Here is a 70,708-nt window from a genome sequence, read left to right as displayed (position 1 = left end):
GGCTCAATGGGCATTGGACCGGAAGTGACCAAACAGGGTTTCTTAGAACGCTGCTAGCACAGCTGATGGTATGTGAAGTGAATGAGGCAGGTGGAGTTGTTTTGGCACTGGAAGAGCTGTGCTGCTGCTTCGGGCAGTTGCCATTCACCACCGCCCTGAGTTCCCTAGGTGTCATTTCCACTTTCAGACATATGTGGTGCCAGAGCACTTGGTTTCCATGGCAGCGGGAAATGGCTTTTGCATTTAACTTGTGTTTGGCTGTGGAGTTTTGAGTGCCTTGAGTGAGGAGCTCCATGTTAGTTTAGTGTGGGTGTTCAACCTGCTTGATTCCATCCCACTGGGCTCAATGGGCATTGGACCGGAAGTGACCAAACAGGGTTTCCTAGATAGCTGCTAGCACAGCTGATGGTATGTGAAGTTCATGAGGCAGGTGGAGTTGTTTTGGCACTGGAAGAGCTGTGCTGCTGCTTCAGGCGGTTGCCATTCACCACTACGTCACTGAGTTCCCTAGGTGTCATAGCCACTTTCAGACATATGTGGTGCCAGAGCACTTGGTTTCCATGGCAGCGGGAAATGGCTTGGGTGCTGAACTTGTGTTTGGCTGTGGAGTTTTGAGTGCCTTGAGTGAGGAGCTCCATGTGAGTTTAGTGTGGGTGCTCAACCTGCTTGATTCCATCCCACTGGGCTCAATGGGCATTGGACCGGAAGTGACCAAACAGGGTTTCCTAGATAGCTGCTAGCACAGCTGATGGTATGTGAAGTGAATGAGGCAGGTGGAGTTGTTTTGGCACTGGAAGAGCTGTGCTGCTGCTTCGGGCAGTTGCCATTCACCACCGCCCTGAGTTCCCTAGGTGTCATTTCCACTTTCAGACATATGTGGTGCCAGAGCACTTGGTTTCCATGGCAGCGGGAAATGGCTTGGGCGCTGAACTTGTATTTGGCTGTGGAGTTTTGAGCGCCTTGAGTGAGGAGCTGCATGTTAGTTTAGTGTGGGTGCTCAACCTGCTTGATTCCATCCCACTGGGCTCAATGGGCATTGGACCGGAAGTGACCAAACAGGGTTTCCTAGATAGCTGCTAGCACAGCTGATGGTATGTGAAGTGAATGAGGCAGGTGGAGTTGTTTGGCACTGGAAGAGCTGTGCTGCTGCTTCGGGCACTTGCCATTCACCACCGCCCTGAGTTCCCTAGGTGTCATATCCACTTTCAGACATATGTGGTGCCAGAGCACTTGGTTTCCATGGCAGCGGGAAATGGCTTGGGCGCTGAACTTGTGTTTGGTTGTGGAGTTTTGAGTGCCTTGAGTGACGAACTCCATGTTAGTTTAGTGTGGGTGCTCAACCTGCTTGATTCCATCCCACTGGGCTCAATGGGCATTGGACCGGAAGTGACCAAACAGGGTTCCTAGATAGCTGCTAGCACAGCTGATGGTATGTGAAGTGAATGAGGCAGGTGGAGTTGTTTTGGCACTGGAAGAGCTGTGCTGCTGCTTCGGGCAGTTGCCATTCACCACCACCCTGAGTTCCCTAGGTGTCATATCCACTTTCAGACATATGTGGTGCCAGAGCACTTGGTTTCCATGCAGCGGGAAATGGCTTTTGCATTTAACTTGTGTTTGGCTGTGGAGTTTTGAGTGCCTTGAGTGAGGAGCTCCATGTTAGTTTAGTGTGGGTGTTCAACCTGCTTGATTCCATCCCACTGGGCTCAATGGGCATTGGACCGGAAGTGACCAAACAGGGTTTCCTAGATAGCTGCTAGCACAGCTGATGGTATGTGAAGTTCATGAGGCAGGTGGAGTTGTTTTGGCACTGGAAGAGCTGTGCTGCTGCTTCGGGCAGTTGCGATTCACCACCACCCTGAGTTCCCTAGGTGTCATATCCACTTTCAGACATATGTGGTGCCAGAGCTCTTGGTTTCCATGGCAGCGGGAAATGGCTTGGGCGCTGAACTTGTGCTTGGCTGTGGAGTTTTGAGCGCCTTGAGTGAGGAGCTCCGTGTTAGTTTAGTGTGGGTGTTCAACCTGCTTGATTCCATCCCACTGGGCTCAATGGGCATTGGACCGGAAGTGACCAAACAGGGTTTCTTAGAACGCTGCTAGCACAGCTGATGGTATGTGAAGTGAATGAGACAGGTGGAGTTGTTTTGGCACTGGAAGAGCTGTGCTGCTGCTTCGGGCAGTTGCGATTCACCACCACCCTGAGTTCCCTAGGTGTCATATCCACTTTCAGACATATGTGGTGCCAGAGCACTTGGTTTCCATGGCAGCGGGAAATGGCTTGGGCGCTGAACTTGTATTTGGCTGTGGAGTTTTGAGTGCCTTGAGTGAGGAGCTCCATGTTAGTTTAGTGTGGGTGCTCAACCTGCTTGATTCCATCCTCCTGGGCTCAATGGGCATTGGACCGGAAGTGACCAAACAGGGTTTCCTAGATAGCTGCTAGCACAGCTGATGGTATGTGAAGTTCATGAGGCAGGTGGAGTTGTTTTGGCACTGGAAGAGCTGTGCTGCTGCTTCGGGCAGTTGCCATTCACCACCACCCTGAGTTCCCTAGGTGTCATATCCACTTTCAGACATATGTGGTGCCAGAGCACTTGGTTTCCATGGCAGCGGGAAATGGCTTGGGCGCTGAACTTGTGCTTGGCTGTGGAGTTTTGAGCGCCTTGAGTGAGGAGCTCCGTGTTAGTTTAGTGTGGGTGTTCAACCTGCTTGATTCCATCCCACTGGGCTCAATGGGCATTGGACCGGAAGTGACCAAACAGGGTTTCTTAGAACGCTGCTAGCACAGCTGATGGTATGTGAAGTGAATGAGACAGGTGGAGTTGTTTTGGCACTGGAAGAGCTGTGCTGCTGCTTCGGGCACTTGCCATTCACCACCGCCCTGAGTTCCCTAGGTGTCATATCCACTTTCAGACATATGTGGTGCCAGAGCACTTGGTTTCCATGGCAGCGGGAAATGGCTTTTGCACTGAACTTGTGTTTGGCTGTGGAGTTTTGAGTGCCTTGAGTGACGAACTCCATGTTAGTTTAGTGTGGGTGCTCAACCTGCTTGATTCCATCCCACTGGGCTCAATGGGCATTGGACCGGAAGTGACCAAACAGGGTTTCCTAGATAGCTGCTAGCACAGCTGATGGTATGTGAAGTGAATGAGGCAGGTGGAGTTGTTTTGGCACTGGAAGAGCTGTGCTGCTGCTTCTGGCAGTTGCCATTCACCACCGCCCTGAGTTCCCTAGGTGTCATATCCACTTTCAGACATATGTGGTGCCAGAGCACTTGGTTTCCATGGCAGCGGGAAATGGCTTGGGCGCTGAACTTGTATTTGGCTGTGGAGTTTTGAGCGCCTTGAGTGAGGAGCTCCATGTTAGTTTAGTGTGGGTGCTCAACCTGCTTGATTCCATCCCACTGGGCTCAATGGGCATTGGACCGGAAGTGACCAAACAGGGTTTCCTAGATAGCTGCTAGCACAGCTGATGGTATGTGAAGTTCATGAGGCAGGTGGAGTTGTTTTGGCACTGGAAGAGCTGTGCTGCTGCTTCGGGCAGTTGCCATTCAGCACCGCCCTGAGTTCCCTAGGTGTCATATCCACTTTCAGACATATGTGGTGCCAGAGCACTTGGTTTCCATGGCAGCGGGAAATGGCTTTTGCGCTGAACTTGTGTTTGGTTGTGGAGTTTTGAGTGCCTTGAGTGACGAACTCCATGTTAGTTTAGTGTGGGTGCTCAACCTGCTTGATTCCATCCCACTGGCCTCAATGGGCATTGGACCGGAAGTGACCAAACAGGGTTTCCTAGATAGCTGCTAGCACAGCTGATGGTATGTGAAGTGAATGAGGCAGGTGGAGTTGTTTTGGCACTGGAAGAGCTGTGCTGCTGCTTCGGGCACTTGCCATTCACCACCACCCTGAGTTCCCTAGGTGTCATATCCACTTTCAGACATATGTGGTGCCAGAGCACTTGGTTTCCATGGCAGCGGGAAATGGCTTGGGTGCTGAACTTGTGTTTGGCTGTGGAGTTTTGAGTGCCTTGAGTGAGGAGCTCCATGTGAGTTTAGTGTGGGTGCTCAACCTGCTTGATTCCATCCCACTGGGCTCAATGGGCATTGGACCGGAAGTGACCAAACAGGGTTTCCTTGATAGCTGCTAGCACAGCTGATGGTATGTGAAGTTCATGAGGCAGGTGGAGTTGTTTTGGCACTGGAAGAGCTGTGCTGCTGCTTCGGGCAGTTGCCATTCACCACCGCCCTGAGTTCCCTAGGTGTCATTTCCACTTTCAGACATATGTGGTGCCAGAGCACTTGGTTTCCATGGCAGCGGGAAATTTCTTTGGCGCTGAACTTGTATTTGGCTGTGGAGTTTTGAGCGCCTTGAGTGAGGAGCTGCATGTTAGTTTAGTGTGGGTGCTCAACCTGCTTGATTCCATCTCACTGGGCTCAATGGGCATTGGACCGGAAGTGACCAAACAGGGTTTCCTAGATAGCTGCTAGCACAGCTGATGGTATGTGAAGTTCATGAGGCAGGTGGAGTTGTTTTGGCACTGGAAGAGCTGTGCTGCTGCTTCGGGCAGTTGCCATTCACCACCACCCTGAGTTCCCTATGTGTCATATCCACTTTCAGACATATGTGGTGCCAGAGCACTTGGTTTCCATGGCAGCGGGAAATGGCTTTTGCATTTAACTTGTGTTTGGCTGTGGAGTTTTGAGTGCCTTGAGTGAGGAGCTCCATGTTAGTTTAGTGTGGGTGCTCAACATGCTTGATTCCATCCCACTGGGCTCAATGGGCATTGGACCGGAAGTGACCAAACAGGGTTTCCTAGATAGCTGCTAGCACAGCTGATGGTATGTGAAGTTCATGAGGCAGGTGGAGTTGTTTTGGCACTGGAAGAGCTGTGCTGCTGCTTCGGGCAGTTGCGATTCACCACCACCCTGAGTTCCCTAGGTGTCATATCCACTTTCAGACATATGTGGTGCCAGAGCACTTGGTTTCCATGGCAGCGGGAAATGGCTTGGGCGCTGAACTTGTGCTTGGCTGTGGAGTTTTGAGCGCCTTGAGTGAGGAGCTCCGTGTTAGTTTAGTGTGGGTGTTCAACCTGCTTGATTCCATCCCACTGGGCTCAATGGGCATTGGACCGGAAGTGACCAAACAGGGTTTCTTAGAACGCTGCTAGCACAGCTGATGGTATGTGAAGTGAATGAGACAGGTGGAGTTGTTTTGGCACTGGAAGAGCTGTGCTGCTGCTTCGGGCACTTGCCATTCACCACCGCCCTGAGTTCCCTAGGTGTCATATCCACTTTCAGACATATGTGGTGCCAGAGCACTTGGTTTCCATGGCAGCGGGAAATGGCTTGGGCGCTGAACTTGTATTTGGCTGTGGAGTTTTGAGTGCCTTGAGTGAGGAGCTCCATGTTAGTTTAGTGTGGGTGCTCAACCTGCTTGATTCCATCCTCCTGGGCTCAATGGGCATTGGACCGGAAGTGACCAAACAGGGTTTCCTAGATAGCTGCTAGCACAGCTGATGGTATGTGAAGTTCATGAGGCAGGTGGAGTTGTTTTGGCACTGGAAGAGCTGTGCTGCTGCTTCGGGCAGTTGCCATTCACCACCGCCCTGAGTTCCCTAGGTGTCATATCCACTTTCAGACATATGTGGTGCCAGAGCACTTGGTTTCCATGGCAGCGGGAAATGGCTTTTGCACTGAACTTGTGTTTGGCTGTGGAGTTTTGAGTGCCTTGAGTGACGAACTCCATGTTAGTTTAGTGTGGGTGCTCAACCTGCTTGATTCCATCCCACTGGGCTCAATGGGCATTGGACCGGAAGTGACCAAACAGGGTTTCCTAGATAGCTGCTAGCACAGCTGATGGTATGTGAAGTGAATGAGGCAGGTGGAGTTGTTTTGGCACTGGAAGAGCTGTGCTGCTGCTTCAGGCGGTTGCCATTCACCACTACGTCACTGAGTTCCCTAGGTGTCATATCCACTTTCAGACATATGTGGTGCCAGAGCACTTGGTTTCCATGGCAGCGGGAAATGGCTTTTGCGCTGAACTTGTGTTTGGCTGTGGAGTTTTGAGCGCCTTTAGTGAGGAGCTCCATGTTAGTTTAGTGTGGGTGCTCAACCTGCTTGATTCCATCCCACTGGGCTCAATGGGCATTGGACCGGAAGTGACCAAACAGGGTTTCTTAGAACCCTGCTAGCACAGCTGATGGTATGTGAAGTTCATGAGGCAGGTGGAGTTGTTTTGGCACTGGAAGAGCTGTGCTGCTGCTTCGGGCAGTTGCCATTCAGCACCGCCCTGAGTTCCCTAGGTGTCATATCCACTTTCAGACATATGTGGTGCCAGAGCACTTGGTTTCCATGGCAGCGGGAAATGGCTTGGGCGCTGAACTTGTGTTTGGCTGTGGAGTTTTGAGTGCCTTGAGTGAGGAGCTCCATGTTAGTTTAGTGTGGGTGCTCAACCTGCTTGATTCCATCCCACTGGGCTCAATGGGCATTGGACCGGAAGTGACCAAACAGGGTTTCCTAGATAGCTGCTAGCACAGCTGATGGTATGTGAAGTTCATGAGGCAGGTGGAGTTGTTTTGGCACTGGAAGAGCTGTGCTGCTGCTTCGGGCAGTTGCCATTCACCACCACCCTGAGTTCCCTAGGTGTCATATCCACTTTCAGACATATGTGGTGCCAGAGCACTTGGTTTCCATGGCAGCGGGAAATGGCTTGGGTGCTGAACTTGTGTTTGGCTGTGGAGGTTTGAGTGCCTTGAGTGAGGAGCTCCATGTTAGTTTAGTGTGGGTGCTCAACCTGCTTGATTCCATCCCACTGGGCTCAATGGGCATTGGACTGGAAGTGACAAAACAGGGTTTCCTAGATAGCTGCTAGCACAGCTGATGGTATGTGAAGTGAATGAGGCAGGTGGAGTTGTTTTGGCACTGGAAGAGCTGTGCTGCTGCTTCAGGCAGTTGCCATTCACCACCGCGTCACTGAGTTCCCTAGGTTTCATATCCACTTTCAGACATATGTGGTGCCAGAGCACTTGGTTTCCATGGCAGCGGGAAATGGCTTGGGCGCTGAACTTGTGCTTGGCTGTGGAGTTTTGAGCGCCTTGAGTGAGGAGCTCCGTGTTAGTTTAGTGTGGGTGTTCAACCTGCTTGATTCCATCCCACTGGGCTCAATGGGCATTGGACCGGAAGTGACCAAACAGGGTTTCTTAGAACGCTGCTAGCACAGCTGATGGTATGTGAAGTGAATGAGGCAGGTGGAGTTGTTTTGGCACTGGAAGAGCTGTGCTGCTGCTTCGGGCAGTTGCCATTCACCACCGCCCTGAGTTCCCTAGGTGTCATATCCACTTTCAGACATATGTGGTGCCAGAGCACTTGGTTTCCATGGCAGCGGGAAATGGCTTTTGCACTGAACTTGTGTTTGGCTGTGGAGTTTTGAGTGCCTTGAGTGACGAACTCCATGTTAGTTTAGTGTGGGTGCTCAACCTGCTTGATTCCATCCCACTGGGCTCAATGGGCATTGGACCGGAAGTGACCAAACAGGGTTTCCTAGATAGCTGCTAGCACAGCTGATGGTATGTGAAGTTCATGAGGCAGGTGGAGTTGTTTTGGCACTGGAAGAGCTGTGCTGCTGCTTCAGGCAGTTGCCATTCACCACTACGTCACTGAGTTCCCTAGGTGTCATATCCACTTTCAGACTTATGTGGTGCCAGAGCACTTGGTTTCCATGGCAGCGGGAAATGGCTTTTGCGCTGAACTTGTGTTTGGCTGTGGAGTTTTAAGCGCCTTGAGTGAGGAGCTCCATGTTAGTTTAGTGTGGGTGCTCAACCTGCTTGATTCCATCCCACTGGGCTCAATGGGCATTGGACCGGAAGTGACCAAACAGGGTTTCCTAGATAGCTGCTAGCACAGCTGATGGTTTGTGAAGTTCATGAGGCAGGTGGAGTTGTTTTGGCACTGGAAGAGCTGTGCTGCTGCTTCGGGCAGTTGCCATTCACCACCGCCCTGAGTTCCCTAGGTGTCATATCCACTTTCAGACATATGTGGTGCCAGAGCACTTGGTTTCCATGGCAGCGGGAAATGGCTTGGGTGCTGAACTTGTGTTTGGCTGTGGAGTTTTGAGTGCCTTGAGTGAGGAGCTCCATGTGAGTTTAGTGTGGGTGCTCAACCTGCTTGATTCCATCCCACTGGGCTCAATGGGCATTGGACCGGAAGTGACCAAACAGGGTTTCCTAGATAGCTGCTAGCACAGCTGATGGTATGTGAAGTTCATGAGGCAGGTGGAGTTGTTTTGGCACTGGAAGAGCTGTGCTGGTGCTTCGGGCAGTTGCCATTCACCACCGCCCTGAGTTCCCTAGGTGTCATATCCACTTTCAGACATATGTGGTGCCAGAGCACTTGGTTTCCATGGCAGCGGGAAATGGCTTGGGTGCTGAACTTGTGTTTGGCTGTGGAGTTTTGAGTGCCTTGAGTGAGGAGCTCCATGTGAGTTTAGTGTGGGTGCTCAACCTGCTTGATTCCATCCCACTGGGCTCAATGGGCATTGGACCGGAAGTGACCAAACAGGGTTTCCTTGATAGCTGCTAGCACAGCTGATGGTATGTGAAGTTCATGAGGCAGGTGGAGTTGTTTTGGCACTGGAAGAGCTGTGCTGCAGCTTCGGGCAGTTGCCATTCACCACTGCCCTGAGTTCCCTAGGTGTCATTTCCACTTTCAGACATATGTGGTGCCAGAGCACTTGGTTTCCATGGCAGCGGGAAATGGCTTGGGCGCTGAACTTGTATTTGGCTGTGGAGTTTTGAGCGCCTTGAGTGAGGAGCTCCATGTTAGTTTAGTGTGGGTGCTCAACCTGCTTGATTCCATCCCACTGGGCTCAATGGGCATTGGACCGGAAGTGACCAAACAGGGTTTCCTAGATAGCTGCTAGCACAGCTGATGGTATGTGAAGTTCATGAGGCAGGTGGAGTTGTTTTGGCACTGGAAGAGCTGTGCTGCTGCTTCGGGCAGTTGCCATTCAGCACCGCCCTGAGTTCCCTAGGTGTCATATCCACTTTCAGACATATGTGGTGCCAGAGCACTTGGTTTCCATGGCAGCGGGAAATGGCTTGGGCGCTGAACTTGTGTTTGGTTGTGGAGTTTTGAGTGCCTTGAGTGACGAACTCCATGTTAGTTTAGTGTGGGTGCTCAACCTGCTTGATTCCATCCCACTGGGCTCAATGGGCATTGGACCGGAAGTGACCAAACAGGGTTTCCTAGATAGCTGCTAGCACAGCTGATGGTATGTGAAGTGAATGAGGCAGGTGGAGTTGTTTTGGCACTGGAAGAGCTGTGCTGCTGCTTCGGGCAGTTGCCATTCACCACCACCCTGAGTTCCCTAGGTGTCATATCCACTTTCAGACATATGTGGTGCCAGAGCACTTGGTTTCCATGGCAGCGGGAAATGGCTTTTGCATTTAACTTGTGTTTGGCTGTGGAGTTTTGAGTGCCTTGAGTGAGGAGCTCCATGTTAGTTTAGTGTGGGTGCGCAACCTGCTTGATTCCATCCCACTGGGCTCAATGGGCATTGGACCGGAAGTGACGAAACAGGGTTTCCTAGATAGCTGCTAGCACAGCTGATGGTATGTGAAGTTCATGAGGCAGGTGGAGTTGTTTTGGCACTGGAAGAGCTGTGCTGCTGCTTCGGGCAGTTGCGATTCACCACCACCCTGAGTTCCCTAGGTGTCATATCCACTTTCAGACATATGTGGTGCCAGAGCACTTGGTTTCCATGGCAGCGGGAAATGGCTTGGGCGCTGAACTTGTATTTGGCTGTGGAGTTTTGAGTGCCTTGAGTGAGGAGCTCCATGTTAGTTTAGTGTGGGTGCTCAACCTGCTTGATTCCATCCCACTGGGCTCAATGGGCATTGGACCGGAAGTGACCAAACAGGGTTTCCTAGATAGCTGCTAGCACAGCTGATGGTATGTGAAGTGAATGAGGCAGGTGGAGTTGTTTTGGCACTGGAAGAGCTGTGCTGCTGCTTCGGGCAGTTGCCATTCACCACCGCCCTGAGTTCCCTAGGTGTCATTTCCACTTTCAGACATATGTGGTGCCAGAGCACTTGGTTTCCATGGCAGCGGGAAATGGCTTGGGCGCTGAACTTGTATTTGGCTGTGGAGTTTTGAGCGCCTTGAGTGAGGAGCTCCATGTTAGTTTAGTGTGGGTGCTCAACCTGCTTGATTCCATCCCACTGGGCTCAATGGGCATTGGACCGGAAGTGACCAAACAGGGTTTCCTAGATAGCTGCTAGCACAGCTGATGGTATGTGAAGTGAATGAGGCAGGTGGAGTTGTTTTGGCACTGGAAGAGCTGTGCTGCTGCTTCGGGCAGTTGCCATTCAGCACCGCCCTGAGTTCCCTAGGTGTCATATCCACTTTCAGACATATGTGGTGCCAGAGCACTTGGTTTCCATGGCAGCGGGAAATGGCTTGGGCGCTGAACTTGTGTTTGGTTGTGGAGTTCTGAGTGCCTTGAGTGACGAACTCCATGTTAGTTTAGTGTGGGTGCTCAACCTGCTTGATTCCATCCCACTGGGCTCAATGGGCATTGGACCTTAAGTGACCAAACAGGGTTTCCTAGATAGCTGCTAGCACAGCTGATGGTATGTGAAGTTCATGAGGCAGGTGGAGTTGTTTTGGCACTGGAAGAGCTGTGCTGCTGCTTCGGGCACTTGCCATTCACCACCACCCTGAGTTCCCTAGGTGTCATATCCACTTTCAGACATATGTGGTGCCAGAGCACTTGGTTTCCATGGCAGCGGGAAATGGCTTGGGCGCTGAACTTGTGTTTGGTTGTGGAGTTCTGAGTGCCTTGAGTGACGAACTCCATGTTAGTTTAGTGTGGGTGCTCAACCTGCTTGATTCCATCCCACTGGGCTCAATGGGCATTGGACCTTAAGTGACCAAACAGGGTTTCCTAGATAGCTGCTAGCACAGCTGATGGTATGTGAAGTGAATGAGGCAGGTGGAGTTGTTTTGGCACTGGAAGAGCTGTGCTGCTGCTTCGGGCACTTGCCATTCACCACCACCCTGAGTTCCCTAGGTGTCATATCCACTTTCAGACATATGTGGTGCCAGAGCACTTGGTTTCCATGGCAGCGGGAAATGGCTTTTGCATTTAACTTGTGTTTGGCTGTGGAGTTTTGAGTGCCTTGAGTGAGGAGCTCCATGTTAGTTTAGTGTGGGTGCTCAACCTGCTAGATTCCATCCCACTGGGCTCAATGGGCATTGGACCGGAAGTGACCAAACAGGGTTTCCTAGATAGCTGCTAGCACAGCTGATGGTATGTGAAGTGAATGAGGCAGGTGGAGTTGTTTTGGCACTGGAAGAGCTGTGCTGCTGCTTCGGGCATTTGCCATTCACCACCGCCCTGAGTTCCCTAGGTGTCATATCCACTTTCAGACATATGTGGTGCCAGAGCACTTGGTTTCCATGGCAGCGGGAAATGGCTTGGGCGCTGAACTTGTATTTGGCTGTGGAGTTTTGAGTGCCTTGAGTCAGGAGCTCCATGTTAGTTTAGTGTGGGTGCTCAACCTGCTTGATTCCATCCCACTGGGCTCAATGGGCATTGGTCCGGAAGTGACCAAACAGGGTTTCCTAGATAGCTGCTAGCACAGCTGATGGTATGTGAAGTTCATGAGGCAGGTGGAGTTGTTTTGGCACTGGAAGAGCTGTGCTGCTGCTTCGGGCAGTTGCGATTCACCACCACCCTGAGTTCCCTAGGTGTCATATCCACTTTCAGACATATGTGGTGCCAGAGCACTTGGTTTCCATGGCAGCGGGAAATGGCTTGGGCGCTGAACTTGTATTTGGCTGTGGAGTTTTGAGTGCCTTGAGTGAGGAGCTCCATGTTAGTTTAGTGTGGGTGCTCAACCTGCTTGATTCCATCCCACTGGGCTCAATGGGCATTGGACCGGAAGTGACCAAACAGGGTTTCCTTGATAGCTGCTAGCACAGCTGATGGTATGTGAAGTGAATGAGGCAGGTGGAGTTGTTTTGGCACTGGAAGAGCTGTGCTGCTGCTTCGGGCACTTGCCATTCACCACCACCCTGAGTTCCCTAGGTGTCATATCCACTTTCAGACATATGTGGTGCCAGAGCACTTGGTTTCCATGGCAGCGGGAAATGGCTTGGGTGCTGAACTTGTGTTTGGCTGTGGAGGTTTGAGTGCCTTGAGTGAGGAGCTCCATGTTAGTTTAGTGTGGGTGCTCAACATGCTTGATTCCATCCCACTGGGCTCAATGGGCATTGGACTGGAAGTGACCAAACAGGGTTTCCTAGATAGCTGCTAGCACAGCTGATGGTATGTGAAGTGAATGAGGCAGGTGGAGTTGTTTTGGCACTGGAAGAGCTGTGCTGCTGCTTCAGGCAGTTGCCATTCACCACCGCGTCACTGAGTTCCCTAGGTTTCATATCCACTTTCAGACATATGTGGTGCCAGAGCACTTGGTTTCCATGGCAGCGGGAAATGGCTTGGGCGCTGAACTTGTGCTTGGCTGTGGAGTTTTGAGCGCCTTGAGTGAGGAGCTCCGTGTTAGTTTAGTGTGGGTGTTCAACCTGCTTGATTCCATCCCACTGGGCTCAATGGGCATTGGACCGGAAGTGACCAAACAGGGTTTCCTTGATAGCTGCTAGCACAGCTGATGGTATGTGAAGTGAATGAGGCAGGTGGAGTTGTTTTGGCACTGGAAGAGCTGTGCTGCTGCTTCGGGCACTTGCCATTCACCACCGCCCTGAGTTCCCTAGGTGTCATATCCACTTTCAGACATATGTGGTGCCAGAGCACTTGGTTTCCATGGCAGCGGGAAATGGCTTGGGCGCTGAACTTGTATTTGGCTGTGGAGTTTTGAGCGCCTTGAGTGAGCAGCTCCATGTTAGTTTAGTGTGGGTGCTCAACCTGCTTGATTCCATCCCACTGGGCTCAATGGGCATTGGACCGGAAGTGACCAAACAGGGTTTCCTAGATAGCTGCTAACACAGCTGATGGTATGTGAAGTTCATGAGGCAGGTGGAGTTGTTTTGGCACTGGAAGAGCTGTGCTGCTGCTTCGGGCAGTTGCGATTCACCACCGGCCGGAGTTCCCTAGGTGTCATAGCCACTTTCAGACATATGTGGTGCCAGAGCACTTGGTTTCCATGGCAGCGGGAAATGGCTTGGGCGCTGAACTTGTGTTTGGCTGTGGAGTTTTGAGTGCCTTGAGTGAGGAGCTCCATGTTAGTTTAGTGTGGGTGCTCAACCTGCTTGATTCCATCCCACTGGGCTCAATGGGCATTGGACCGGAAGTGACCAAACAGGGTTTCCTAGATAGCTGCTAGCACAGCTGATGGTATGTGAAGTGAATGAGGCAGGTGGAGTTGTTTTGGCACTGGAAGAGCTGTGCTGCTGCTTCGGGCAGTTGCCATTCACCACCGCCCTGAGTTCCCTAGGTGTCATATCCACTTTCAGACATATGTGTTGCCAGAGCACTTGGTTTCCATGGTAGCGGGAAATGGCTTGGGCGCTGAACTTGTATTTGGCTGTGGAGTTTTGAGTGCCTTGAGTGAGGAGCTCCATGTTAGTTTAGTGTGGGTGCTCAACCTGCTTGATTCCATCCCACTGGGCTCAATGGGCATTGGACCGGAAGTGACCAAACAGGGTTTCCTAGATAGCTGCTAGCACAGCTGATGGTATGTGAAGTTCATGAGGCAGGTGGAGTTGTTTTGGCACTGGAAGAGCTGTGCTGCTGCTTCGGGCACTTGACATTCACCACCGCCCTGAGTTCCCTAGGTGTCATATCCACTTTCAGACATATGTGGTGCCAGAGCACTTGGTTTCCATGGCAGCGGGAAATGGCTTGGGCGCTGAACTTGTGTTTGGCTGTGGAGTTTTGAGCGCCTTTAGTGAGGAGCTCCATGTTAGTTTAGTGTGGGTGCTCAACCTGCTTGATTCCATCCCACTGGGCTCAATGGGCATTGGACCAGAAGTGACCAAACAGGGTTTCTTAGATAGCTGCTAGCACAGCTGATGGTATGTGAAGTTCATGAGGCAGGTGGAGTTGTTTTGGCACTGGAAGAGCTGTGCTGCTGCTTCAGCCAGTTGCCATTCACCACCGCGTCACTGATTTCCCTAGGTGTCATATCCACTTTCAGACATATGTGGTGCCAGAGCACTTGGTTTCCATGGCAGCGGGAAATGGCTTTTGCGCTGAACTTGTGTTTGGCTGTGGAGTTTTGAGCGCCTTGAGTGAGGAGCTCCATGTTAGTTTAGTGTGGGTGCTCAACCTGCTTGTTTCCATCCCACTGGGCTCAATGGGCATTGGACCGGAAGTGACCAAACAGGGTTTCCTAGATAGCTGCTAGCACAGCTGATGGTATGTGAAGTGAATGAGGCAGGTGGAGTTGTTTTGGCACTGGAAGAGCTGTGCTGCTGCTTCAGGCAGTTGCCATTCACCACCGCCCTGAGTTCCCTAGGTGTCATATCCACTTTCAGACATATGTGGTGCCAGAGCACTTGGTTTCCATGGCAGCGGGAAATGGCTTGGGTGCTGAACTTGTATTTGGCTGTGGAGTTTTGAGCGCCTTGAGTGAGGAGCTCCATGTTAGTTTAGTGTGGGTGCTCAACCTGCTTGATTCCATCCCACTGGGCTCAATGGGCATTGGACCGGAAGTGACCAAACAGGGTTTCCTAGATAGCTGCTAGCACAGCTGATGGTATGTGAAGTGAATGAGGCAGGTGGAGTTGTTTTGGCACTGGAAGAGCTGTGCTGCTGCTTCGGGCAGTTGCCATTCACCACCGCCGTGAGTTCCCTAGGTGTCATATCCACTTTCAGACATATGTGGTGCCAGAGCACTTGGTTTCCATGGCAGCGGGAAATGGCTTTTGCACTGAACTTGTGTTTGGCTGTGGAGTTTTGAGCGCCTTGAGTGAGGAGCTGCATGTTAGTTTAGTGTGGGTGTTCAACCTGCTTGATTCCATCCCACTGGGCTCAATGGGCATTGGACCGGAAGTGACGAAACAGGGTTTCTTAGAACGCTGCTGGAACAGCTGATGGTATGTGAAGTTCATGAGGCAGGTGGAGTTGTTTTGGCACTGGAAGAGCTGTGCTGCTGCTTCGGGCAGTTGCCATTCACCACCGCCCTGAGTTCCCTAGGTGTCATATCCACTTTCAGACATATGTGGTGCCAGAGCACTTGGTTTCCATGGCAGCGGGAAATGGCTTTTGCGCTGAACTTGTGTTTGGCTGTGGAGTTTTGAGTGCCTTGAGTGACGAACTCCATGTTAGTTTAGTGTGGGTGTTCAACCTGCTTGATTCCATCCCACTGGGTTTCCTAGATAGCTGCTAGCACAGCTGATGGTATGTGAAGTGAATGAGGCAGGTGGAGTTGTTTTGGCATTGGGAGAGCTGAGCTGCTGCTTCAGGCAGTTGCCATTCACCACCGCCCTGAGATCCGTAGGTGTCATATCCACTTTCAGACATATGTGGTGCCAGAGCACTTGGTTTCCATGGCAGCGGGAAATGGCTTGGGCGCTGAACTTGTGTTTGGCTGTGGAGTTTTGAGCGCCTTGAGTGAGGAGCTCCATGTTAGTTTAGTGTGGTTGCTCAACCTGCTTGATTCCATCCCACTGGGCTCAATGGGCATTGGACCGGAAGTGACCAAACAGGGTTTCTTAGAACGTTGCTAGCACAGCTGATGGTATGTGAAGTGAATGAGGCAGGTGGACTTGTTTTGGCACTGGAAGAGCTGTGCTGCTGCTTCGGGCAGTTGCCATTCACCACCACCCTGAGTTCCCTAGGTGTCATATCCACTTTCAGACATATGTGGTGCCAGAGCACTTGGTTTCCATGGCAGCGGGAAATGGCTTTTGCACTGAACTTGTGTTTGGCTGTGGAGTTTTGAGTGCCTTGAGTGACGAACTACATGTTAGTTTAGTGTGGGTGCTCAACCTGCTTGATTCCATCCCACTGGGCTCAATGGGCATTGGACCGGAAGTGACCAAACAGGGTTTCCTAGATAGCTGCTAGCACAGCTGATGGTATGTGAAGTGAATGAGGCAGGTGGAGTTGTTTTGGCACTGGAAGAGCTGTGCTGCTGCTTCAGGCAGTTGCCATTCACCATCGCCCTGAGTTCCCTAGGTGTCATATCCACTTTCAGACATATGTGGTGCCAGAGCACTTGGTTTCCATGGCAGCGGGAAATGGCTTTTGCACTGAACTTGTGTTTGGCTGTGGAGTTTTGAGCGCCTTGAGTGAGGAGCTCCATGTTAGTTTAGTGTGGGTGCTCAACCTGCTTGATTCCATCCCACTGGGCTCAATGGGCATTGGACCGGAAGTGACCAAACAGGGTTTCCTAGAACGCTGCTAGCACAGCTGATGGTATGTGAAGTGAATGAGGCAGGTGGAGTTGTTTTGGCACTGGAAGAGCTGTGCTGCTGCTTCGGGCAGTTGCCATTCACCACCGCCCTGAGTTCCCTAGGTGTCATATCCACTTTCAGACATATGTGGTGCCAGAGCACTTGGTTTCCATGGCAGCGGAAAATGGCTTTTGCACTGAACTTGTGTTTGGCTGTCGAGTTTTGAGCGCCTTGAGTGAGGAGCTCCATGTTAGTTTAGTGTGGGTGCTCCACCTGCTTGATTCCATCCCACTGGGCTCAATGGGCATTGGACCGGAAGTGACCAAACAGGGTTTCCCAGATAGCTGCTAGCAGAGCTGATGGTATGTGAAGTGAATGAGGCAGGTGGAGTTGTTTTGGCACTGGAAGAGCTGTGCTGCTGCTTCATGCAGTTGCCATTCACCACCTCCCTGAGTTCCCTAGGTGTCATATCCACTTTCAGACATATGTGCTGCCAGAGCACTTGGTTTCCATGGCAGCGGGAAATGGCTTGGGCGCTGAACTTGTATTTGCCTGTGGAGTTTTGAGTGCCTTGAGTGAGGAGCTCCATGTTAGTTTAGTGTGGGTGCTCAACCTGCTTGATTCCATCCCACTGGGCTCAATGGGCATTGGACCGGAAGTGACCAAACAGGGTTTCCTAGATAGCTGCTAGCACAGCTGATGGTATGTGAAGTGAAAGAGGCAGGTGGAGTTGTTTTGGCACTGGAAGAGCTGTGCTGCTGCTTCGGGCAGTTGCCATTCACCACCACACTGAGTTCCCTAGGTGTCATATCCACTTTCAGACATATGTGGTGCCAGAGCACTTGGTTTCCATGGCAGCGGGAAATGGCTTGGGCGCTGAACTTGTGTTTGGCTGTCGAGTTTTGAGCGCCTTGAGTCAGGAGCTCCATGTTAGTTTAGTGTGGGTGCTCAACCTGCTTGATTCCATCCCACTGGGCTCAATGGGCATTGGACCGGAAGTGACCAAACAGGGTTTCCTAGATAGCTGCTAGCACAGCTGATGGTATGTGAAGTTCATGAGGCAGGTGGAGTTGTTTTGGCACTGGAAGAGCTGTGCTGCTGCTTCAGGCAGTTGCCATTCTCCAACGCTCTGAGTTCCCTAGGAGTCATATCCACTTTCAGACATATGTGGTGCCAGAGCACTTGGTTTCCATGGCAGCGGGAAATGGCTTTTGCGCTGAACTTGTGTTTGGCTGTGGAGTTTTGAGCGCCTTGAGTGAGGAGCTCCATGTTAGTTTAGTGTGGGTGCTCAACCTGCTTGTTTCCATCCCACTGGGCTCAATGGGCATTGGACCGGAAGTGACCAAACAGGGTTTCCTAGATAGCTGCTAGCACAGCTGATGGTATGTGAAGTGAATGAGGCAGGTGGAGTTGTTTTGGCACTGGAAGAGCTGTGCTGCTGCTTCAGGCAGTTGCCATTCACCACCGCCCTGAGTTCCCTAGGTGTCATATCCACTTTCAGACATATGTGGTGCCAGAGCACTTGGTTTCCATGGCAGCGGGAAATGGCTTGGGTGCTGAACTTGTATTTGGCTGTGGAGTTTTGAGCGCCTTGAGTGAGGAGCTCCATGTTACTTTAGTGTGGGTGCTCAACCTGCTTGATTCCATCCCACTGGGCTCAATGGGCATTGGACCGGAAGTGACCAAACAGGGTTTCCTAGATAGCTGCTAGCACAGCTGATGGTATGTGAAGTGAATGAGGCAGGTGGAGTTGTTTTGGCACTGGAAGAGCTGTGCTGCTGCTTCGGGCAGTTGCCATTCACCACCGCCGTGAGTTCCCTAGGTGTCATATCCACTTTCAGACATATGTGGTGCCAGAGCTCTTGGTTTCCATGGCAGCGGGAAATGGCTTTTGCACTGAACTTGTGTTTGGCTGTGGAGTTTTGAGTGCCTTGAGTGAGGAGCTGCATGTTAGTTTAGTGTGGGTGTTCAACCTGCTTGATTCCATCCCACAGGGCTCAATGGGCATTGGACCGGAAGTGACGAAACAGGGTTTCTTAGAACGCTGCTGGAACAGCTGATGGTATGTGAAGTTCATGAGGCAGGTGGAGTTGTTTTGGCACTGGAAGAGCTGTGCTGCTGCTTCGGGCAGTTGCCATTCACCACCGCCCTGAGTTCCCTAGGTGTCATATCCACTTTCAGACATATGTGGTGCCAGAGCACTTGGTTTCCATGGCAGCGGGAAATGGCTTTTGCGCTGAACTTGTGTTTGGCTGTGGAGTTTTGAGTGCCTTGAGTGACGAACTCCATGTTAGTTTAGTGTGGGTGTTCAACCTGCTTGATTCCATCCCACTGGGCTCAATGGGCATTGGACCGGAAGTGACCAAACTGGGTTTCCTAGATAGCTGCTAGCACAGCTGATGGTATGTGAAGTGAATGAGGCAGGTGGAGTTGTTTTGGCATTGGGAGAGCTGAGCTGCTGCTTCAGGCAGTTGCCATTCACCACCACACTGAGATCCGTAGGTGTCATATCCACTTTCAGACATATGTGGTGCCAGAGCACTTGGTTTCCATGGCAGCGGGAAATGGCTTGGGCGCTGAACTTGTGTTTGGCTGTGGAGTTTTGAGTGCCTTGAGTGAGGAGCTCCATGTTAGTTTAGTGTGGTTGCTCAACCTGCTTGATTCCATCCCACTGGGCTCAATGGGCATTGGACCGGAAGTGACCAAACAGGGTTTCCTAGATAGCTGCTAGCACAGCTGATGGTATGTGAAGTTCATGAGGCAGGTGGACTTGTTTTGGCACTGGAAGAGCTGTGCTGCTGCTTCAGCCAGTTGCCATTCACCACCGCCCTGAGTTCCCTAGGTGTCATAGCCACTTTCAGACATATGTGCTGCAAGAGCACTTGGTTTCCATGGCAGCGGGAAATGGCTTTTGCACTGAACTTGTGTTTGGCTGTGGAGTTTTGAGTGAATTGAGTGACGAACTACATGTTAGTTTAGTGTGGGTGCTCAACCTGCTTGATTCCATCCCACTGGGCTCAATGGGCATTGGACCGGAAGTGACCAAACAGGGTTTCCTAGATAGCTGCTAGCACAGCTGATGGTATGTGAAGTGAATGAGGCAGGTGGAGTTGTTTTGGCACTGGAAGAGCTGTGCTGCTGCTTCAGGCAGTTGCCATTCACCATCGCCCTGAGTTCCCTAGGTGTCATATCCACTTTCAGACATATGTGGTGCCAGAGCACTTGGTTTCCATGGCAGCGGGAAATGGCTTGGGCACTGAACTTGTGTTTGGCTGTCGAGTTTTGAGCGCCTTGAGTGAGGAGCTCCATGTTAGTTTAGTGTGGGTGTTCAACCTGCTTGATGCCATCCCACTGGGCTCAATGGGCATTGGACCGGAAGTGACCAAACAGGGTTTCCTAGATAGCTGCTAGCACAGCTGATGGTATGTGAAGTTCATGAGGCAGGTGGAGTTGTTTTGGCACTGGAAGAGCTGTGCTGCTGCTTCATGCAGTTGCCATTCACCACCGCCCTGAGTTCCCTAGGTGTCATATCCACGTTTAGACATATGTGCTGCCAGAGCACTTGGTTTCCATGGCAGCGGGAAATGGCTTGGGCGCTGAACTTGTATTTGGCTGTGGAGTTTTGAGTGCCTTGAGTGAGGAGCTCCATGTTAGTTTAGTGTGGGTGCTCAACCTGCTTGATTCCATCCCACTGGGCTCAATGGGCATTGGACCGGAAGTGACCAAACAGCGTTTCCTAGATAGCTGCTAGCACAGCTGATGGTATGTGAAGTTCATGAGGCAGGTGGAGTTGTTTTGGCACTGGAAGAGCTGTGCTGCTGCTTCGGGCAGTTGCGATTCACCACCACCCTGAGTTCCCTAGGTGTCATATCCACTTTCAGACATATGTGGTGACAGAGCACTTGGTTTCCATGGCAGCGGGAAATGGCTTTTGCATTGAACTTGTGTTTGGCTGTGGAGTTTTGAGTGCCTTGAGTGAGGAGCTCCATGTTAGTTTAGTGTGGGTGCTCAACCTGCTTGATTCCATCCCACAGGGCTCAATGGGCATTGGACCGGAAGTGACCAAACAGGGTTTCTTAGAACGCTGCTGGAACAGCTGATGGTATGTGAAGTTCATGAGGCAGGTGGAGTTGTTTTGGCACTGGAAGAGCTGTGCTGCTGCTTCGGGCAGTTGCCATTCACCACCGCCCTGAGTTCCCTAGGTGTCATATCCACTTTCAGACATATGTGGTGCCAGAGCACTTGGTTTCCATGGCAGCGGGAAATGGCTTTTGCGCTGAACTTGTGTTTGGCTGTGGAGTTTTGAGTGCCTTGAGTGACGAACTCCATGTTAGTTTAGTGTGGGTGTTCAACCTGCTTGATTCCATCCCACTGGGCTCAATGGGCATTGGACCGGAAGTGACCAAACAGGGTTTCCTAGATAGCTGCTAGCACAGCTGATGGTATGTGAAGTGAATGAGGCAGGTGGAGTTGTTTTGGCATTGGGAGAGCTGAGCTGCTGCTTCAGGCAGTTGCCATTCACCACCGCCCTGAGATCCGTAGGTGTCATATCCACTTTCAGACATATGTGGTGCCAGAGCACTTGGTTTCCATGGCAGCGGGAAATGGCTTGGGCGCTGAACTTGTGTTTGGCTGTGGAGTTTTGAGTGCCTTGAGTGAGGAGCTCCATGTTAGTTTAGTGTGGTTGCTCAACCTGCTTGATTCCATCCCACTGGGCTCAATGGGCATTGGACCGGAAGTGACCAAACAGGGTTTCTTAGAACGCTGCTAGCACAGCTGATGGTATGTGAAGTTCATGAGGCAGGTGGACTTGTTTTGGCACTGGAAGAGCTGTGCTGCTGCTTCAGCCAGTTGCCATTCACCACCGCCCTGAGTTCCCTAGGTGTCATAGCCACTTTCAGACATATGTGGTGCCAGAGCACTTGGTTTCCATGGCAGCGGGAAATGGCTTTTGCATTGAACTTGTGTTTGGCTGTGGAGTTTTGAGTGCCTTGAGTGACGAACTACATGTTAGTTTAGTGTGGGTGCTCAACCTGCTTGATTCCATCCCACTGGGCTCAATGGGCATTGGACCGGAAGTGACCAAACAGGGTTTCCTAGATAGCTGCTAGCACAGCTGATGGTATGTGAAGTGAATGAGGCAGGTGGAGTTGTTTTGGCACTGGAAGAGCTGTGCTGCTGCTTCGGGCAGTTGCCATTCACCACCGCCCTGAGTTCCCTAGGTGTCATATCCACTTTGAGACATATGTGGTGCCAGAGCACTTGGTTTCCATGGCAGCGGGAAATGGCTTGGGCGCTGAACTTGTATTTGGCTGTGGAGTTTTGAGTGCCTTGAGTGAGGAGCTCCATGTTAGTTTAGTGTGGGTGCTCAACCTGCTTGATTCCATCCCACTGGGCTCAATGGGCATTGGACCGGAAGTGACCAAACAGGGTTTCCTAGATAGCTGCTAGCACAGCTGATGCTATGTGAAGTTCATGAGGCAGGTGGAGTTGTTTTGGCACTGGAAGAGCTGTGCTGCTGCTTCGGGCAGTTGCCATTCACCACCACACTGAGTTCCCTAGGTGTCATATCCACTTTCAGACATATGTGGTGCCAGAGCACTTGGTTTCCATGGCAGCGGGAAATGGCTTGGGCGCTGAACTTGTGTTTGGCTGTGGAGTTTTGAGCGCCTTGAGTCAGGAGCTCCATGTTAGTTTAGTGTGGGTGCTCAACCTGCTTGATTCCATCCCACTGGGCTCAATGGGCATTGGACCGGAAGTGACCAAACAGGGTTTCCTAGATAGCTGCTAGCACAGCTGATGGTATGTGAAGTGAATGAGGCAGGTGGAGTTGTTTTGGCACTGGAAGAGCTGTGCTGCTGCTTCAGGCAGTTGCCATTCTCCAACGCTCTGAGTTCCCTAGGTGTCATAGCCACTTTCAGACATATGTGGTGCCAGAGCACTTGGTTTCCATGGCAGCGGGAAATGGCTTGGGCGCTGAACTTGTATTTGGCTGTGGAGTTTTGAGCGCCTTGAGTGAGGAGCTCCATGTTAGTTTAGTGTGGGTGCTCAACCTGCTTGATTCCATCCCACTGGGCTCAATGGGCATTGGACCGGAAGTGACCAAACAGGGTTTCCTAGATAGCTGCTAGCACAGCTGATGGTATGTGAAGTTCATGAGGCAGGTGGAGTTGTTTTGGCACTGGAAGAGCTGTGCTGCTGCTTCAGCCAGTTGCCATTCACCACCGCGTCACTGATTTCCCTAGGTGTCATATCCACTTTCAGACATATGTGGTGCCAGAGCACTTGGTTTCCATGGCAGCGGGAAATGGCTTGGGCGCTGAACTTGTGTTTGGCTGTGGAGTTTTGAGCGCCTTGAGTCAGGAGCTCCATGTTAGTTTAGTGTGGGTGTTCAACCTGCTTGATTCCATCCCACTGGGCTCAATGGGCATTGGACCGGAAGTGACCAAACAGGGTTTCTTAGAACGCTGCTGGAACAGCTGATGGTATGTGAAGTGAATGAGGCAGGTGGAGTTGTTTTGGCATTGGGAGAGCTGAGCTGCTGCTTCAGGCAGTTGCCATTCACCACCGCCCTGAGTTCCCTAGGTGTCATAGCCACTTTCAGACATATGTGCTGCAAGAGCACTTGGTTTCCATGGCAGCGGGAAATGGCTTTTGCACTGAACTTGTGTTTGGCTGTGGAGTTTTGAGCGCCTTGAGTGAGGAGCTCCATGTTAGTTTAGTGTGGGTGCTCAACCTGCTTGTTTCCATCCCACTGGACTCAATGGGCATTGGACCGGAAGTGACGAAACAGGGTTTCCTAGATAGCTGCTAGCACAGCTGATGGTATGTGAAGTGAATGAGGCAGGTGGAGTTGTTTTGGCACTGGAAGAGCTGTGCTGCTGCTTCGGGCACTTGCCATTCACCACCGCCCTGAGTTCCCTAGGTGTCATATCCACTTTCAGACATATGTGGTGCCAGAGCACTTGGTTTCCATGGCAGCGGGAAATGGCTTGGGTGCTGAACTTGTGTTTGGTTGGAGTTTTGAGTGCCTTGAGTGAGGAGCTCCATGTGAGTTTAGTGTGGGTGCTCAACATGCTTGATTCCATCCCACTGGGCTCAATGGGCATTGGACCGGAAGTGACCAAACAGGGTTTCCTAGATACCTGCTAGCACAGCTGATGGTATGTGAAGTTCATGAGGCAGGTGGAGTTGTTTTGGCACTGGAAGAGCTGTGCTGCTGCTTCAGGCAGTTGCCATTCTCCAACGCTCTGAGTTCCCTAGGTGTCATAGCCACTTTCAGACATATGTGGTGCCAGAGCACTTGGTTTCCATGGCAGCGGGAAATGGCTTGGGCGCTGAACTTGTGTTTGGCTGTGGAGTTTTGAGCGCCTTGAGTGAGGAGCTCCATGTTAGTTTAGTGTGGGTGCTCAACCTGCTTGATTCCATCCCACTGGGCTCAATGGGCATTGGACCGGAAGTGACCAAACAGGGTTTCCTAGATAGCTGCTAGCACAGCTGATGGTATGTGAAGTTCATGAGGCAGGTGGAGTTGTTTTGGCACAGGAAGAGCTGTGCTGCTGCTTCAGCCAGTTGCCATTCACCACCGCGTCACTGAGTTCCCTAGGTGTCCTATCCACTTTCAGACATATGTGGTGCCAGAGCACTTGGTTTCCATGGCAGCGGGAAATGGCTTTTGCGCTGAACTTGTGTTTGGCTGTCGAGTTTTGAGCGCCTTGAGTGAGGAGCTCCATGTTAGTTTAGTGTGGGTGCTCAACCTGCTTGATTCCATCCCACTGGGCTCAATGGGCATTGGACCGGAAGTGACCAAACAGGGTTTCCTAGATAGCTGCTAGCACAGCTGATGGTATGTGAAGTGAATGAGGCAGTGGGAGTGGTTTTGGCACTGGAAGAGCTGTGCTGCTGCTTCGGGCAGTTGCCATTCACCATCGCCCTGAGTTCCCTAGGTGTCATATCCACTTTCAGACATATGTGGTGCCAGAGCACTTGGTTTCCATGGCAGCGGGAAATGGCTTGGGCAATGAACTTGTGTTTAGGTGTGGAGTTTTGAGTGCCTTGAGTGAGGAGATCCATGTTAGTTTAGTGTGGGTGCTCAACCTGCTTGATTCCATCCCACTGGGCTCAATGGGCATTGGACCGGAAGTGACCAAACAGGGTTTCCTAGATAGCTGCTAGCACAGCTGATGGTATGTGAAGTTCATGAGGCAGGTGGAGTTGTTTTGGCACTGGAAGAGCTGTGCTGCTGCTTCGGGCAGTTGCCATTCAGCACCGCCCTGAGTTCCCTAGGTGTCATATCCACTTTCAGACATATGTGGTGCCAGAGCACTTGGTTTCCATGGCAGCGGGAAATGGCTTGGGCGCTGAACTTGTGTTTGGTTGTGGAGTTTTGAGTGCCTTGAGTGACGAGCTCCATGTTAGTTTAGTGTGGGTGCTCAACCTGCTTGATTCCATCCCACTGGGCTCAATGGGCATTGGACCGGAAGTGACCAAACAGGGTTTCCTAGATAGCTGCTAGCACAGCTGATGGTATGTGAAGTTCATGAGGCAGGTGGAGTTGTTTTGGCACTGGAAGAGCTGTGCTGCTGCTTCGGGCAGTTGCCATTCACCACCGCCCTGAGTTCCCTAGGTGTCATATCCACTTTCAGACATATGTGGTGCCAGAGCACTTGGTTTCCATGGCAGCGGGAAATGGCTTGGGTGCTGAACTTGTGTTTGGCTGTGGAGTGTTGAGTGCCTTGAGTGAGGAGCTCCATGTGAGTTTAGTGTGGGTGCTCAACATGCTTGATTCCATCCCACTGGGCTCAATGGGCATTGGACCGGAAGTGACCAAACAGGGTTTCCTAGATAGCTGCTAGCACAGCTGATGGTATGTGAAGTGAATGAGGCAGGTGGAGTTGTTTTGGCACTGGAAGAGCTGTGTTGCTGCTTCAGGCAGTTGCCATTCTCCAACGCTCTGAGTTCCCTAGGTGTCATAGCCACTTTCAGACATATGTGGTGCCAGAGCACTTGGTTTCCATGGCAGCGGGAAATGGCTTGGGCGCTGAACTTGTGTTTGGCTGTGGAGTTTTGAGCGCCTTGAGTGAGGAGCTCCATGTTAGTTTAGTGTGGGTGCTCAACCTGCTTGATTCCATCCCACTGGGCTCAATGGGCATTGGACCGGAAGTGACCAAACAGGGTTTCCTAGATAGCTGCTAGCACAGCTGATGGTATGTGAAGTGAATGAGGCAGGTGGAGTTGTTTTGGCACTGGAAGAGCTGTGCTGCTGCTTCAGCCAATTGTCATTCACCACCGCGTCACTGAGTTCCCTAGGTGTCATATCCACTTTCAGACATATGTGGTGCCAGAGCACTTGGTTTCCATGGCAGCGGGAAATGGCTTGGGCAATGAACTTGTGTTTAGGTGTGGAGTTTTGAGTGCCTTGAGTGAGGAGATCCATGTTAGTTTAGTGTGGGTGCTCAACCTGCTTGATTCCATCCCACTGGGCTCAATGGGCATTGGACCGGAAGTGACCAAACAGGGTTTCCTAGATAGCTGCTAGCACAGCTGATGCTATGTGAAGTGAATGAGGCAGGTGGAGTTGTTTTGGCACTGGAAGAGCTGTGCTGCTGCTTCGGGCAGTTGCCATTCAGCACCGCCCTGAGTTCCCTAGGTGTCATATCCACTTTCAGACATATGTGGTGCCAGAGCACTTGGTTTCCATGGCAGCGGGAAATGGCTTGGGCGCTGAACTTGTGTTTGGTTGTGGAGTTTTGAGTGCCTTGAGTGACGAACTCCATGTTAGTTTAGTGTGGGTGCTCAACCTGCTTGATTCCATCCCACTGGGCTCAATGGGCATTGGACCGGAAGTGACCAAACAGGGTTTCCTAGATAGCTGCTAGCACAGCTGATGGTATGTGAAGTGAATGAGGCAGGTGGAGTTGTTTTGGCACTGGAAGAGCTGTGCTGCTGCTTTGGGCAGTTGCCATTCACCACCGCCCTGAGTTCCCTAGGTGTCATATCCACTTTCAGACATATGTGGTGCCAGAGCACTTGGTTTCCATGGCAGCGGGAAATGGCTTGGGTGCTGAACTTGTGTTTGGCTGTGGAGTTTTGAGTGCCTTGAGTGAGGAGCTCCATGTGAGTTTAGTGTGGGTGCTCAACATGCTTGATTCCATCCCACTGGGCTCAATGGGCATTGGACCGGAAGTGACCAAACAGGGTTTCCTAGATAGCTGCTAGCACAGCTGATGGTATGTGAAGTTCATGAGGCAGGTGGAGTTGTTTTGGCACTGGAAGAGCTGTGCTGCTCCTTCAGGCAGTTGCCATTCTCCAACCCTCTGAGTTCCCTAGGTGTCATAGCCACTTTCAGACATATGTGGTGCTAGAGCACTTGGTTTCCATGGCAGCGGGAAATGGCTTTTGCACTGAACTTGTGTTTGGCTGTGGAGTTTTGAGCGCCTTTAGTGAGGAGCTCCATGTTAGTTTAGTGTGGGTGCTCAACCTGCTTGATTCCATCCCACTGGGCTCAATGGGCATTGGACCGGAAGTGACCAAACAGGGTTTCCTAGATAGCTGCTAGCACAGCTGATGCTATGTGAAGTGAATGAGGCAGGTGGAGTTGTTTTGGCACTGGAAGAGCTGTGCTGCTGCTTCAGCCAGTTGCCATTCACCACCGCGTCACTGAGTTCCCTAGGTGTCATATCCACTTTCAGACATATGTGGTGCCAGAGCACTTGGTTTCCATGGCAGCGGGAAATGGCTTGGGCGCTGAACTTGTGTTTGGCTGTGGAGTTTTGAGCGCCTTGAGTGAGGAGCTCCATGTTAGTTTAGTGTGGGTGCTCAACCTGCTTGATTCCATCCCACTGGGCTCAATGGGCATTGGACCGGAAGTGACCAAACAGGGTTTCCTAGATAGCTGCATGCACAACTGATGGTATGTGAAGTGAATGAGGCAGTGGGAGTGGTTTTGGCACTGGAAGAGCTGTGGTGCTGCTTCGGGCAGTTGCCATTCACCATCGCCCTGAGTTCCCTAGGTGTCATATCCACTTTCAGACATATGTGGTGCCAGAGCACTTGGTTTCCATGGCAGCGGGAAATGGCTTGGGCAATGAACTTGTGTTTAGGTGTGGAGTTTTGAGTGCCTTGAGTGAGGAGATCCATGTTAGTTTAGTGTGGGTGCTCAACCTGCTTGATTCCATCCCACTGGGCTCAATGGGCATTGGACCGGAAGTGACCAAACAGGGTTTCCTAGATAGCTGCTAGCACAGCTGATGCTATGTGAAGTGAATGAGGCAGGTGGAGTTGTTTTGGCACTGGAAGAGCTGTGCTGCTGCTTCGGGCAGTTGCCATTCACCACCGCCCTGAGTTCCCTAGGTGTCATATCCACTTTCAGACATATGTGGTGCCAGAGCACTTGGTTTCCATGGCAGCGGGAAATGGCTTGGGCGCTGAACTTGTATTTGGTTGTGGAGTTTTGAGTGCCTTGAGTGACGAACTCCATGTTAGTTTAGTGTGGGTGCTCAACCTGCTTGATTCCATCCCACTGGGCTCAATGGGCATTGGACCGGAAGTGACGAAACAGGGTTTCCTAGATAGCTGCTAGCACAGCTGATGGTATGTGAAGTGAATGAGGCAGGTGGAGTTGTTTTGGCACTGGAAGAGCTGTGCTGCTGCTTCGGGCAGTTGCCATTCACCACCACCCTGAGTTCCCTAGGTGTCATATCCACTTTCAGACATATGTGGTGCCAGAGCACTTGGTTTCCATGGCAGCGGGAAATGGCTTGGGCGCTGAACTTGTGCTTGGCTGTGGAATTTTGAGCGCCTTGAGTGAGGAGCTCCATGTTAGTTTAGTGTGGGTGCTCAACCTGCTTGATTCCATCCCACTGGGCTCAATGGGCATTGGACCGGAAGTGACCAAACAGGGTTTCCTAGATAGCTGCTAGCACAGCTGATGGTATGTGAAGCTCATGAGGCAGGTGGAGTTGTTTTGGCACTGGAAGAGCTGTGCTGCTGCTTCGGGCAGTTGCCATTCACCACCACACTGAGTTCCCTAGGTGTCATATCCACTTTCAGACATATGTGGTGCCAGAGCACTTGGTTTCCATGGCAGCGGGAAATGGCTTTTGCGCCTAACTTGTGTTTGGCTGTGGAGTTTTGAGCGCCTTGAGTGAGGAGCTCCATGTGAGTTTAGTGTGGGTGCTCAACCTGCTTGATTCCATCCCACTGGGCTCAATGGGCATTGGACCGGAAGTGACCAAACAGGGTTTCCTAGATAGCTGATAGCACAGCTGATGGTATGTGAAGTTCATGAGGCAGGTGGAGTTGTTTTGGCACTGGAAGAGCTGTGCTGCTGCTTCGGGCAGTTGCCATTCACCACCGCCCTGAGTTCCCTAGGTGTCATATCCACTTTCAGACATATGTGGTGCCAGAGCACTTGGTTTCCATGGCAGCGGGAAATGGCTTGGGCGCTGAACTTATGTTTGGCTGTGGAGTTTTGAGTGCCTTGTGTGAGGAGCTCCATGTGAGTTTAGTGTGGGTGCTCAACCTGCTTGATTCCATCCCACTGGGCTCAATGGGCATTGGACCGGAAGTGACCAAACAGGGTTTCCTAGATAGCTGCTAGCACAGCTGATGGTATGTGAAGTTCATGAGGCAGGTGGAGTTGTTTTGGCACTGGAAGAGCTGTGCTGCTGCTTCAGCCAGTTGCCATTCACCACCGCGTCACTGAGTTCCCTAGGTGTCATAGCCACTTTCAGACATATGTGGTGCCAGAGCACTTGGTTTCCATGGCAGCGGGAAATGGCTTTTGCGCTGAACTTGTGTTTGGCTGTCGAGTTTTGAGCGCCTTGAGTGAGGAGCTCCATGTGAGTTTAGTGTGGGTGCTCAACCTGCTTGTTTCCATCCCACTGGGCTCAATGGGCATTGGACCGGAAGTGACGAAACAGGGTTTCCTAGATAGCTGCTAGCACAGCTGATGGTATGTGAAGTTCATGAGGCAGGTGGAGTTGTTTTGGCACTGGAAGAGCTGTGCTGCTGCTTCGGGCAGTTGCCATTCACCATCGCCCTGAGTTCCCTAGGTGTCATATCCACTTTCAGACATATGTGGTGCCAGAGCACTTGGTTTCCATGGCAGCGGGAAATGGCTTGGGCGCTGAACTTGTGTTTGGCTGTCGAGTTTTGAGCGCCTTGAGTGAGGAGCTCCATGTTAGTTTAGTGTGGGTTGCTCAACCTGCTTGATTCCATCCCACTGGGCTCAATGGGCATTGGACCGGAAGTGACCAAACAGTGTTTCTTAGAACGCTGCTAACACAGCTGATGGTATGTGAAGTTCATGAGGCAGGTGGAGTTGTTTTGGCACTGGAAGAGCTGTGCTGCTGCTTCGGGCAGTTGCCATTCACCACCGCGTCACTGAGTTCCCTAGGTGTCATAGCCACTTTCAGACATATGTGCTGCAAGAGCACTTGGTTTCCATGGCAGCGGGAAATGGCTTTTGCACTGAACTTGTGTTTGGCTGTGGAGTTTTGAGCGCCTTGAGTGACGAACTCCATGTTAGTTTAGTGTGGGTGCTCAACCTGCTTGATTCCATCCCACTGGGCTCAATGGGCATTGGACCGGAAGTGACCAAACAGGGTTTCCTAGATAGCTGCTAGCACAGCTGATGGTATGTGAAGTTCATGAGGCAGGTGGAGTTGTTTTGGCACTGGAAGAGCTGTGCTGCTGCTTCGGGCAGTTGCCATTCACCACCGCCATGAGTTCCCTAGGTGTCATATCCACTTTCAGACATATGTGGTGCCAGAGCACTTGGTTTCCATGGCAGCGGGAAATGGCTTGGGCGCTGAACTTGTATTTGGCTGTGGAGTTTTGAGTGCCTTGAGTGAGGAGCTCCATGTTAGTTTAGTGTGGGTGCTCAACCTGCTTGATTCCATCCCACTGGGCTCAATGGGCATTGGACCGGAAGTGACCAAACATGGTTTCCTAGATAGCTGCTAGCACAGCTGATGGTATGTGAAGTTCATGAGGCAGGTGGAGTTGTTTTGGCACTGGAAGAGCTGTGCTGCTGCTTCGGGCAGTTGCCATTCACCACCGCCCTGAGTTCCCTAGGTGTCATATCCACTTTCAGACATATGTGGTGCCAGAGCACTTGGTTTCCATGGCAGCGGGAAATGGCTTGGGCGCTGAACTTGTGTTTGGCTGTGGAGTTTTGAGCGCCTTGAGTCAGGAGCTCCATGTTAGTTTAGTGTGGGTGCTCAACCTGCTTGATTCCATCCCACTGGGCTCAATGGGCATTGGACCGGAAGTGACCAAACAGGGTTTCCTAGATAGCTGCTAGCACAGCTGATGGTATGTGAAGTTCATGAGGCAGGTGGAGTTGTTTTGGCACTGGAAGAGCTGTGCTGCTGCTTCGGGCAGTTGCCATTCACCACCGCCCTGAGTTCCCTAGGTGTCATAGCCACTTTCAGACATATGTGGTGCCAGAGCACTTGGTTTCCATGGCAGCGGGAAATGGCTTGGGCACTGAACTTGTGTTTGGCTGTGGAGTTTTGAGTGCCTTGAGTTAGGAGCTCCATGTTAGTTTAGTGTGGGTGTTCAACCTGCTTGATTCCATCCCACTGGGCTCAATGGGCATTGGACCGGAAGTGACCAAACAGGGTTTCCTAGATAGCTGCTAGCACAGCTGATGGTATGTGAAGTTCATGAGGCAGGTGGAGTTGTTTTGGCACTGGAAGAGCTGTGCTGCTGCTTCGGGCAGTTGCCATTCTCCAACGCTCTGAGTTCCCTAGGTGTCATAGCCACTTTCAGACATATGTGGTGCCAGAGCACTTGGTTTCCATGGCAGCGGGAAATGGCTTGGGCGCTGAACTTGTGTTTGGCTGTGGAGTTTTGAGCGCCTTGAGTGAGGAGCTCCATGTTAGTTTAGTGTGGGTGCTCAACCTGCTTGATTCCATCCCACTGGGCTCAATGGGCATTGGACCGGAAGTGACCAAACAGGGTTTCCTAGATAGCTGCTAGCACAGCTGATGGTATGTGAAGTTCATGAGGCAGGTGGAGTTGTTTTGGCACTGGAAGAGCTGTGCTGCTGCTTCGGGCAGTTGCCATTCACCACCGCCCTGAGTTCCCTAGGTGTCATAGCCACTTTCAGACATATGTGGTGCCAGAGCACTTGGTTTCCATGGCAGCGGGAAATGGCTTGGGCACTGAACTTGTGTTTGGCTGTGGAGTTTTGAGTGCCTTGAGTTAGGAGCTCCATGTTAGTTTAGTGTGGGTGTTCAACCTGCTTGATTCCATCCCACTGGGCTCAATGGGCATTGGACCGGAAGTGACCAAACAGGGTTTCCTAGATAGCTGCTAGCACAGCTGATGGTATGTGAAGTTCATGAGGCAGGTGGAGTTGTTTTGGCACTGGAAGAGCTGTGCTGCTGCTTCGGGCAGTTGCCATTCTCCAACGCTCTGAGTTCCCTAGGTGTCATATCCACTTTCAGACATATGTGGTGCCAGAGCACTTGGTTTCCATGGCAGCGGGAAATGGCTTGGGCGCTGAACTTGTGTTTGGCTGTGGAGTTTTGAGCGCCTTTAGTGAGGAGCTCCATGTTAGTTTAGTGTGGGTGCTCAACCTGCTTGATTCCATCCCACTGGGCTCAATGGGCATTGGACCGGAAGTGACCAAACAGGGTTTCCTAGATAGCTGCTAGCACAGCTGATGGTATGTGAAGTTCATGAGGCAGGTGGAGTTGTTTTGGCACTGGAAGAGCTGTGCTGCTGCTTCGGGCAGTTGCCATTCACCACCGCCATGAGTTCCCTAGGTGTCATATCCACTTTCAGACATATGTGGTGCCAGAGCACTTGGTTTCCATGGCAGCGGGAAATGGCTTGGGCGCTGAACTTGTATTTGGCTGTGGAGTTTTGAGTGCCTTGAGTGAGGAGCTCCATGTTAGTTTAGTGTGGGTGCTCAACCTGCTTGATTCCATCCCACTGGGCTCAATGGGCATTGGACCGGAAGTGACCAAACAGGGTTTCCTAGATAGCTGCTAGCACAGCTGATGGTATGTGAAGTTCATGAGGCAGGTGGAGTTGTTTTGGCACTGGAAGAGCTGTGCTGCTGCTTCGGGCAGTTGCCATTCACCACCGCCCTGAGTTCCCTAGGTGTCATATCCACTTTCAGACATATGTGGTGCCAGAGCACTTGGTTTCCATGGCAGCGGGAAATGGCTTTTGCGCTGAACTTGTGTTTGGCTGTGGAGTTTTGAGCGCCTTGAGTCAGGAGCTCCATGTTAGTTTAGTGTGGGTGCTCAACCTGCTTGATTCCATCCCACTGGGCTCAATGGGCATTGGACCGGAAGTGACCAAACAGGGTTTCCTAGATAGCTGCTGGCACAGCTGATGGTATGTGAAGTTCATGAGGCAGGTGAAGTTGTTTTGGCACTGGAAGAGCTGTGCTGCTGCTTCGGGCAGTTGCCATTCACCACCGCCCTGAGTTCCCTAGGTGTCATAGCCACTTTCAGACATATGTGGTGCCAGAGCACTTGGTTTCCATGGCAGCGGGAAATGGCTTGGGCACTGAACTTGTGTTTGGCTGTGGAGTTTTGAGTGCCTTGAGTTAGGAGCTCCATGTTAGTTTAGTGTGGGTGTTCAACCTGCTTGATTCCATCCCACTGGGCTCAATGGGCATTGGACCGGAAGTGACCAAACAGGGTTTCCTAGATAGCTGCTAGCACAGCTGATGGTATGTGAAGTTCATGAGGCAGGTGGAGTTGTTTTGGCACTGGAAGAGCTGTGCTGCTGCTTCGGGCAGTTGCCATTCTCCAACGCTCTGAGTTCCCTAGGTGTCATAGCCACTTTCAGACATATGTGGTGCCAGAGCACTTGGTTTCCATGGCAGCGGGAAATGGCTTGGGCGCTGAACTTGTGTTTGGCTGTGGAGTTTTGAGCGCCTTGAGTGAGGAGCTCCATGTTAGTTTAGTGTGGGTGCTCAACCTGCTTGATTCCATCCCACTGGGCTCAATGGGCATTGGACCGGAAGTGACCAAACAGGGTTTCCTAGATAGCTGCTAGCACAGCTGATGGTATGTGAAGTTCATGAGGCAGGTGGAGTTGTTTTGGCACTGGAAGAGCTGTGCTGCTGCTTCGGGCAGTTGCCATTCACCACCGCCCTGAGTTCCCTAGGTGTCATAGCCACTTTCAGACATATGTGGTGCCAGAGCACTTGGTTTCCATGGCAGCGGGAAATGGCTTGGGCACTGAACTTGTGTTTGGCTGTGGAGTTTTGAGTGCCTTGAGTTAGGAGCTCCATGTTAGTTTAGTGTGGGTGTTCAACCTGCTTGATTCCATCCCACTGGGCTCAATGGGCATTGGACCGGAAGTGACCAAACAGGGTTTCCTAGATAGCTGCTAGCACAGCTGATGCTATGTGAAGTTCATGAGGCAGGTGGAGTTGTTTTGGCACTGGAAGAGCTGTGCTGCTGCTTCGGGCAGTTGCCATTCTCCAACGCTCTGAGTTCCCTAGGTGTCATATCCACTTTCAGACATATGTGGTGCCAGAGCACTTGGTTTCCATGGCAGCGGGAAATGGCTTGGGCGCTGAACTTGTGTTTGGCTGTGGAGTTTTGAGCGCCTTTAGTGAGGAGCTCCATGTTAGTTTAGTGTGGGTGCTCAACCTGCTTGATTCCATCCCACTGGGCTCAATGGGCATTGGACCGGAAGTGACCAAACAGGGTTTCCTAGATAGCTGCTAGCACAGCTGATGGTATGTGAAGTGAATGAGGCAGTGGGAGTGGTTTTGGCACTGGAAGAGCTGTGCTGCTGCTTCGGGCAGTTGCCATTCTCCAACGCTCTGAGTTCCCTAGGTGTCATAGCCACTTTCAGACATATGTGGTGCCAGAGCACTTGGTTTCCATGGCAGCGGGAAATGGCTTTTGCGCTGAACTTGTGTTTGGCTGTGGAGTTTTGAGCGCCTTGAGTGAGGAGCTCCATGTTAGTTTAGTGTGGGTGCTCAACCTGCTTGATTCCATCCCACTGGGCTCAATGGGCATTGGACCGGAAGTGACCAAACAGGGTTTCCTAGATAGCTGCTAGCACAGCTGATGGTATGTGAAGTTCATGAGGCAGGTGGAGTTGTTTTGGCACTGGAAGAGCTGTGCTGCTGCTTCGGGCAGTTGCCATTCACCACCGCCCTGAGTTCCCTAGGTGTCATAGCCACTTTCAGACATATGTGGTGCCAGAGCACTTGGTTTCCATGGCAGCGGGAAATGGCTTGGGCACTGAACTTGTGTTTGGCTGTGGAGTTTTGAGTGCCTTGAGTTAGGAGCTCCATGTTAGTTTAGTGTGGGTGTTCAACCTGCTTGATTCCATCCCACTGGGCTCAATGGGCATTGGACCGGAAGTGACCAAACAGGGTTTCCTAGATAGCTGCTAGCACAGCTGATGGTATGTGAAGTGAATGAGGCAGGTGGAGTTGTTTTGGCACTGGAAGAGCTGTGCTGCTGCTTCGGGCAGTTGCCATTCTCCAACGCTCTGAGTTCCCTAGGTGTCATATCCACTTTCAGACATATGTGGTGCCAGAGCACTTGGTTTCCATGGCAGCGGGAAATGGCTTGGGCGCTGAACTTGTGTTTGGCTGTGGAGTTTTGAGCGCCTTTAGTGAGGAGCTCCATGTTAGTTTAGTGTGGGTGCTCAACCTGCTTGATTCCATCCCACTGGGCTCAATGGGCATTGGACCGGAAGTGACCAAACAGGGTTTCCTAGATAGCTGCTAGCACAGCTGATGGAATGTGAAGTGAATGAGGCAGGTGGAGTTGTTTTGGCACTGGAAGAGCTGTGCTGCTGCTTCGGGCAGTTGCCATTCACCACGGCCCTGAGTTCCCTAGGTGTCATAGCCACTTTCAGACATATGTGGTGCCAGAGCACTTGGTTTCCATGGCAGCGGGAAATGGCTTGGGCGCTGAACTTGTGTTTGGTTGTGGAGTTTTGAGTGCCTTGAGTGAGGAGCTCCATGTTAGTTTAGTGAGGGTGCTCAACCTGCTTGATTCCATCCCACTGGGCTCAATGGGCATTGGACCGGAAGTGACCAAACAGGGTTTCCTAGATAGCTGCTAGCACAGCTGATGCTATGTGAAGTGAATGAGGCAGGTGGAGTTGTTTTGGCACTGGAAGAGCTGTGCTGCTGCTTCAGCCAGTTGCCATTCAGCACCGCCCTGAGTTCCCTAGGTGTCATATCCACTTTCAGACATATGTGGTGCCAGAGCACTTGGTTTCCATGGCAGCGGGAAATGGCTTGGGCGCTGAACTTGTGTTTGGTTGTGGAGTTTTGAGTGCCTTGAGTGACGAACTCCATGTTAGTTTAGTGTGGGTGCTCAACCTGCTTGATTCCATCCCACTGGGCTCAATGGGCATTGGACCGGAAGTGACCAAACAGGGTTTCCTAGATACCTGCTAGCACAGCTGATGGTATGTGAAGTTCATGAGGCAGGTGGAGTTGTTTTGGCACTGGAAGAGCTGTGCTGCTGCTTCGGGCAGTTGCGATTCACCAACACCCTGAGTTCCCTAGGTGTCATATCCACTTTCAGACATATGTGGTGCCAGAGCACTTGGTTTCCATGGCAGCGGGAAATGGCTTTTGCATTGAACTTGTGTTTGGCTGTGGAGTTTTGAGTGCCTTGAGTGACGAACTACATGTTAGTTTAGTGTGGGTGCTCAACCTGCTTGATTCCATCCCACTGGGCTCAATGGGCATTGGACCGGAAGTGACCAAACAGGGTTTCCTAGATAGCTGCTAGCACAGCTGATGCTATGTGAAGTTCATGAGGCAGGTGGAGTTGTTTTGGCACTGGAAGAGCTGTGCTGCTGCTTCGGGCAGTTGCCATTCTCCAACGCTCTGAGTTCCCTAGGTGTCATATCCACTTTCAGACATATGTGGTGCCAGAGCACTTGGTTTCCATGGCAGCGGGAAATGGCTTGGGCGCTGAACTTGTATTTGGCTGTGGAGTTTTGAGCGCCTTGAGTGAGGAGCTCCATGTTAGTTTAGTGTGGGTGCTCAACCTGCTTGATTCCATCCCACTGGGCTCAATGGGCATTGGACCGGAAGTGACCAAACAGGGTTTCCTAGATAGCTGCTAGCACAGCTGATGGTATGTGAAGTTCATGAGGCAGGTGGAGTTGTTTTGGCACTGGAAGAGCTGTGCTGCTGCTTCAGCCAGTTGCCATTCACCACCGCGTCACTGAGTTCCCTAGGTGTCATATCCACTTTCAGACATATGTGGTGCCAGAGCACTTGGTTTCCATGGCAGCGGGAAATGGCTTTTGCGCTGAACTTGTGTTTGGCTGTGGAGTTTTGAGCGCCTTGAGTGAGGAGCTCCATGTTAGTTTAGTGTGGGTGCTCAACCTGCTTGATTCCATCCCACTGGGCTCAATGGGCATTGGACCGGAAGTGACCAAACAGGGTTTCCTAGATAGCTGCTAGCACAGCTGATGGTATGTGAAGTGAATGAGGCAGGTGGAGTTGTTTTGGCACTGGAAGAGCTGTGCTGCTGCTTCGGGCAGTTGCCATTCACCATCGCCCTGAGTTCCCTAGGTGTCATATCCACTTTCAGACATATGTGGTGCCAGAGCACTTGGTTTCCATGGCAGCGGGAAATGGCTTGGGCAATAAACTTGTGTTTAGGTGTGGAGTTTTGAGTGCCTTGAGTGAGGAGATCCATGTTAGTTTAGTGTGGGTGCTCAACCTGCTTGATTCCATCCCACTGGGCTCAATGGGCATTGGACCTTAAGTGACCAAACAGGGTTTCCTAGATAGCTGCTAGCACAGCTGATGCTATGTGAAGTGAATGAGGCAGGTGGAGTTGTTTTGGCACTGGAAGAGCTGTGCTGCTGCTTCGGGCAGTTGCCATTCAGCACCGCCCTGAGTTCCCTAGGTGTCATATCCACTTTCAGACATATGTGGTGCCAGAGCACTTGGTTTCCATGGCAGCGGGAAATGGCTTGGGCGCTGAACTTGTGTTTGGTTGTGGAGTTTTGAGCGCCTTGAGTCAGGAGCTCCATGTTAGTTTAGTGTGGGTGCTCAACCTGCTTGATTCCATCCCACTGGGCTCAATGGGCATTGGACCGGAAGTGACCAAACAGGGTTTCCTAGATAGCTGCTAGCACAGCTGATGGTATGTGAAGTGAATGAGGCAGGTGGAGTTGTTTTGGCACTGGAAGAGCTGTGCTGCTGCTTCGGGCACTTGCCATTCACCACCGCCCTGAGTTCCCTAGGTGTCATATCCACTTTCAGACATATGTGGTGCCAGAGCACTTGGTTTCCATGGCAGCGGGAAATGGCTTGGGTGCTGAACTTGTGTTTGGCTGTGGAGTTTTGAGTGCCTTGAGTGAGGAGCTCCATGTGAGTTTAGTGTGGGTGCTCAACATGCTTGATTCCATCCCACTGGGCTCAATGGGCATTGGACCGGAAGTGACCAAACAGGGTTTCCTAGATAGCTGCTAGCACAGCTGATGGTATGTGAAGTTCATGAGGCAGGTGGAGTTGTTTTGGCACTGGAAGAGCTGTGCTGCTGCTTCAGGCAGTTGCCATTCTCCAACGCTCTGAGTTCCCTAGGTGTCATATCCACTTTCAGACATATGTGGTGCCAGAGCACTTGGTTTCCATGGCAGCGGGAAATGGCTTGGGCGCTGAACTTGTGTTTGGCTGTGGAGTTTTGAGCGCCTTGAGTGAGGAGCTCCATGTTAGTTTAGTGTGGGTGCTCAACCTGCTTGATTCCATCCCACTGGGCTCAATGGGCATTGGACCGGAAGTGACCAAACAGGGTTTCCTAGATAGCTGCTAGCACAGCTGATGGAATGTGAAGTGAATGAGGCAGGTGGAGTTGTTTTGGCACTGGAAGAGCTGTGCTGCTGCTTCGGGCAGTTGCCATTCACCACGGCCCTGAGTTCCCTAGGTGTCATAGCCACTTTCAGACATATGTGGTGCCAGAGCACTTGGTTTCCATGGCAGCGGGAAATGGCTTGGGCGCTGAACTTGTGTTTGGTTGTGGAGTTTTGAGTGCCTTGAGTGAGGAGCTCCATGTTAGTTTAGTGAGGGTGCTCAACCTGCTTGATTCCATCCCACTGGGCTCAATGGGCATTGGACCGGAAGTGACCAAACAGGGTTTCCTAGATAGCTGCTAGCACAGCTGATGCTATGTGAAGTGAATGAGGCAGGTGGAGTTGTTTTGGCACTGGAAGAGCTGTGCTGCTGCTTCAGCCAGTTGCCATTCAGCACCGCCCTGAGTTCCCTAGGTGTCATATCCACTTTCAGACATATGTGGTGCCAGAGCACTTGGTTTCCATGGCAGCGGGAAATGGCTTGGGCGCTGAACTTGTGTTTGGTTGTGGAGTTTTGAGTGCCTTGAGTGACGAACTCCATGTTAGTTTAGTGTGGGTGCTCAACCTGCTTGATTCCATCCCACTGGGCTCAATGGGCATTGGACCGGAAGTGACCAAACAGGGTTTCCTAGATACCTGCTAGCACAGCTGATGGTATGTGAAGTTCATGAGGCAGGTGGAGTTGTTTTGGCACTGGAAGAGCTGTGCTGCTGCTTCGGGCAGTTGCGATTCACCAACACCCTGAGTTCCCTAGGTGTCATATCCACTTTCAGACATATGTGGTGCCAGAGCACTTGGTTTCCATGGCAGCGGGAAATGGCTTTTGCATTGAACTTGTGTTTGGCTGTGGAGTTTTGAGTGCCTTGAGTGACGAACTACATGTTAGTTTAGTGTGGGTGCTCAACCTGCTTGATTCCATCCCACTGGGCTCAATGGGCATTGGACCGGAAGTGACCAAACAGGGTTTCCTAGATAGCTGCTAGCACAGCTGATGCTATGTGAAGTTCATGAGGCAGGTGGAGTTGTTTTGGCACTGGAAGAGCTGTGCTGCTGCTTCGGGCAGTTGCCATTCTCCAACGCTCTGAGTTCCCTAGGTGTCATATCCACTTTCAGACATATGTGGTGCCAGAGCACTTGGTTTCCATGGCAGCGGGAAATGGCTTGGGCGCTGAACTTGTATTTGGCTGTGGAGTTTTGAGCGCCTTGAGTGAGGAGCTCCATGTTAGTTTAGTGTGGGTGCTCAACCTGCTTGATTCCATCCCACTGGGCTCAATGGGCATTGGACCGGAAGTGACCAAACAGGGTTTCCTAGATAGCTGCTAGCACAGCTGATGGTATGTGAAGTTCATGAGGCAGGTGGAGTTGTTTTGGCACTGGAAGAGCTGTGCTGCTGCTTCAGCCAGTTGCCATTCACCACCGCGTCACTGAGTTCCCTAGGTGTCATATCCACTTTCAGACATATGTGGTGCCAGAGCACTTGGTTTCCATGGCAGCGGGAAATGGCTTTTGCGCTGAACTTGTGTTTGGCTGTGGAGTTTTGAGCGCCTTGAGTGAGGAGCTCCATGTTAGTTTAGTGTGGGTGCTCAACCTGCTTGATTCCATCCCACTGGGCTCAATGGGCATTGGACCGGAAGTGACCAAACAGGGTTTCCTAGATAGCTGCTAGCACAGCTGATGGTATGTGAAGTGAATGAGGCAGGTGGAGTTGTTTTGGCACTGGAAGAGCTGTGCTGCTGCTTCGGGCAGTTGCCATTCACCATCGCCCTGAGTTCCCTAGGTGTCATATCCACTTTCAGACATATGTGGTGCCAGAGCACTTGGTTTCCATGGCAGCGGGAAATGGCTTGGGCAATAAACTTGTGTTTAGGTGTGGAGTTTTGAGTGCCTTGAGTGAGGAGATCCATGTTAGTTTAGTGTGGGTGCTCAACCTGCTTGATTCCATCCCACTGGGCTCAATGGGCATTGGACCGGAAGTGACCAAACAGGGTTTCCTAGATAGCTGCTAGCACAGCTGATGCTATGTGAAGTGAATGAGGCAGGTGGAGTTGTTTTGGCACTGGAAGAGCTGTGCTGCTGCTTCGGGCAGTTGCCATTCAGCACCGCCCTGAGTTCCCTAGGTGTCATATCCACTTTCAGACATATGTGGTGCCAGAGCACTTGGTTTCCATGGCAGCGGGAAATGGCTTGGGCGCTGAACTTGTGTTTGGTTGTGGAGTTTTGAGCGCCTTGAGTCAGGAGCTCCATGTTAGTTTAGTGTGGGTGCTCAACCTGCTTGATTCCATCCCACTGGGCTCAATGGGCATTGGACCGGAAGTGACCAAACAGGGTTTCCTAGATAGCTGCTAGCACAGCTGATGGTATGTGAAGTGAATGAGGCAGGTGGAGTTGTTTTGGCACTGGAAGAGCTGTGCTGCTGCTTCGGGCACTTGCCATTCACCACCGCCCTGAGTTCCCTAGGTGTCATATCCACTTTCAGACATATGTGGTGCCAGAGCACTTGGTTTCCATGGCAGCGGGAAATGGCTTGGGTGCTGAACTTGTGTTTGGCTGTGGAGTTTTGAGTGCCTTGAGTGAGGAGCTCCATGTGAGTTTAGTGTGGGTGCTCAACATGCTTGATTCCATCCCACTGGGCTCAATGGGCATTGGACCGGAAGTGACCAAACAGGGTTTCCTAGATAGCTGCTAGCACAGCTGATGGTATGTGAAGTTCATGAGGCAGGTGGAGTTGTTTTGGCACTGGAAGAGCTGTGCTGCTGCTTCAGGCAGTTGCCATTCTCCAACGCTCTGAGTTCCCTAGGTGTCATATCCACTTTCAGACATATGTGGTGCCAGAGCACTTGGTTTCCATGGCAGCGGGAAATGGCTTGGGCGCTGAACTTGTGTTTGGCTGTGGAGTTTTGAGCGCCTTGAGTGAGGAGCTCCATGTTAGTTTAGTGTGGGTGCTCAACCTGCTTGATTCCATCCCACTGGGCTCAATGGGCATTGGACCGGAAGTGACCAAACAGGGTTTCCTAGATAGCTGCTAGCACAGCTGATGGTATGTGAAGTTCATGAGGCAGGTGGAGTTGTTTTGGCACAGGAAGAGCTGTGCTGCTGCTTCAGCCAGTTGCCATTCACCACCGCGTCACTGAGTTCCCTAGGTGTCATATCCACTTTCAGACATATGTGGTGCCAGAGCACTTGGTTTCCATGGCAGCGGGAAATGGCTTTTGCGCTGAACTTGTGTTTGGCTGTGGAGTTTTGAGTGCCTTGAGTGAGGAGCTCCATGTTAGTTTAGTGTGGGTGCTCAACCTGCTTGATTCCATCCCACTGGGCTCAATGGGCATTGGACCGGAAGTGACCAAACAGGGTTTCCTAGATAGCTGCTAGCACAGCTGATGGTATGTGAAGTTCATGAGGCAGGTGGAGTTGTTTTGGCACTGGAAGAGCTGTGCTGCTGCTTCGGGCAGTTGCCATTCACCATCGCCCTGAGTTCCCTAGGTGTCATATCCACTTTCAGACATATGTGGTGCCAGAGCACTTGGTTTCCATGGCAGCGGGAAATGGCTTTTGGGCTGAACTTGTGTTTGGCTGTCGAGTTTTGAGCGCCTTGAGTGAGGAGCTCCATGTTAGTTTAGTGTGGGTGCTCAACCTGCTTGATTCCATCCCACTGGGCTCAATGGGCATTGGACCGGAAGTGACCAAACAGGGTTTCCTAGATAGCTGCTAGCACAGCTGATGCTATGTGAAGTGAATGAGGCAGGTGGAGTTGTTTTGGCACTGGAAGAGCTGTGCTGCTGCTTCGGGCAGTTGCCATTCAGCACCGCCCTGAGTTCCCTAGGTGTCATATCCACTTTCAGACATATGTGGTGCCAGAGCACTTGGTTTCCATGGCAGCGGGAAATGGCTTGGGCGCTGAACTTGTGTTTGGTTGTGGAGTTTTGAGTGCCTTGAGTGACGAACTCCATGTTAGTTTAGTGTGGGTGCTCAACATGCTTGATTCCATCCCACTGGGCTCAATGGGCATTGGACCGGAAGTGACCAAACAGGGTTTCCTAGATAGCTGCTAGCACAGCTGATGGTATGTGAAGTTCATGAGGCAGGTGGAGTTGTTTTGGCACTGGAAGAGCTGTGCTGCTGCTTCAGGCAGTTGCCATTCTCCAACGCTCTGAGTTCCCTAGGTATCATAGCCACTTTCAGACATATGTGGTGCCAGAGCACTTGGTTTCCATGGCAGCGGGAAATGGCTTTTGCGCTGAACTTGTGTTTGGCTGTGGAGTTTTGAGCGCCTTGAGTGAGGAGCTCCATGTTAGTTTAGTGTGGGTGCTCAACCTGCTTGATTCCATCCCACTGGGCTCAATGGGCATTGGACCGGAAGTGACCAAACAGGGTTTCCTAGATAGCTGCTAGCACAGCTGATGGTATGTGAAGTTCATGAGGCAGGTGGAGTTGTTTTGGCACTGGAAGAGCTGTGCTGCTGCTTCAGCCAATTGTCATTCACCACCGCGTCACTGAGTTCCCTAGGTGTCATATCCACTTTCAGACATATGTGGTGCCAGAGCACTTGGTTTCCATGGCAGCGGGAAATGGCTTGGGCACTGAACTTGTGTTTGGCTGTCGAGTTTTGAGCGCCTTGAGTGAGGAGCTCCATGTTAGTTTAGTGTGGGTGCTCAACCTGCTTGATTCCATCCCACTGGGCTCAATGGGCATTGGACCGGAAGTGACCAAACAGGGTTTCCTAGATAGCTGCTAGCACAGCTGATGGTATGTGAAGTGAATGAGGCAGGTGGAGTTGTTTTGGCACTGGAAGAGCTGTGCTGCTGCTTCGGGCAGTTGCCATTCACCATCGCCCTGAGTTTCCTAGGTGTCATATCCACTTTCAGACATATGTGGTGCCAGAGCACTTGGTTTCCATGGCAGCGGGAAATGGCTTGGGCAATGAACTTGTGTTTAGGTGTGGAGTTTTGAGTGCCTTGAGTGAGGAGCTCCATGTTAGTTTAGTGTGGGTGCTCAACCTGCTTGATTCCATCCCACTGGGCTCAATGGGCACTGGACCGGAAGTGACCAAACAGGGTTTCCTAGATAGCTGCTAGCACAGCTGATGCTATGTGAAGTGAATGAGGCAGGTGGAGTTGTTTTGGCACTGGAAGAGCTGTGCTGCTGCTTCGGGCAGTTGCCATTCACCACCGCCCTGAGTTCCCTAGGTGTCATATCCACTTTCAGACATATGTGGTGCCAGAGCACTTGGTTTCCATGGCAGCGGGAAATGGCTTGGGCGCTGAACTTGTGTTTGGCTGTGGAGTTTTGAGCGCCTTTAGTGAGGAGCTCCATGTTAGTTTAGTGTGGGTGCTCAACCTGCTTGATTCCATCCCACTGGGCTCAATGGGCATTGGACCGGAAGTGACCAAACAGGGTTTCCTAGATAGCTGCTAGCACAGCTGATGCTATGTGAAGTGAATGAAGCAGGTGGAGTTGTTTTGGCACTGGAAGAGCTGTGCTGCTGCTTCAGCCAGTTGCCATTCACCACCGCGTCACTGAGTTCCCTAGGTGTCATATCCACTTTCAGACATATGTGGTGCCAGAGCACTTGGTTTCCATGGCAGCGGGAAATGGCTTGGGCGCTGAACTTGTGTTTGGCTGTGGAGTTTTGAGCGCCTTGAGTGAGGAGCTCCATGTTAGTTTAGTGTGGGTGCTCAACCTGCTTGATTCCATCCCACTGGGCTCAATGGGCATTGGACCGGAAGTGACCAAACAGGGTTTCTTAGAACGCTGCTAGCACAGCTGATGGTATGTGAAGTGAATGAGGCAGTGGGAGTGGTTTTGGCACTGGAAGAGCTGTGCTGCTGCTTCGGGCAGTTGCCATTCACCATCGCCCTGAGTTCCCTAGGTGTCATATCCACTTTCAGACATATGTGGTGCCAGAGCACTTGGTTTCCATGGCAGCGGGAAATGGCTTGGGCAATGAACTTGTGTTTAGGTGTGGAGTTTTGAGTGCCTTGAGTGAGGAGATCCATGTTAGTTTAGTGTGGGTGCTCAACCTGCTTGATTCCATCCCACTGGGCTCAATGGGCATTGGACCGGAAGTGACCAAACAGGGTTTCCTAGATAGCTGCTAGCACAGCTGATGCTATGTGAAGTGAATGAGGCAGGTGGAGTTGTTTTGGCACTGGAAGAGCTGTGCTGCTGCTTCGGACAGTTGCCATTCACCACCGCCCTGAGTTCCCTAGGTGTCATTTCCACTTTCAGACATATGTGGTGCCAGAGCACTTGGTTTCCATGGCAGCGGGAAATGGCTTGGGCAATGAACTTGTGTTTGGTTGTGGAGTTTTGAGTGCCTTGAGTGACGAACTCCATGTTAGTTTAGTGTGGGTGCTCAACCTGCTTGATTCCATCCCACTGGGCTCAATGGGCATTGGACCGGAAGTGACCAAACAGGGTTTCCTAGATAACTGCTAGCACAGCTGATGCTATGTGAAGTGAATGAGGCAGGTGGAGTTGTTTTGGCACTGGAAGAGCTGTGCTGCTGCTTCGGGCAGTTGCCATTCACCACCACCCTGAGTTCCCTAGGTGTCATATCCACTTTCAGACATATGTGGTGCCAGAGCACTTGGTTTCCATGGCAGCGGGAAATGGCTTGGGCGCTGAACTTGTGCTTGGCTGTGGAATTTTGAGCGCCTTGAGTGAGGAGCTCCATGTTAGTTTAGTGTGGGTGCTCAACCTGCTTGATTCCATCCCACTGGGCTCAATGGGCATTGGACCGGAAGTGACCAAACAGGGTTTCCTAGATAGCTGCTAGCACAGCTGATGGTATGTGAAGTTCATGAGGCAGGTGGAGTTGTTTTGGCACTGGAAGAGCTGTGCTGCTGCTTCGGGCAGTTGCCATTCAGCACCACACTGAGTTCCCTAGGTGTCATATCCACTTTCAGACATATGTGGTGCCAGAGCACTTGGTTTCCATGGCAGCGGGAAATGGCTTTTGCGCCTAACTTGTGTTTGGCTGTGGAGTTTTGAGCGCCTTGAGTGAGGAGATCCATGTGAGTTTAGTGTGGGTGCTCAACCTGCTTGATTCCATCCCACTGGGCTCAATGGGCATTGGACCGGAAGTGACCAAACAGGGTTTCCTAGATAGCTGCTAGCACAGCTGATGGTATGTGAAGTGAATGAGGCAGGTGGAGTTGTTTTGGCACTGGAAGAGCTGTGCTGCTGCTTCGGGCACTTGCCATTCACCACCGCCCTGAGTTCCCTAGGTGTCATATCCACTTTCAGACATATGTGGTGCCAGAGCACTTGGTTTCCATGGCAGCGGGAAATGGCTTGGGCGCTGAACTTGTATTTGGCTGTGGAGTTTTGAGCGCCTTGAGTGAGGAGCTCCATGTTAGTTTAGTGTGGGTGCTCAACCTGCTTGATTCCATCCCACTGGGCTCAATGGGCATTGGACCGGAAGTGACCAAACAGGGTTTCCTAGATAGCTGCTAGCACAGCTGATGGTATGTGAAGTGAATGAGGCAGGTGGAGTTGTTTTGGCACTGGAAGAGCTGTGCTGCTGCTTCAGCCAGTTGCCATTCACCACCGCGTCACTGAGTTCCCTAGGTGTCATATCCACTTTCAGACATATGTGGTGCCAGAGCACTTGGTTTCCATGGCAGCGGGAAATGACTTTTGGGCTGAACTTGTGTTTGGCTGTCGAGTTTTGAGCGCCTTGAGTGAGGAGCTCCATGTTAGTTTAGTGTGGGTGCTCAACCTGCTTGATTCCATCCCACTGGGCTCAATGGGCATTGGACCGGAAGTGACCAAACAGGGTTTCCTAGATAGCTGCTAGCACAGCTGATGGTATGTGAAGTGAATGAGGCAGGTGGAGTTGTTTTGGCACTGGAAGAGCTGTGCTGCTGCTTCGGGCAGTTGCCATTCACCATCGCCCTGAGTTCCCTAGGTGTCATATCCACTTTCAGACATATGTGGTGCCAGAGCACTTGGTTTCCATGGCAGCGGGAAATGGCTTGGGCAATAAACTTGTGTTTAGGTGTGGAGTTTTGAGCGCATTGAGTGAGGAGATCCATGTTACTTTAGTGTGGGTGCTCAACCTGCTTGATTCCATCCCACTGGGCTCAATGGGCATTGGACCGGAAGTGACCAAACAGGGTTTCCTAGATAGCTGCTAGCACAGCTGATGGCATGTGAAGTGAATGAGGCAGGTGGAGTTGTTTTGGCACTGGAAGAGCTGTGCTGCTGCTTTGGGCACTTGCCATTCACCACCGCCCTGAGTTCCCTAGGTGTCATATCCACTTTCAGACATATGTGGTGCCAGAGCACTTGGTTTCCATGGCAGCGGGAAATGGCTTGGGCGCTGAACTTGTGTTTGGTTGTGGAGTTTTGAGCGCCTTGAGTCAGGAGCTCCATGTTAGTTTAGTGTGGGTGCTCAACATGCTTGATTCCATCCCACTGGGCTCAATGGGCATTGGACCGGAAGTGACGAAACAGGGTTTCCTAGATAGCTGCTAGCACAGCTGATGGTATGTGAAGTGAATGAGGCAGGTGGAGTTGTTTTGGCACTGGAAGAGCTGTGCTGCTGCTTCGGGCACTTGCCATTCACCACCGCCCTGAGTTCCCTAGGTGTCATATCCACTTTCAGACATATGTGGTGCCAGAGCACTTGGTTTCCATGGCAGCGGGAAATGGTTTGGGTGCTGAACTTGTGTTTGGCTGTGGAGTTTTGAGTGCCTTGAGTGAGGAGCTCCATGTGAGTTTAGTGTGGGTGCTCAACATGCTTGATTCCATCCCACTGGGCTCAATGGGCATTGGACCGGAAGTGACCAAACAGGGTTTCCTAGATACCTGCTAGCACAGCTGATGGTATGTGAAGTTCATGAGGCAGGTGGAGTTGTTTTGGCACTGGAAGAGCTGTGCTGCTGCTTCGGGCAGTTGCCATTCACCACCGCCCTGAGTTCCCTAGGTGTCATATCCACTTTCAGACATATGTGGTGCCAGAGCACTTGGTTTCCATGGCAGCGGGAAATGGCTTGGGCAATGAACTTGTGTTTAGGTGTGGAGTTTTGAGTGCCTTGAGTGAGGAGCTCCATGTTAGTTTAGTGTGGGTGCTCAACCTGCTTGATTCCATCCCACTGGGCTCAATGGGCATTGGACCGGAAGTGACCAAACAGGGTTTCCTAGATAGCTGCTAGCACAGCTGATGCTATGTGAAGTGAATGAGGCAGGTGGAGTTGTTTTGGCACTGGAAGAGCTGTGCTGCTGCTTCGGGCAGTTGCCATTCAGCACCGCCCTGAGTTCCCTAGGTGTCATATCCACTTTCAGACATATGTGGTGCCAGAGCACTTGGTTTCCATGGCAGCGGGAAATGGCTTGGGCGCTGAACTTGTGTTTGGTTGTGGAGTTTTGAGTGCCTTGAGTGACGAACTCCATGTTAGTTTAGTGTGGGTGCTCAACCTGCTTGATTCCATCCCACTGGGCTCAATGGGCATTGGACCGGAAGTGACCAAACAGGGTTTCCTAGATAGCTGCTAGCACAGCTGATGCTATGTGAAGTTCATGAGGCAGGTGGAGTTGTTTTGGCACTGGAAGAGCTGTGCTGCTGCTTCAGGCAGTTGCCATTCTCCAACGCTCTGAGTTCCCTAGGTGTCATAGCCACTTTCAGACATATGTGGTGCCAGAGCACTTGGTTTCCATGGCAGCGGGAAATGGCTTTTGCACTGAACTTGTGTTTGGCTGTGGAGTTTTGAGCGCCTTGAGTGAGGAGCTCCATGTTAGTTTAGTGTGGGTGCTCAACCTGCTTGATTCCATCCCACTGGGCTCAATGGGCATTGGACCGGAAGTGACGAAACAGGGTTTCCTAGATAGCTGCTAGCACAGCTGATGCTATGTGAAGTGAATGAGGCAGGTGGAGTTGTTTTGGCACTGGAAGAGCTGTGCTGCTGCTTCGGGCAGTTGCCATTCAGCACCGCCCTGAGTTCCCTAGGTGTCATATCCACTTTCAGACATATGTGGTGCCAGAGCACTTGGTTTCCATGGCAGCGGGAAATGGCTTGGGCGCTGAACTTGTGTTTGGTTGTGGAGTTTTGAGTGCCTTGAGTGACGAACTCCATGTTAGTTTAGTGTGGGTGCTCAACCTGCTTGATTCCATCCCACTGGGCTCAATGGGCATTGGACCGGAAGTGACCAAACAGGGTTTCCTAGATAGCTGCTAGCACAGCTGATGGTATGTGAAGTTCATGAGGCAGGTGGAGTTGTTTTGGCACTGGAAGAGCTGTGCTGCTGCTTTGGGCAGTTGCCATTCACCACCGCCCTGAGTTCCCTAGGTGTCATATCCACTTTCAGACATATGTGGTGCCAGAGCACTTGGTTTCCATGGCAGCGGGAAATGGCTTGGGTGCTGAACTTGTGTTTGGCTGTGGAGTTTTGAGTGCCTTGAGTGAGGAGCTCCATGTGAGTTTAGTGTGGGTGCTCAACATGCTTGATTCCATCCCACTGGGCTCAATGGGCATTGGACCGGAAGTGACCAAACAGGGTTTCCTAGATAGCTGCTAGCACAGCTGATGCTATGTGAAGTTCATGAGGCAGGTGGAGTTGTTTTGGCACTGGAAGAGCTGTGCTGCTGCTTCGGGCACTTGCCATTCACCACCGCCCTGAGTTCCCTAGGTGTCATATCCACTTTCAGACATATGTGGTGCCAGAGCACTTGGTTTCCATGGCAGCGGGAAATGGCTTGGGTGCTGAACTTGTGTTTGGTAGTGGAGTTTTGAGTGCCTTGAGTGAGGAGCTCCATGTGAGTTTAGTGTGGGTGCTCAACATGCTTGATTCCATCCCACTGGGCTCAATGGGCATTGGACCGGAAGTGACCAAACAGGGTTTCCTAGATACCTGCTAGCACAGCTGATGGTATGTGAAGTTCATGAGGCAGGTGGAGTTGTTTTGGCACTGGAAGAGCTGTGCTGCTGCTTCAGGCAGTTGCCATTCTCCAACGCTCTGAGTTCCCTAGGTGTCATAGCCACTTTCAGACATATGTGGTGCCAGAGCACTTGGTTTCCATGGCAGCGGGAAATGGCTTGGGCGCTGAACTTGTGTTTGGCTGTGGAGTTTTGAGCGCCTTGAGTGAGGAGCTCCATGTTAGTTTAGTGTGGGTGCTCAACCTGCTTGATTCCATCCCACTGGGCTCAATGGGCATTGGACCGGAAGTGACCAAACAGGGTTTCCTAGATAGCTGCTAGCACAGCTGATGGTATGTGAAGTTCATGAGGCAGGTGGAGTTGTTTTGGCACTGGAAGAGCTGTGCTGCTGCTTCAGCCAGTTGCCATTCACCACCGCGTCACTGAGTTCCCTAGGTGTCATATCCACTTTCAGACATATGTGGTGCCAGAGCACTTGGTTTCCATGGCAGCGGGAAATGGCTTTTGCGCTGAACTTGTGTTTGGCTGTCGAGTTTTGAGCGCCTTGAGTGAGGAGCTCCATGTTAGTTTAGTGTGGGTGCTCAACCTGCTTGATTCCATCCCACTGGGCTCAATGGGCATTGGACCGGAAGTGACCAAACAGGGTTTCCTAGATAGCTGCTAGCACAGCTGATGGTATGTGAAGTGAATGAGGCAGGTGGAGTGGTTTTGGCACTGGAAGAGCTGTGCTGCTGCTTCGGGCAGTTGCCATTCACCACCGCCCTGAGTTCCCTAGGTGTCATATCCACTTTCAGACATATGTGGTGCCAGAGCACTTGGTTTCCATGGCAGCGGGAAATGGCTTGGGCAATGAACTTGTGTTTAGGTGTGGAGTTTTGAGTGCCTTGAGTGAGGAGATCCATGTTAGTTTAGTGTGGGTGCTCAACCTGCTTGATTCCATCCCACTGGGCTCAATGGGCATTGGACCGGAAGTGACCAAACAGGGTTTCCTAGATAGCTGCTAGCACAGCTGATGCTATGTGAAGTGAATGAGGCAGGTGGAGTTGTTTTGGCACTGGAAGAGCTGTGCTGCTGCTTCGGGCAGTTGCCATTCACCACCGCCCTGAGTTCCCTAGGTGTCATATCCACTTTCAGACATATGTGGTGCCAGAGCACTTGGTTTCCATGGCAGCGGGAAATGGCTTGGGCGCTGAACTTGTGTTTGGTTGTGGAGTTTTGAGTGCCTTGAGTGAGGAGCTCCATGTTAGTTTAGTGTGGGTGCTCAACCTGCTTGATTCCATCCCACTGGGCTCAATGGGCATTGGACCGGAAGTGACCAAACAGGGTTTCCTAGATAGCTGCTAGCACAGCTGATGCTATGTGAAGTGAATGAGGCAGGTGGAGTTGTTTTGGCACTGGAAGAGCTGTGCTGCTGCTTCGGGCAGTTGCCATTCAGCACCGCCCTGAGTTCCCTAGGTGTCATATCCACTTTCAGACATATGTGGTGCCAGAGCACTTGGTTTCCATGGCAGCGGGAAATGGCTTGGGTGCTGAACTTGTGTTTGGCTGTGGAGTGTTGAGTGCCTTGAGTGAGGAGCTCCATGTGAGTTTAGTGTGGGTGCTCAACATGCTTGATTCCATCCCACTGGGCTCAATGGGCATTGGACCGGAAGTGACCAAACAGGGTTTCCTAGATAGCTGCTAGCACAGCTGATGGTATGTGAAGTTCATGAGGCAGGTGGAGTTGTTTTGGCACTGGAAGAGCTGTGCTGCTGCTTCAGGCAGTTGCCATTCTCCAACGCTCTGAGTTCCCTAGGTGTCATAGCCACTTTCAGACATATGTGGTGCCAGAGCACTTGGTTTCCATGGCAGCGGGAAATGGCTTGGGCGCTGAACTTGTGTTTGGCTGTGGAGTTTTGAGCGCCTTGAGTGAGGAGCTCCATGTTAGTTTAGTGTGGGTGCTCAACCTGCTTGATTCCATCCCACTGGGCTCAATGGGCATTGGACCGGAAGTGACCAAACAGGGTTTCCTAGATAGCTGCTAGCACAGCTGATGGTATGTGAAGTTCATGAGGCAGGTGGAGTTGTTTTGGCACTGGAAGAGCTGTGCTGCTGCTTCAGCCAATTGCCATTCACCACCGCGTCACTGAGTTCCCTAGGTGTCATAGCCACTTTCAGACATATGTGGTGCCAGAGCACTTGGTTTCCATGGCAGCGGGAAATGGCTTGGGCACTGAACTTGTGTTTGGCTGTCGAGTTTTGAGCGCCTTGAGTGAGGAGCTCCATGTTAGTTTAGTGTGGGTGCTCAACCTGCTTGATTCCATCCCACTGGGCTCAATGGGCATTGGACCGGAAGTGACGAAACAGGGTTTCCTAGATAGCTGCTGGAACAGCTGATGGTATGTGAAGTGAATGAGGCAGGTGGAGTTGTTTTGGCACTGGAAGAGCTGTGCTGCTGCTTCGGGCAGTTGCCATTCACCATCGCACTGAGTTTCCTAGGTGTCATATCCACTTTCAGACATATGTGGTGCCAGAGCACTTGGTTTCCATGGCAGCGGGAAATGGCTTGGGCAATGAACTTGTGTTTAGGTGTGGAGTTTTGAGTGCCTTGAGTGAGGAGATCCATGTTAGTTTAGTGTGGGTGCTCAACCTGCTTGATTCCATCCCACTGGGCTCAATGGGCATTGGACCGGAAGTGACCAAACAGGGTTTCCTAGATAGCTGCTAGCACAGCTGATGCTATGTGAAGTGAATGAGGCAGGTGGAGTTGTTTTGGCACTGGAAGAGCTGTGCTGCTGCTTCGGGCACTTGCCATTCACCACCGCCCTGAGTTCCCTAGGTGTCATATCCACTTTCAGACATATGTGGTGCCAGAGCACTTGGTTTCCATGGCAGCGGGAAATGGCTTGGGCGCTGAACTTGTGTTTGGTTGTGGAGTTTTGAGTGCCTTGAGTGACGAACTCCATGTTAGTTTAGTGTGGGTGCTCAACCTGCTTGATTCCATCCCACTGGGCTCAATGGGCATTGGACCGGAAGTGACCAAACAGGGTTTCCTAGATAGCTGCTAGCACAGCTGATGGTATGTGAAGTTCATGAGGCAGGTGGAGTTGTTTTGGCACTGGAAGAGCTGTGCTGCTGCTTTGGGCAGTTGCCATTCACCACCGCCCTGAGTTCCCTAGGTGTCATATCCACTTTCAGACATATGTGGTGCCAGAGCACTTGGTTTCCATGGCAGCGGGAAATGGCTTGGGTGCTGAACTTGTGTTTGGCTGTGGAGTTTTGAGTGCCTTGAGTGAGGAGCTCCATGTGAGTTTAGTGTGGGTGCTCAACATGCTTGATTCCATCCCACTGGGCTCAATGGGCATTGGACCGGAAGTGACCAAACAGGGTTTCTTAGAAAGCTGCTAGCACAGCTGATGGTATGTGAAGTTCATGAGGCAGGTGGAGTTGTTTTGGCACTGGAAGAGCTGTGCTGCTGCTTCGGGCACTTGCCATTCACCACCGCCCTGAGTTCCCTAGGTGTCATATCCACTTTCAGACATATGTGGTGCCAGAGCACTTGGTTTCCATGGCAGCGGGAAATGGCTTGGGCGCTGAACTTGTATTTGGCTGTGGAGTTTTGAGCGCCTTGAGTGAGGAGCTCCATGTTAGTTTAGTGTGGGTGCTCAACCTGCTTGATTCCATCCCACTGGGCTCAATGGGCATTGGACCGGAAGTGACCAAACAGGGTTTCCTAGATAGCTGCTAGCACAGCTGATGGTATGTGAAGTTCATGAGGCAGGTGGAGTTGTTTTGGCACTGGAAGAGCTGTGCTGCTGCTTCAGCCAGTTGCCATTCACCACCGCGTCACTGAGTTCCCTAGGTGTCATATCCACTTTCAGACATATGTGGTGCCAGAGCACTTGGTTTCCATGGCAGCGGGAAATGGCTTTTGGGCTGAACTTGTGTTTGGCTGTCGAGTTTTGAGCGCCTTGAGTGAGGAGCTCCATGTTAGTTTAGTGTGGGTGCTCAACCTGCTTGATTCCATCCCACTGGGCTCAATGGGCATTGGACCGGAAGTGACCAAACAGGGTTTCCTAGATAGCTGCTAGCACAGCTGATGGTATGTGAAGTTCATGAGGCAGGTGGAGTTGTTTTGGCACTGGAAGAGCTGTGCTGCTGCTTCAGCCAGTTGCCATTCACCACCGCGTCACTGAGTTCCCTAGGTGTCATATCCACTTTCAGACATATGTGGTGCCAGAGCACTTGGTTTCCATGGCAGCGGGAAATGGCTTGGGCAATGAACTTGTGTTTAGGTGTGGAGTTTTGAGTGCCTTGAGTGAGGAGATCCATGTTAGTTTAGTGTGGGTGCTCAACCTGCTTGATTCCATCCCACTGGGCTCAATGGGCATTGGACCGGAAGTGACCAAACAGGGTTTCCTAGATAGCTGCTAGCACAGCTGATGGTATGTGAAGTTCATGAGGCAGGTGGAGTTGTTTTGGCACTGGAAGAGCTGTGCTGCTGCTTTGGGCAGTTGCCATTCACCATCGCCCTGAGTTCCCTAGGTGTCATATCCACTTTCAGACATATGTGGTGCCAGAGCACTTGGTTTCCATGGCAGCGGGAAATGGCTTGGGCAATAAACTTGTGTTTAGGTGTGGAGTTTTGAGTGCCTTGAGTGAGGAGATCCATGTTAGTTTAGTGTGGGTGCTCAACCTGCTTGATTCCATCCCACTGGGCTCAATGATCATTGGACCGGAAGTGACCAAACAGGGTTTCCTAGATAGCTGCTAGCACAGCTGATGCTATGTGAAGTGAATGAGGCAGGTGGAGTTGTTTTGGCACTGGAAGAGCTGTGCTGCTGCTTCGGGCACTTGCCATTCACCACCGCCCTGAGTTCCCTAGGTGTCATATCCACTTTCAGACATATGTGGTGCCAGAGCACTTGGTTTCCATGGCAGCGGGAAATGGCTTGGGCACTGAACTTGTGTTTGGTTGTGGAGTTTTGAGCGCCTTGAGTCAGGAGCTCCATGTTAGTTTAGTGTGGGTGCTCAACCTGCTTGATTCCATCCCACTGGGCTCAATGGGCATTGGACCGGAAGTGACGAAACAGGGTTTCCTAGATAGCTGCTAGCACAGCTGATGCTATGTGAAGTGAATGAGGCAGGTGGAGTTGTTTTGGCACTGGAAGAGCTGTGCTGCTGCTTCGGGCACTTGCCATTCACCACCGCCCTGAGTTCCCTAGGTGTCATATCCACTTTCAGACATATGTGGTGCCAGAGCACTTGGTTTCCATGGCAGCGGGAAATGGCTTGGGTGCTGAACTTGTGTTTGGCTGTGGAGTTTTGAGTGCCTTGAGTGAGGAGCTCCATGTGAGTTTAGTGTGGGTGCTCAACATGCTTGATTCCATCCCACTGGGCTCAATGGGCATTGGACCGGAAGTGACCAAACAGGGTTTCCTAGATACCTGCTAGCACAGCTGATGGTATGTGAAGTTCATGAGGCAGGTGGAGTTGTTTTGGCACTGGAAGAGCTGTGCTGCTGCTTCAGGCAGTTGCCATTCTCCAACGCTCTGAGTTCCCTAGGTGTCATAGCCACTTTCAGACATATGTGGTGCCAGAGCACTTGGTTTCCATGGCAGCGGGAAATGGCTTTTGCGCTGAACTTGTGTTTGGCTGTGGAGTTTTGAGCGCCTTGAGTGAGGAGCTCCATGTTAGTTTAGTGTGGGTGCTCAACCTGCTTGATTCCATCCCACTGGGCTCAATGGGCATTGGACCGGAAGTGACCAAACAGGGTTTCCTAGATAGCTGCTAGCACAGCTGATGGTATGTGAAGTTCATGAGGCAGGTGGAGTTGTTTTGGCACTGGAAGAGCTGTGCTGCTGCTTCGGGCACTTGCCATTCACCACCGCGTCACTGAGTTCCCTAGGTGTCATATCCACTTTCAGACATATGTGGTGCCAGAGCACTTGGTTTCCATGGCAGCGGGAAATGGCTTTTGCGCTGAACTTGTGTTTGGCTGTCGAGTTTTGAGCGCCTTGAGTGAGGAGCTCCATGTTAGTTTAGTGTGGGTGCTCAACCTGCTTGATTCCATCCCACTGGGCTCAATGGGCATTGGACCGGAAGTGACCAAACAGGGTTTCCTAGATAGCTGCTAGCACAGCTGATGGTATGTGAAGTGAATGAGGCAGTGGGAGTGGTTTTGGCACTGGAAGAGCTGTGCTGCTGCTTCGGGCAGTTGCCATTCACCACCGCCCTGAGTTCCCTAGGTGTCATATCCACTTTCAGACATATGTGGTGCCAGAGCACTTGGTTTCCATGGCAGCGGGAAATGGCTTGGGCAATGAACTTGTGTTTAGGTGTGGAGTTTTGAGTGCCTTGAGTGAGGAGATCCATGTTAGTTTAGTGTGGGTGCTCAACCTGCTTGATTCCATCCCACTGGGCTCAATGGGCATTGGACCGGAAGTGACCAAACAGGGTTTCCTAGATAGCTGCTAGCACAGCTGATGGTATGTGAAGTTCATGAGGCAGGTGGAGTTGTTTTGGCACTGGAAGAGCTGTGCTGCTGCTTCGGGCAGTTGCCATTCAGCACCGCCCTGAGTTCCCTAGGTGTCATATCCACTTTCAGACATATGTGGTGCCAGAGCACTTGGTTTCCATGGCAGCGGGAAATGGCTTGGGCGCTGAACTTGTGTTTGGTTGTGGAGTTTTGAGTGCCTTGAGTGACGAACTCCATGTTAGTTTAGTGTGGGTGCTCAACCTGCTTGATTCCATCCCACTGGGCTCAATGGGCATTGGACCGGAAGTGACCAAACAGGGTTTCCTAGATAGCTGCTAGCACAGCTGATGCTATGTGAAGTGAATGAGGCAGGTGGAGTTGTTTTCGCACTGGAAGAGCTGTGCTGCTGCTTCGGGCAGTTCCCATTCACCACCGCCCTGAGTTCCCTAGGTGTCATATCCACTTTCAGACATATGTGGTGCCAGAGCACTTGGTTTCCATGGCAGCGGGAAATGGCTTGGGTGCTGAACTTGTGTTTGGCTGTGGAGTGTTGAGTGCCTTGAGTGAGGAGCTCCATGTGAGTTTAGTGTGGGTGCTCAACATGCTTGATTCCATCCCACTGGGCTCAATGGGCATTGGACCGGAAGTGACCAAACAGGGTTTCCTAGATAGCTGCTAGCACAGCTGATGGTATGTGAAGTTCATGAGGCAGGTGGAGTTGTTTTGGCACTGGAAGAGCTGTGCTGCTGCTTCAGGCAGTTGCCATTCTCCAACGCTCTGAGTTCCCTAGGTGTCATAGCCACTTTCAGACATATGTGGTGCCAGAGCACTTGGTTTCCATGGCAGCGGGAAATGGCTTGGGTGCTGAACTTGTGTTTGGCTGTGGAGTTTTGAGCGCCTTGAGTGAGGAGCTCCATGTTAGTTTAGTGTGGGTGCTCAACATGCTTGATTCCATCCCACTGGGCTCAATGGGCATTGGACCGGAAGTGACCAAACAGGGTTTCCTAGATAGCTGCTAACACAGCTGATGCTATGTGAAGTTCATGAGGCAGGTGGAGTTGTTTTGGCACTGGAAGAGCTGTGCTGCTGCTTCAGCCAATTGCCATTCACCACCGCGTCACTGAGTTCCCTAGGTGTCATATCCACTTTCAGACATATGTGGTGCCAGAGCACTTGGTTTCCATGGCAGCGGGAAATGGCTTGGGCACTGAACTTGTGTTTGGCTGTCGAGTTTTGAGCGCCTTGAGTGAGGAGCTCCATGTTAGTTTAGTGTGGGTGCTCAACCTGCTTGATTCCATCCCACTGGGCTCAATGGGCATTGGACCGGAAGTGACGAAACAGGGTTTCCTAGATAGCTGCTGGAACAGCTGATGGTATGTGAAGTGAATGAGGCAGGTGGAGTTGTTTTGGCACTGGAAGAGCTGTGCTGCTGCTTCGGGCAGTTGCCATTCACCATCGCACTGAGTTTCCTAGGTGTCATATCCACTTTCAGACATATGTGGTGCCAGAGCACTTGGTTTCCATGGCAGCGGGAAATGGCTTGGGCAATGAACTTGTGTTTAGGTGTGGAGTTTTGAGTGCCTTGAGTGAGGAGATCCATGTTAGTTTAGTGTGGGTGCTCAACCTGCTTGATTCCATCCCACTGGGCTCAATGGGCATTGGACCGGAAGTGACCAAACAGGGTTTCCTAGATAGCTGCTAGCACAGCTGATGCTATGTGAAGTGAATGAGGCAGGTGGAGTTGTTTTGGCACTGGAAGAGCTGTGCTGCTGCTTCGGGCAGTTGCCATTCAGCACCGCCCTGAGTTCCCTAGGTGTCATATCCACTTTCAGACATATGTGGTGCCAGAGCACTTGGTTTCCATGGCAGCGGGAAATGGCTTGGGCGCTGAACTTGTGTTTGGTTGTGGAGTTTTGAGTGCCTTGAGTGACGAACTCCATGTTAGTTTAGTGTGGGTGCTCAACCTGCTTGATTCCATCCCACTGGGCTCAATGGGCATTGGACCGGAAGTGACCAAACAGGGTTTCCTAGATAGCTGCTAGCACAGCTGATGGTATGTGAAGTTCATGAGGCAGGTGGAGTTGTTTTGGCACTGGAAGAGCTGTGCTGCTGCTTTGGGCAGTTGCCATTCACCACCGCCCTGAGTTCCCTAGGTGTCATATCCACTTTCAGACATATGTGGTGCCAGAGCACTTGGTTTCCATGGCAGCGGGAAATGGCTTGGGTGCTGAACTTGTGTTTGGCTGTGGAGTTTTGAGTGCCTTGAGTGAGGAGCTCCATGTGAGTTTATTGTGGGTGCTCAACATGCTTGATTCCATCCCACTGGGCTCAATGGGCATTGGACCGGAAGTGACCAAACAGGGTTTCCTAGATAGCTGCTAGCACAGCTGATGGTATGTGAAGTTCATGAGGCAGGTGGAGTTGTTTTGGCACTGGAAGAGCTGTGCTGCTCCTTCAGGCAGTTGCCATTCTCCAACCCTCTGAGTTCCCTAGGTGTCATAGCCACTTTCAGACATATGTGGTGCCAGAGCACTTGGTTTCCATGGCAGCGGGAAATGGCTTGGGAGCTGAACTTGTGTTTGGCTGTGGAGTTTTGAGCGCCTTTAGTGAGGAGCTCCATGTTAGTTTAGTGTGGGTGCTCAACCTGCTTGATTCCATCCCACTGGGCTCAATGGGCATTGGACCGGAAGTGACCAAACAGGGTTTCCTAGATAGCTGCTAGCACAGCTGATGCTATGTGAAGTGAATGAGGCAGGTGGAGTTGTTTTGGCACTGGAAGAGCTGTGCTGCTGCTTCAGCCAGTTGCCATTCACCACCGCGTCACTGAGTTCCCTAGGTGTCATATCCACTTTCAGACATATGTGGTGCCAGAGCACTTGGTTTCCATGGCAGCGGGAAATGGCTTGGGCGCTGAATTTGTATTTGGCTGTGGAGTTTTGAGCGCCTTGAGTGACGAACTCCATGTTAGTTTAGTGTGGGTGCTCAACCTGCTTGATTCCATCCCACTGGGCTCAATGGGCATTGGACCGGAAGTGACCAAACAGGGTTTCCTAGATAGCTGCTAGCACAGCTGATGGTATGTGAAGTTCATGAGGCAGGTGGAGTTGTTTTGGCACTGGAAGAGCTGTGCTGCTGCTTCGGGCAGTTGCCATTCACCATCGCCCTGAGTTTCCTAGGTGTCATATCCACTTTCAGACATATGTGGTGCCAGAGCACTTGGTTTCCATGGCAGCGGGAAATGGCTTGGGCGCTGAACTTGTGTTTGGTTGTGGAGTTTTGAGTGCCTTGAGTGACGAACTCCATGTTAGTTTAGTGTGGGTGCTCAACCTGCTTGATTCCATCCCACTGGGCTCAATGGGCATTGGACCGGAAGTGACCAAACAGGGTTTCCTAGATAGCTGCTAGCACAGCTGATGGTATGTGAAGTGAATGAGGCAGGTGGAGTTGTTTTGGCACTGGAAGAGCTGTGCTGCTGCTTCGGGCAGTTGCCATTCACCACCACCCTGAGTTCCCTAGGTGTCATATCCACTTTCAGACATATGTGGTGCCAGAGCACTTGGTTTCCATGGCAGCGGGAAATGGCTTGGGCGCTGAACTTGTGCTTGGCTGTGGAGTTTTGAGCGCCTTGAGTGAGGAGCTCCATGTTAGATTAGTGTGGGTGCTCAACCTGCTTGATTCCATCCCACTGGGCTCAATGGGCATTGGACCGGAAGTGACCAAACAGGGTTTCCTAGATAGCTGCTAGCACAGCTGATGGTATGTGAAGTTCATGAGGCAGGTGGAGTTGTTTTGGCACTGGAAGAGCTGTGCTGCTGCTTCGGACAGTTGCCATTCACCACCACACTGAGTTCCCTAGGTGTCATATCCACTTTCAGACATATGTGGTGCCAGAGCACTTGGTTTCCATGGCAGCGGGAAATGGTTTGGGCGCTGAACTTGTGTTTGGCTGTGGAGTTTTGAGCGCCTTGAGTGAGGAGCTCCATGTGAGTTTAGTGTGGGTGCTCAACCTGCTTGATTCCATCCCACTGGGCTCAATGGGCATTGGACCGGAAGTGACCAAACAGGGTTTCCTAGATAGCTGATAGCACAGCTGATGGTATGTGAAGTTCATGAGGCAGGTGGAGTTGTTTTGGCACTGGAAGAGCTGTGCTGCTGCTTCGGGCAGTTGCCATTCACCACCGCCCTGAGTTCCCTAGGTGTCATATCCACTTTCAGACATATGTGGTGCCAGAGCACTTGGTTTCCATGGCAGCGGGAAATGGCTTGGGCGCTGAAGTTGTGTTTGGCTGTGGAGTTTTGAGCGCCTTGAGTGAGGAGCTCCATGTTAGTTTAGTGTGGTTGCTCAACCTGCTTGATTCCATCCCACTGGGCTCAATGGGCATTGGACCGGAAGTGACCAAACAGGGTTTCTTAGAACGCTGCTAGCACAGCTGATGGTATGTGAAGTGAATGAGGCAGGTGGAGTTGTTTTGGCACTGGAAGAGCTGTGCTGCTGCTTCGGGCACTTGCCATTCACCACCGCCCTGAGTTCCCTAGGTGTCATATCCACTTTCAGACATATGTGGTGCCAGAGCACTTGGTTTCCATGGCAGCGGGAAATGGCTTGGGCGCTGAACTTGTGTTTGATTGTGGAGTTTTGAGTGCCTTGAGTGACGAACTCCATGTTAGTTTAGTGTGGGTGCTCAACCTGCTTGATTCCATCCCACTGGGCTCAATGGGCATTGGACCGGAAGTGACCAAACAGGGTTTCCTAGATAGCTGCTAGCACAGCTGATGGTATGTGAAGTTCATGAGGCAGGTGGAGTTGTTTTGGCACTGGAAGAGCTGTGCTGCTGCTTTGGGCAGTTGCCATTCACCACCGCCCTGAGTTCCCTAGGTGTCATATCCACTTTCAGACATATGTGGTGCCAGAGCACTTGGTTTCCATGGCAGCGGGAAATGGCTTGGGTGCTGAACTTGTGTTTGGCTGTGGAGTTTTGAGTGCCTTGAGTGAGGAGCTCCATGTGAGTTTAGTGTGGGTGCTCAACATGCTTGATTCCATCCCACTGGGCTCAATGGGCATTGGACCGGAAGTGACCAAACAGGGTTTCCTAGATAGCTGCTAGCACAGCTGATGGTATGTGAAGTTCATGAGGCAGGTGGAGTTGTTTTGGCACTGGAAGAGCTGTGCTGCTCCTTCAGGCAGTTGCCATTCTCCAACCCTCTGAGTTCCCTAGGTGTCATAGCCACTTTCAGACATATGTGGTGCCAGAGCACTTGGTTTCCATGGCAGCGGGAAATGGCTTGGGAGCTGAACTTGTGTTTGGCTGTGGAGTTTTGAGCGCCTTTAGTGAGGAGCTCCATGTTAGTTTAGTGTGGGTGCTCAACCTGCTTGATTCCATCCCACTGGGCTCAATGGGCATTGGACCGGAAGTGACCAAACAGGGTTTCCTAGATAGCTGCTAGCACAGCTGATGCTATGTGAAGTGAATGAGGCAGGTGGAGTTGTTTTGGCACTGGAAGAGCTGTGCTGCTGCTTCAGCCAGTTGCCATTCACCACCGCGTCACTGAGTTCCCTAGGTGTCATATCCACTTTCAGACATATGTGGTGCCAGAGCACTTGGTTTCCATGGCAGCGGGAAATGGCTTGGGCGCTGAACTTGTATTTGGCTGTGGAGTTTTGAGCGCCTTGAGTGAGGAGCTCCATGTTAGTTTAGTGTGGGTGCTCAACCTGCTTGATTCCATCCCACTGGGCTCAATGGGCATTGGACCGGAAGTGACCAAACAGGGTTTCCTAGATAGCTGCTAGCACAGCTGATGGTATGTGAAGTTCATGAGGCAGGTGGAGTTGTTTTGGCACTGGAAGAGCTGTGCTGCTGCTTCAGCCAGTTGCCATTCACCACCGCGTCACTGAGTTCCCTAGGTGTCATATCCACTTTCAGACATATGTGGTGCCAGAGCACTTGGTTTCCATGGCAGCGGGAAATGGCTTTTGGGCTGAACTTGTGTTTGGCTGTCGAGTTTTGAGCGCCTTGAGTGAGGAGCTCCATGTTAGTTTAGTGTGGGTGCTCAACCTGCTTGATTCCATCCCACTGGGCTCAATGGGCATTGGACCGGAAGTGACCAAACAGGGTTTCCTAGATAGCTGCTAGCACAGCTGATGGTATGTGAAGTTCATGAGGCAGGTGGAGTTGTTTTGGCACTGGAAGAGCTGTGCTGCTGCTTCGGGCAGTTGCCATTCACCATCGCCCTGAGTTCCCTAGGTGTCATATCCACTTTCAGACATATGTGGTGCCAGAGCACTTGGTTTCCATGGCAGCGGGAAATGGCTTGGGCGCTGAACTTGTGTTTGGTTGTGGAGTTTTGAGTGCCTTGAGTGACGAACTCCATGTTAGTTTAGTGTGGGTGCTCAACCTGCTTGATTCCATCCCACTGGGCTCAATGGGCATTGGACCGGAAGTGACCAAACAGGGTTTCCTAGATAGCTGCTAGCACAGCTGATGCTATGTGAAGTGAATGAGGCAGGTGGAGTTGTTTTGGCACTGGAAGAGCTGTGCTGCTGCTTCGGGCAGTTGCCATTCACCACCACCCTGAGTTCCCTAGGTGTCATATCCACTTTCAGACATATGTGGTGCCAGAGCACTTGGTTTCCATGGCAGCGGGAAATGGCTTGGGCGCTGAACTTGTGCTTGGCTGTGGAGTTTTGAGCGCCTTGAGTGAGGAGCTCCATGTTAGATTAGTGTGGGTGCTCAACCTGCTTGATTCCATCCCACTGGGCTCAATGGGCATTGGACCGGAAGTGACCAAACAGGGTTTCCTAGATAGCTGCTAGCACAGCTGATGGTATGTGAAGTTCATGAGGCAGGTGGAGTTGTTTTGGCACTTGAAGAGCTGTGCTGCTGCTTCGGACAGTTGCCATTCACCACCACACTGAGTTCCCTAGGTGTCATATCCACTTTCAGACATATGTGGTGCCAGAGCACTTGGTTTCCATGGCAGCGGGAAATGGCTTTTGCGCCTAACTTGTGTTTGGCTGTGGAGTTTTGAGTGCCTTGAGTGAGGAGCTCCATGTTAGTTTAGTGTGGGTGCTCAACCTGCTTGATTCCATCCCACTGGGCTCAATGGGCATTGGACCGGAAGTGACCAAACAGGGTTTCCTAGATAGCTGCTAGCACAGCTGATGGTATGTGAAGTTCAAGAGGCAGGTGGAGTTGTTTTGGCACTGGAAGAGCTGTGCTGCTGCTTCGGGCAGTTGCCATTCACCACCGCCCTGAGTTCCCTAGGTGTCATATCCACTTTCAGACATATGTGGTGCCAGAGCACTTGGTTTCCATGGCAGCGGGAAATGGCTTGGGCGCTGAACTTGTGTTTGGCTGTGGAGTTTTGAGCGCCTTGAGTGAGGAGCTCCATGTTAGTTTAGTGTGGTTGCTCAACCTGCTTGATTCCATCCCACTGGGCTCAATGGGCATTGGACCGGAAGTGACCAAACAGGGTTTCTTAGAACGCTGCTAGCACAGCTGATGGTATGTGAAGTTCATGAGGCAGGTGGAGTTGTTTTGGCACTGGAAGAGCTGTGCTGCTGCTTCGGGCACTTGCCATTCACCACCGCCCTGAGTTCCCTAGGTGTCATATCCACTTTCAGACATATGTGGTGCCAGAGCACTTGGTTTCCATGGCAGCGGGAAATGGCTTGGGCGCTGAACTTGTATTTGGCTGTGGAGTTTTGAGTGCCTTGAGTTAGGAGCTCCATGTTAGTTTAGTGTGGGTGTTCAACCTGCTTGATTCCATCCCACTGGGCTCAATGGGCATTGGACCGGAAGTGACCAAACAGGGTTTCCTAGATAGCTGCTAGCACAGCTGATGGTATGTGAAGTTCATGAGGCAGGTGGAGTTGTTTTGGCACTGGAAGAGCTGTGCTGCTGCTTCGGGCAGTTGCCATTCTCCAACGCTCTGAGTTCCCTAGGTGTCATATCCACTTTCAGACATATGTGGTGCCAGAGCACTTGGTTTCCATGGCAGCGGGAAATGGCTTGGGCGCTGAACTTGTGTTTGGCTGTGGAGTTTTGAGCGCCTTGAGTGAGGAGCTCCATGTTAGTTTAGTGTGGTTGCTCAACCTGCTTGATTCCATCCCACTGGGCTCAATGGGCATTGGACCGGAAGTGACCAAACAGGGTTTCTTAGAACGCTGCTAGCACAGCTGATGGTATGTGAAGTTCATGAGGCAGGTGGAGTTGTTTTGGCACTGGAAGAGCTGTGCTGCTGCTTCGGGCACTTGCCATTCACCACCGCCCTGAGTTCCCTAGGTGTCATATCCACTTTCAGACATATGTGGTGCCAGAGCACTTGGTTTCCATGGCAGCGGGAAATGGCTTGGGCGCTGAACTTGTATTTGGCTGTGGAGTTTTGAGTGCCTTGAGTTAGGAGCTCCATGTTAGTTTAGTGTGGGTGTTCAACCTGCTTGATTCCATCCCACTGGGCTCAATGGGCATTGGACCGGAAGTGACCAAACAGGGTTTCCTAGATAGCTGCTAGCACAGCTGATGGTATGTGAAGTTCATGAGGCAGGTGGAGTTGTTTTGGCACTGGAAGAGCTGTGCTGCTGCTTCGGGCAGTTGCCATTCTCCAACGCTCTGAGTTCCCTAGGTGTCATATCCACTTTCAGACATATGTGGTGCCAGAGCACTTGGTTTCCATGGCAGCGGGAAATGGCTTGGGCGCTGAACTTGTGTTTGGCTGTGGAGTTTTGAGCGCCTTTAGTGAGGAGCTCCATGTTAGTTTAGTGTGGGTGCTCAACCTGCTTGATTCCATCCCACTGGGCTCAATGGGCATTGGACCGGAAGTGACCAAACAGGGTTTCCTAGATAGCTGCTAGCACAGCTGATGGAATGTGAAGTGAATGAGGCAGGTGGAGTTGTTTTGGCACTGGAAGAGCTGTGCTGCTGCTTCGGGCAGTTGCCATTCACCACCGCCCTGAGTTCCCTAGGTGTCATAGCCACTTTCAGACATATGTGGTGCCAGAGCACTTGGTTTCCATGGCAGCGGGAAATGGCTTGGGCGCTGAACTTGTGTTTGGTTGTGGAGTTTTGAGTGCCTTGAGTGAGGAGCTCCATGTTAGTTTAGTGAGGGTGCTCAACCTGCTTGATTCCATCCCACTGGGCTCAATGGGCATTGGACCGGAAGTGACCAAACAGGGTTTCCTAGATAGCTGCTAGCACAGCTGATGGTATGTGAAGTTCATGAGGCAGGTGGAGTTGTTTTGGCACTGGAAGAGCTGTGCTGCTGCTTCAGGCAGTTGCCATTCAGCACCGCCCTGAGTTCCCTAGGTGTCATATCCACTTTCAGACATATGTGGTGCCAGAGCACTTGGTTTCCATGGCAGCGGGAAATGGCTTGGGCGCTGAACTTGTGTTTGGTTGTGGAGTTTTGAGTGCCTTGAGTGACGAACTCCATGTTAGTTTAGTGTGGGTGCTCAACCTGCTTGATTCCATCCCACTGGGCTCAATGGGCATTGGACCGGAAGTGACCAAACAGGGTTTCCTAGATACCTGCTAGCACAGCTGATGGTATGTGAAGTTCATGAGGCAGGTGGAGTTGTTTTGGCACTGGAAGAGCTGTGCTGCTGCTTCGGGCAGTTGCGATTCACCAACACCCTGAGTTCCCTAGGTGTCATATCCACTTTCAAACATATGTGGTGCCAGAGCACTTGGTTTCCATGGCAGCGGGAAATGGCTTTTGCATTGAACTTGTGTTTGGCTGTGGAGTTTTGAGTGCCTTGAGTGACGAACTACATGTTAGTTTAGTGTGGGTGCTCAACCTGCTTGATTCCATCCCACTGGGCTCAATGGGCATTGGACCGGAAGTGACCAAACAGGGTTTCCTAGATAGCTGCTAGCACAGCTGATGGTATGTGAAGTTCATGAGGCAGGTGGAGTTGTTTTGGCACTGGAAGAGCTGTGCTGCTGCTTCGGGCAGTTGCCATTCTCCAACGCTCTGAGTTCCCTAGGTGTCATATCCACTTTCAGACATATGTGGTGCCAGAGCACTTGGTTTCCATGGCAGCGGGAAATGGCTTGGGCGCTGAACTTGTATTTGGCTGTGGAGTTTTGAGCGCCTTGAGTGAGGAGCTCCATGTTAGATTAGTGTGGGTGCTCAACCTGCTTGATTCCATCCCACTGGGCTCAATGGGCATTGGACCGGAAGTGACCAAACAGGGTTTCCTAGATAGCTGCTAGCACAGCTGATGGTATGTGAAGTTCATGAGGCAGGTGGAGTTGTTTTGGCACTGGAAGAGCTGTGCTGCTGCTTCAGCCAGTTGCCATTCACCACCGCGTCACTGAGTTCCCTAGGTGTCATATCCACTTTCAGACATATGTGGTGCCAGAGCACTTGGTTTCCATGGCAGCGGGAAATGGCTTTTGCGCTGAACTTGTGTTTGGCTGTCGAGTTTTGAGCGCCTTGAGTGAGGAGCTCCATGTTAGTTTAGTGTGGGTGCTCAACCTGCTTGATTCCATCCCACTGGGCTCAATGGGCATTGGACCGGAAGTGACCAAACAGGGTTTCCTAGATAGCTGCTAGCACAGCTGATGGTATGTGAAGTGAATGAGGCAGGTGGAGTTGTTTTGGCACTGGAAGAGCTGTGCTGCTGCTTCGGGCAGTTGCCATTCACCATCGCCCTGAGTTCCCTAGGTGTCATATCCACTTTCAGACATATGTGGTGCCAGAGCACTTGGTTTCCATGGCAGCGGGAAATGGCTTGGGCAATAAACTTGTGTTTAGGTGTGGAGTTTTGAGTGCCTTGAGTGAGGAGATCCATGTTAGTTTAGTGTGGGTGCTCAACCTGCTTGATTCCATCCCACTGGGCTCAATGGGCATTGGACCGGAAGTGACCAAACAGGGTTTCCTAGATAGCTGCTAGCACAGCTGATGGTATGTGAAGTTCATGAGGCAGGTGGAGTTGTTTTGGCACTGGAAGAGCTGTGCTGCTGCTTCGGGCAGTTGCCATTCTCCAACGCTCTGAGTTCCCTAGGTGTCATATCCACTTTCAGACATATGTGGTGCCAGAGCACTTGGTTTCCATGGCAGCGGGAAATGGCTTGGGCGCTGAACTTGTGTTTGGCTGTGGAGTTTTGAGCGCCTTGAGTGAGGAGCTCCATGTTAGTTTAGTGTGGTTGCTCAACCTGCTTGATTCCATCCCACTGGGCTCAATGGGCATTGGACCGGAAGTGACCAAACAGGGTTTCTTAGAACGCTGCTAGCACAGCTGATGCTATGTGAAGTTCATGAGGCAGGTGGAGTTGTTTTGGCACTGGAAGAGCTGTGCTGCTGCTTCGGGCACTTGCCATTCACCACCGCCCTGAGTTCCCTAGGTGTCATATCCACTTTCAGACATATGTGGTGCCAGAGCACTTGGTTTCCATGGCAGCGGGAAATGGCTTGGGCGCTGAACTTGTATTTGGCTGTGGAGTTTTGAGTGCCTTGAGTTAGGAGCTCCATGTTAGTTTAGTGTGGGTGTTCAACCTGCTTGATTCCATCCCACTGGGCTCAATGGGCATTGGACCGGAAGTGACCAAACAGGGTTTCCTAGATAGCTGCTAGCACAGCTGATGGTATGTGAAGTTCATGAGGCAGGTGGAGTTGTTTTGGCACTGGAAGAGCTGTGCTGCTGCTTCGGGCAGTTGCCATTCTCCAACGCTCTGAGTTCCCTAGGTGTCATATCCACTTTCAGACATATGTGGTGCCAGAGCACTTGGTTTCCATGGCAGCGGGAAATGGCTTGGGCGCTGAACTTGTGTTTGGCTGTGGAGTTTTGAGCGCCTTTAGTGAGGAGCTCCATGTTAGTTTAGTGTGGGTGCTCAACCTGCTTGATTCCATCCCACTGGGCTCAATGGGCATTGGACCGGAAGTGACCAAACAGGGTTTCCTAGATACCTGCTAGCACAGCTGATGGTATGTGAAGTTCATGAGGCAGGTGGAGTTGTTTTGGCACTGGAAGAGCTGTGCTGCTGCTTCGGGCAGTTGCGATTCACCAACACCCTGAGTTCCCTAGGTGTCATATCCACTTTCAAACATATGTGGTGCCAGAGCACTTGGTTTCCATGGCAGCGGGAAATGGCTTTTGCATTGAACTTGTGTTTGGCTGTGGAGTTTTGAGTGCCTTGAGTGACGAACTACATGTTAGTTTAGTGTGGGTGCTCAACCTGCTTGATTCCATCCCACTGGGCTCAATGGGCATTGGACCGGAAGTGACCAAACAGGGTTTCCTAGATAGCTGCTAGCACAGCTGATGGTATGTGAAGTTCATGAGGCAGGTGGAGTTGTTTTGGCACTGGAAGAGCTGTGCTGCTGCTTCGGGCAGTTGCCATTCTCCAACGCTCTGAGTTCCCTAGGTGTCATATCCACTTTCAGACATATGTGGTGCCAGAGCACTTGGTTTCCATGGCAGCGGGAAATGGCTTGGGCGCTGAACTTGTATTTGGCTGTGGAGTTTTGAGCGCCTTGAGTGAGGAGCTCCATGTTAGATTAGTGTGGGTGCTCAACCTGCTTGATTCCATCCCACTGGGCTCAATGGGCATTGGACCGGAAGTGACCAAACAGGGTTTCCTAGATAGCTGCTAGCACAGCTGATGGTATGTGAAGTTCATGAGGCAGGTGGAGTTGTTTTGGCACTGGAAGAGCTGTGCTGCTGCTTCAGCCAGTTGCCATTCACCACCGCGTCACTGAGTTCCCTAGGTGTCATATCCACTTTCAGACATATGTGGTGCCAGAGCACTTGGTTTCCATGGCAGCGGGAAATGGCTTTTGCGCTGAACTTGTGTTTGGCTGTCGAGTTTTGAGCGCCTTGAGTGAGGAGCTCCATGTTAGTTTAGTGTGGGTGCTCAACCTGCTTGATTCCATCCCACTGGGCTCAATGGGCATTGGACCGGAAGTGACCAAACAGGGTTTCCTAGATAGCTGCTAGCACAGCTGATGGTATGTGAAGTGAATGAGGCAGGTGGAGTTGTTTTGGCACTGGAAGAGCTGTGCTGCTGCTTCGGGCAGTTGCCATTCACCATCGCCCTGAGTTCCCTAGGTGTCATATCCACTTTCAGACATATGTGGTGCCAGAGCACTTGGTTTCCATGGCAGCGGGAAATGGCTTGGGCAATAAACTTGTGTTTAGGTGTGGAGTTTTGAGTGCCTTGAGTGAGGAGATCCATGTTAGTTTAGTGTGGGTGCTCAACCTGCTTGATTCCATCCCACTGGGCTCAATGGGCATTGGACCGGAAGTGACCAAACAGGGTTTCCTAGATAGCTGCTAGCACAGCTGATGCTATGTGAAGTGAATGAGGCAGGTGGAGTTGTTTTGGCACTGGAAGAGCTGTGCTGCTGCTTCGGGCAGTTGCCATTCAGCACCGCCCTGAGTTCCCTAGGTGTCATATCCACTTTCAGACATATGTGGTGCCAGAGCACTTGGTTTCCATGGCAGCGGGAAATGGCTTGGGCGCTGAACTTGTGTTTGGTTGTGGAGTTTTGAGCGCCTTGAGTGAGGAGCTCCATGTTAGTTTAGTGTGGGTGCTCAACCTGCTTGATTCCATCCCACTGGGCTCAATGGGCATTGGACCGGAAGTGACCAAACAGGGTTTCCTAGATAGCTGCTAGCACAGCTGATGGTATGTGAAGTTCATGAGGCAGGTGGAGTTGTTTTGGCACTGGAAGAGCTGTGCTGCTGCTTCGGGCACTTGCCATTCACCACCGCCCTGAGTTCCCTAGGTGTCATATCCACTTTCAGACATATGTGGTGCCAGAGCACTTGGTTTCCATGGCAGCGGGAAATGGCTTGGGTGCTGAACTTGTGTTTGGCTGTGGAGTTTTGAGTGCCTTGAGTGAGGAGCTCCATGTGAGTTTAGTGTGGGTGCTCAACATGCTTGATTCCATCCCACTGGGCTCAATGGGCATTGGACCGGAAGTGACCAAACAGGGTTTCCTAGATAGCTGCTAGCACAGCTGATGGTATGTGAAGTTCATGAGGCAGGTGGAGTTGTTTTGGCACTGGAAGAGCTGTGCTGCTGCTTCAGGCAGTTGCCATTCTCCAACGCTCTGAGTTCCCTAGGTGTCATAGCCACTTTCAGACATATGTGGTGCCAGAGCACTTGGTTTCCATGGCAGCGGGAAATGGCTTGGGCGCTGAACTTGTGTTTGGCTGTGGAGTTTTGAGCGCCTTGAGTGAGGAGCTCCATGTTAGTTTAGTGTGGGTGCTCAACCTGCTTGATTCCATCCCACTGGGCTCAATGGGCATTGGACCGGAAGTGACCAGACAGGGTTTCCTAGATAGCTGCTAGCACAGCTGATGGTATGTGAAGTTCATGAGGCAGGTGGAGTTGTTTTGGCACAGGAAGAGCTGTGCTGCTGCTTCAGCCAGTTGCCATTCACCACCGCGTCACTGAGTTCCCTAGGTGTCATATCCACTTTCAGACATATGTGGTGCCAGAGCACTTGGTTTCCATGGCAGCGGGAAATGGCTTGGGCAATGAACTTGTGTTTAGGTGTGGAGTTTTGAGTGCCTTGAGTGAGGAGATCCATGTTAGTTTAGTGTGGGTGCTCAACCTGCTTGATTCCATCCCACTGGGCTCAATGGGCATTGGACCGGAAGTGACCAAACAGGGTTTCCTAGATAGCTGCTAGCACAGCTGATGCTATGTGAAGTTCATGAGGCAGGTGGAGTTGTTTTGGCACTGGAAGAGCTGTGCTGCTGCTTCGGGCACTTGCCATTCACCACCGCCCTGAGTTCCCTAGGTGTCATATCCACTTTCAGACATATGTGGTGCCAGAGCACTTGGTTTCCATGGCAGCGGGAAATGGCTTGGGCGCTGAACTTGTGTTTGGTTGTGGAGTTTTGAGTGCCTTGAGTGACGAACTCCATGTTAGTTTAGTGTGGGTGCTCAACCTGCTTGATTCCATCCCACTGGGCTCAATGGGCATTGGACCGGAAGTGACCAAACAGGGTTTCCTAGATAGCTGCTAGCACAGCTGATGGTATGTGAAGTTCATGAGGCAGGTGGAGTTGTTTTGGCACTGGAAGAGCTGTGCTGCTGCTTCGGGCAGTTGCCATTCACCACCGCCCTGAGTTCCCTAGGTGTCATATCCACTTTCAGACATATGTGGTGCCAGAGCACTTGGTTTCCATGGCAGCGGGAAATGGCTTGGGTGCTGAACTTGTGTTTGGCTGTGGAGTGTTGAGTGCCT

The sequence above is a fragment of the Ochotona princeps genome, chromosome 4, assembly GCF_030435755.1.
Source record: "Ochotona princeps isolate mOchPri1 chromosome 4, mOchPri1.hap1, whole genome shotgun sequence".
NCBI lineage: Eukaryota > Metazoa > Chordata > Mammalia > Lagomorpha > Ochotonidae > Ochotona > Ochotona princeps.
This window is presented reverse-complemented; position numbering follows the sequence as displayed.